We start from the raw sequence: 72089 nt of genomic DNA on the forward strand, positions 1-72089 counted from the left end.
TTCATGTGTTGTTTAAATGCTCTAAGCTTTAAAATTGAACAATCTTCTTTGCGGTTGTATTCACATAATGATGTAAAGGTCATGAACACACGAAGTCTGGACAAAGTCTGGAAGCTCCCTGTCTTTGAATCTCAAGAGTCACTGTGCTTACACATCTGGAAAGGCATCTATCTGGAACAAAAGACAGATCAATTTCCTGTACGGAGCAGTGCAACTCTATGCTGTTGTATTTGTCTCCCTCGAGCGATGTCATTGTATTTGTGTGTATTTGTATGCATCAGGCATTGAGTATCGCGTAAACAGTGAAGGGACACTTCGTCTTCTTGACTTGTGCAACCCGGTATGTGTCTCGTGCCACCGCATCAGGGAGCCCTGGGTGGCTTCAGTTACTCATGCCATGTGTATACTTTAGCCAAACAAGGCCTAAGGACACTCCAGGGTGGTACGGAGGAAGGAGGGGTGAGGAAGCTAAAGGCGAGGTAGTGTGGTCCGATGGTTGAGGCCAGTGATTTAGAGCCTGTTGATACTGGGCAGACAGCCCAGGCTCAGTCACTGACTCACTGTAGATGACGCTGCATAAGTCACTACACTTAAAATGTCCTCATGTGTTTAGAAATGTTCAAGTGGAAATCAGGCGCGCTCACACAGCTGGAAATTGCTACTGGATCTGATTTTCTTGTTTCTCTCTCGCTTTTCCCTGAAGCTTTCATAAACAGATGGCCGAGGCTCATTAAGCTGTTGTCAGGACTATTAATGACATTGTGAACACTTTCCGAGTTCTGTATGCCTTAGGGCTTGTGATTGCCAAAGCTGGGCCATTAAAGAAGGTGTGAGAGTAACACAATGCTGCTGTGTGCTGCAAGGTGAGGGATGGAAGCCGTGAAAGAAACGTACGCACGCGGTGGAATGGCTGTTAGCAGTAGGCTGGAGTTAATGATTTCATGTTCATGGTGGAGTTGAGAAAAATAGTGTGTTAGAAGAATCTGAATGCTTTGATGCAGCAATGCTAGATGTATACTGTATGCATTGTACGTGCTCACAATAGCCGTGTTTCCATTCAACTTTCAAGCTAATTTTAAGCAAACTAGTCGCAAAATGTCGCTAAAAAGAAATGCAAATAAAGGAACATTTACATCAGTTTGTTTGGAGGGAATAAACCAAGCTACAGCATAGTTTCATGTAATCCACCTGTAAACAGTAGAAGTACAGATTGCAAACTCGAAACGCAACAAGTCGCCTTGGCAATCTTACCTATCATCGAGAAGTTGTCAGTTTTGGGCAAGTTTAATGCTGTGTGAAGATGGAGAGAATTTAATTTATTATCTGGGAAGAGAGCTGATTAGATGTCAGGTAAAATGTTCAGTCCGAAATTATTCGACAAAGGCTGAATGCATCAACTCTTTTTCTGCAAAGACAAAAACGCCCCCAAAGTGAGTGTAAAAGCTTTTAAGCAAATACTTCCATTTCAATACAGCTTTTCTAATGTGAAACTTCCAGATGTGCAGAAAAATACATGAATCGAATCACGGCTAATAATAAGGCTAACATGTTAATATCATGTTCCCCATCTTGAATGCTAAAATTTGCCTAATCAAGTTATTACAATTCATTCAGAGGGGAATATAAATGTGTGTACCAAATGTCATTGATGACAGATGTTGAGGGAGTTTTACTGAAAGCCGCAAATGTGAACCTCATGATGGTGCGAGAAGAAAGTTCTGAGGATCTCCAAAGTCATGAGGATTCATCCTCTGTGGACAGTGAATATAGGAATTATTATTTTGTGATATTTCAATCCGAGCCACAGTGGTGAAAAGACCAACACTGGCGACCACACAAAGCGAACCATTTGAAAACAGGATTGTCACAGACAGATCAAAGTAACATGACTGATTTTTTACAGCTATTTGGAAAGAACTTTCTGTTCCGTGGTTGTTTAAAGAATATTACTGAGACAAGCAATGGCTATAAATCTTCTTTTTCCTTGAAGCTCCTCAGATGAATTGTGCCGGACCCACAGCTAAGTGTTGGCCGCCGACTCTAACAACACTGTGAGGCAACTTTAGGTGGACTTACGAACTGTGAGGTGTGAGGCAGTGGTTTCACCGGCTTGAACTGGAAACAAGAAAAAAAGCACAAATGGAGCTCTATCATCGGTCATGTTGTGTATGCCCATGATTATGATGCTGAGTTATGAAGCAAACAATGCAGAAACAAAACGGACAGAGGGAACAGAGTAAACTTTCAACATCTCCTCATTCTGGGAAACAGTGGAGGCGGCAATGGGAGCTTGCAGAGCTCCAGACTCATGTTGTTGATCCTTATGTGGTCATACGCAAACCTAACCATCATCCTCTGGGATATCCTCTCGGCGGGTCAGACGCTGAGTGCATAAGAATTCCCCCACTGACCCTGCAGAAATAAAAGGACAAAGCAGGTGGTATCTTTTCGGGGAATTATCATGTTTATGTTTTATTTATATTGTTATTGAGTTACGAGCACGAGCCAAATCGAACCAAAGTGAGCTTAAGAATTTATCTCCACACCTGAAATGTGATGCAATAAATGCAATAAAACCAAATTAGTTGTTAAAAAATCTGAAGTATTGCAAGAGAAGACACCTATTAAGGCTGTTTGCATATTTCTGCATGTGTATGTGTGTGTCTGCTCTGAGCCTGTGTCTCACTAGGACTCTGTCGGCTTAACTGCGGTCTGTCGAACTGTGATTCTCTCTAATGGTCTATCTCTCCCAGCAGATGTACTCTTCTCCGCTCCACAGCTGCATCCCACATGTTTTCACGCTGTTCGACAATGCAGTTATATTCTTTTTCTCTGCATGGAGCTCTAGTGTTGTTGGTGGTGCTGGTGGCAGATTCCTTCTCTGCGTATGGTCTTCTTCCTTCCCTCCTTTACATTTAGAATACTGCAGTAGCACTTTGGCTATACTTGGTCCTGAAATGTCTCCAGTTGGGTAACGTAAAGAATGTCGAGGGTGGGGGGTCAGATCTGGCAGGGTCTGCTACGGCTTCATAGCACACACAGTCATTTCCATAATTGCCCACAATCAAACCAACCCCTCCTGGATTCCTCCCGCTCCAGATTCCTGTAGATAAGCTGAGCTGGGGCTCTGGTGAGTGCCGGAGACCCCCAAGTAAGAACAGGTGCCGCTAATGTAACTGATTTCAGATTCTCTGGGCATCCAAAGAAAAAAACGGTCCTGTTGTTTGTCCAGTAATTGCCATGGTTGGACATTCCCGTTCGGATTGCTATCGTGTGACTTTTCTGAAGAGGGGAATGAAAGAGGATTTGTCCCACATTTGGTTTGGTATTATCAGGAGCCAAATTAGGATGCCTTACAGTATGTGCAACTGTAGGGCAGAACATTTCTGCGCATCAGGTCGTAGCGATAGATTCTCATCGTAGCTGATTTTCCACTGCCTACCACATGTAATTCTTCACCCTGCGGTGACCAGAATAAACCTTTTACACCATATTTAGAAACAAAGTCAAACACCCATGACATAGTTTGTGATGTAACATAATATTCTGAATTTTTTATATTGCCAGTCTCTGGCAGAAATCTCCATGCCTCTTTCATAAGCTCAGTTATTTGAAAACAAAAAAGAATGTATGGGTCAGTTTTCCTTTTTTTTTTTTTTTTTGCTTTTAAGACTTGGCTCATGGACATGAAGTAACTCCAACCAATACCACAATGTAATAATACTCAATTACAAGTAAAAGCCCTGCTTTCAAAATCTTACATAAGTAAAAGTACAAAGGTATTATAAAGTGATGTTTCAAAATGTGATGTACTCAATATGCAAAAAAAAGGCAATAGTATGAATAATAGTATGAGTTTTATTATTATGTTATATCTTTGCTAATTAATTAACTTGTAATAAATTATGTATATGGTCTCATTTTATGACTGCAAATGCTGTTGATGTAACAAGTTGTCTTATATAATAAATTGAGCATATGTTTTGTATGAAAAATTAGAATCTGCCAAGCACCTATAGCTGTCAGTGGAGTAAAAAGTGCAGTAACTTACTCTGTATTTACTATAATGTATCTGAGTACTAAAGTACACCTTGATATACAGCAGCACCATTGAGGGTATATGTTTTCTGCAGGAGAGAAAAGAGAAAGAATGCTTTTCTGCTATCTAGGGCAGAAAATACACCATCAAAACAATACAAAATAATTGGTTATATTCTTTTAAGTTGTATTTTACATGATATACTTACAGCTTATTTAGACCTTGGTAATAAATGTCTTGGATAATATGAATACCACTTTTTCGGTCGAGTGAGCCCAACAGTGCGTCTCCCACCGCCTCCACTCTCCGTCCTCCGCCTCTTACCAGGTAACTGTTTACCTCGACATGGACGCGACTGTGGCCACATGCGCGCTCCCGCGAAGTCATACGTCACCGCGCTCGCTCCTCTTCTCGCGCGCTGGTTAAAAAGAAGGAGGAAAGAGCACGGGAAAACATGTGAGCGGTCTGAGGACTTTAGTGAGAGACAACTTTTATGTCTTCAATGTTTTTTTTTGACCCCGTGCATGCACAAACCGTCGTGTTGTGCTTAAAAGGAATTACATCTGAAGGAACGTCACGGCTCTTTTGCAGTTCACGTTGATTTTCTTAGGGGGGATTGACTTTTTGTGTTCATCAGGATAAATTGTGTTATTGTTTTGTGTTATTTTATTTTTTATATCTTAGTGTTGGGCTCTTATAAGCAGAAGCAACATTAATTTATTTTTTAAAATACATTTCTTTATAGCAGTGGGTCAAATTCAGGACACCTGATCTTACAATATTTGTAATTTTCTTTTAGTAATTTGCTGCTTGGAGAAATATAGCCCAAAATAAAAATATATATAAATATATCACATTGCAGGTGAACCCCACTTAAAGGGGGCAGATCTTGTGTTTATATTATTTGTATTTTCATATTTTTAGTGTTATTTTTTTAATGATTTTTTAAACTATGAAGCATTTGCAATTTGTGCTCGTCTTGGCCATCGCGGCCAGCGTGTGGGAATGTGGAGACGCGAAATTCGGCGAGAGGGGAGAAATTAGCCCCAGGAGGAGAAGATGTTACGACGGAAGCTTGCCCAAGCGGCTGAAGAAAAGGGAGCGAAAAGTGTTGCTTGACGGCAGCAACAGCAGCAGCGGAGGAGGAGAAGTTTGCCACAGGTTGTATCCTCGTGTGTCCTGCTGTCCCACCAGGAGAGCCGCCTATCAGATCCTGCACCGCAGGGATGCCAGGGTAGGTTAATGTCCGTCCACCACGCTGCATTTTACTCAAATTAAGGGACTAAAACGCCTCAGGAGATGCATTTACAGCCCTTGTGCATTGTCATTCCTTCTACCTCTTGTTGCAGACAGCTGAATTTGTGGAAATTGCCCCTGGCTGTGATGCCTTTGGGTGTCCCGTTTAAAAGACGTATTTTAGCATTCGTAAAAAGGACATATAGTGTGTGTGTGGTAATCAATGGTAGGTGACTTTACCATACCTTTGTGTTTTTTAAACATTGCCTATAGGTACGCCTTTTAAAATCCCATTATGTGATAGTGTATCTCTGTAGTATTTTTTTTTTTTATCACACTTTCATCTCTAAATAACTATATCGCTATAATATCCGTACTATATCTTCTCAAATCAACTTGTTTTACAAGTATAGCGTAAGCCGATCTTCTCTGTAAGCGTTAACTTGCTTATTTGTTGCTTAACCGATCTGAAATTGACTCAATGTCCGGGTTTCGAACCCGTATTTTAAATAATTGTTTGATTTGTTTACCGGGCGTTGTGCTTTACACATTCAGCTGTCTCGTGCGCTTCGGCGTTACCATGGTAATCGCTCGCCGTTTTACGTTACTTCTCGCCAGTCAGCTCCAACTGTCAGGAGAAACGGCTACTAGCTTAACGGTTGAACCGTTTACCCGAAAAAAAAAAGGTAGGAGCCCGGTTGTACCTTTTAATCAACCTGTCGACCTATTTTACCGCAGCTGGGAGCTGATAACCATTTGTGTTCTTGTCGTCTGTTTGACAGCGATTAGTTCTCAGCGGTTTTTCGGCGTTAACGTACAGGAATTTGTTTGGCTAAAGGGAAAAGTTTCACACAATGTACCTAACTGGCGCTTTTACGTCACAGCTAGTCGTTGTGGCGTCCACCGAAGTGATAAAAGAAGTGTTAAACTGTCTTAAAAGAAACCATTTTTACTAAACATATGCTCAGTTTCCGTGGGGGGGAAAGACAGAAAAAAGCAGAGTGTATATGCGCCAAACTTGTAGCGGATTCCGTTGGATCCTCACCGGGCCATTCTCATGTAAACCACTCCTCCAATCATTCAGTGGCTGGGTGGTATCTTACTTTGTGTTGCGACAAAAAGCCATATTGCATCATTTAATTTGCTCAAGTCATGCAAATAAGAGGGGGGAACTGAATAGGACGAACTCGACTTCTCCTCCTCCCCACTACACTGCCCACACACGGAGCCCTTTCTGATTATGGCAAAAGAATAACAACAACACCATTGTGTTTGTTAGTTTCACTAATGGGAGAAGCTGGAGAACATCACTCTCCCCCAGTCATCAGCCCTGTCCAAGTGTTAATGCCTTTGAGAGGGTGTGTGTCCTTCACTATATCCCCCTGCCAGCCAACTTGCACCTATTCCCTGAGGACAGTACTGTTGTTAAAGCTTAGCATTGCCTACATCAGTGCTCCCCCCCTCTCTGTCTCCCTGACCACATGAGGTTTGTAGAGCGTCACAGATTTATTGCAATTGATAGACAACAGATTTTTTTTTTCCAAGTGTGGCAATGTATATTAACATGTTTCTTCTGGCAATTTAATTGGCGAAAGCCATTATGCAGATGATATACTAGAAAGAAGTAATCCTGTAACAGCTGTTCTCCCACATGAAGCTATGCATTGCATTTTGGTGTGATGCCAACTTTGGAAAATGTAATGTAAACATCTGAAATAGCCTGGGAATACGTTAATGACAATTTTATTTTCTTACGCTATTATAGCTCCATGTTTGTTTGATTATGGCTCTGTTCTTGACCTGCTTTAGCGTGTCCTCAGGAAAAGTGCAACAGCTGAGCCTCATTGCCATTTTCTCCCTGCTTTTGAGGAACGTACTCAGTGAGATTCAGCAAAAGACAACAAACAAAGGTCCACTTGTTCTGGTTTGGATGATGGCAACATTGGAGCCCATCCCAGCAACATATGGACACAGGGCATGGCTGAGAGCACACAAATGCTACTCTCTGTTGACCTTGTGCCAGCCCATGGCACACAGAATCAATGGGCAATTTAGAGCAGGAGGGCAGGCATGCCCACAACACTGCATGGCATGAGTTTTGAGGGCACAGAGACAGAGGAACACACCACACATACAGGGTCATAGCCAGCCTGGAGCTCCCTTTTTGAAGAAAAACGTCAACAATTAGATAAAATATAGAACAAAAGTAGGATTTAGATCTGAGTTTAACTATGGAAACCTCAAACAGGCCTGAATTTCTTTTCCCTCTTCAAATCATCCGTTATACTGCCTTTTGTGATAAGAGATTTTCCTGATATGTTAGTATATTTTTCAGGTAAACCCTCAGGTTTTTGCCAGATGTTCAGCCACCTGTTGGGTAAACACAGCTCTGAATAACTTCTAAACAGAAAATATTTTCCCCACTTGTAGTTTGTTCTGCAGTCAGAGAGAAGTATAAGGCATCCATATGTTGGCCTTGGGTTCGCTGGTCTAATTGACTTCGACAGACTGCTAATTTGTTGATACCAGAGTGGGAATGATGTGCCTGTCTATCTCTAAATTGGTGTTTACACATGGACCTCACACAGAGCAAAGCACTACCAGCCTGCCTGCCTGCCTGGCTGCCCAAGCAGCGCTGCTCTTGACCTAAAACAGATTACATTGTGTTTTATTACAGCTAATTTGTTATGTAAATAATCCTTCTAATTTCTTTTGGATTAACTCTTTGTGTACTTTTGTGTAATGACCCCAAGTCTGGCTTTGAGGTTCTTATTTAGCTTCATTCATTTCATGCCCCAGGATCTGTCAGACATGGGAATTGTAATTTGACTTTAACTGTTTATGAACTTCGGTAAGTAGGCAGTGAATGAGATGATTTCTTTGTTTATTTCTCCAAACAGACAGGGTGTTCCAACCTCAATGTTTAACAAATTGGCATCAAAGGATATAGAATTTGATATTACAGAAAATGTTGTTAAAATATGATTTAAAACATCAGTGTACTTAAGGTTTAAAATCACAAATGGCAGGGTTTTGTTATATTTGAGTGTGTGTGCATGACATTGTAAATACACTAAGGAAATATTTCAGTAGGAAAATGTGGAGTGTCTTTGCAGTGTTAATGGTGTGAACGTTCATGCAAATCATGGTAGAGATCCTGCAAATTCAACACTATGCAAGTCTGTCACATCGTCATTTTTCATTCGACTGATGATACTAGGGGAAAAAAGGAAGATGCCTTACAACAAACTGTTAAGCACAATACAAATCTTAACAATAACTAACCACATTTCAAATGGGCAGATCATGTAGAATATAAACAGACTACACAATGACATTGATGTTTAACATATGATGTGGAGTGGAGTAATAGGTTGATTGCATCTAGTTTTGGTTTACAACTTGTTGCCTGCAAGAAATCATCTAATTTTGCAAGTGTCATATGGGAGAAAGATGTTAACATCAAGATGTTGTCTAAATGTGTTCTTGTAACTTTAAAATATTTGAGTTAAGTGGAGTTCATCGACTTTCTATGTGGTAATTGGGTCGAGTTTTCCTAATTTAGGGCTGTTAAATAGGAAGGTTTGGTAAGGGCGGGAAAGTGCTTAGGCATCTCTGTGTTTTATTGTAGGAGGGGAATAACATTTAATCAAAACCATTCATTTTACACATTACATGGGCTGATATATACACATTAAATAACTTAGGTGAAATCTTTTAACAGCTAATATTTGCCTTTATAATGTTATTTGGACAGACCGGAATCATTTGGAACATTTGGAATCATTTTGTTTAGTTATAGTCCTTTTAAAATGTCAAACAGTGCCTTAAGTTGTCAGGAATTTATGATAACGAAGATTTAAAAATGATCTAAACTGAAGAAGTAAAAGTTAACAGCCCACCATTTTAATCATGCACTGGTCCGTGTTGCGTGTGGTCTCCAGATTTTCTCCACCAACAACACCGAATGTGGACGTCTCCTGGAGGAGATCAAGTGTGCTCGCTGCTCCCCCAATGCCCAGGTGTTGTTCCACTCCTTGGACATGGATAAGATGCCACACAGGGAGCCAGACCTGCCGCAGCTCTGCCAGGACTTCTGCCGCGAGTTCTACTACACCTGCAGGGGGCACATACCAGGTAATTACATAGATAATAATGACCATGAATGTGACTTGAATTATAGCCCCTGTGTGGTTACCTGGTGATATGCAAGCAAACATGTACACATGAATAGAGTTAGTGAAAGTAGGCATACGTTACAGTTGCTTCTTTCAGTCTCTCATACGTTTAAAATGAAAGTGACACCTCAGATTGTGATAAATTAAAATTCACAGCAGGCCTCAATTCTCATTGAGACTTAGCCTGCACATGTAGAACTGGCAGATTTTTGGACTTATGCAAGAAGTGGTGCGTCAGTAGTCTGGTCTGTGAATATTTATTTATCCAGCTCTTACCTCATCTGACCTCACCTCCATTTGTTGCTGAGCTTGTCTCACCCGTTTGCTTGCTCGCTTCCTTGCTCCCCGCTTTCCTGTTGCACTTTAATGCATCAGTAAAATTACTCGCCAAACACTGCCTATACAGACAAAACACCAGTTTGCTGATTAGTCTGCAGTCTGATGTAGCACATTTGTTCTAACAAATAGCAGAGCGATATTTTAGCTTTAATTCATGACGCAGTATTCAGTCGAGCTGTATTCATGCCACCAGGTGCCGACATTTTTGTTCTCTTGTCTGTTAGGTTTGCTCGGATCATGCAAGTTTATTTTAATCAGCATACATTTGCAAACATTTGACTTTTTTTGAAGATCTTGAGCGAAGTAACAATACACAGATTTGAGGCATTTCCTGACATGTGAACGGAAAATATTAGATTTTGCAAAGGTGGGTGTGACAACAACACGCACTAACAAAAGTGTACCAGAAAACTGGACTGGAGCAAAATGAACTATTTTATGACTTGTTCCTGGATACTGCTCACCAGACTTAATTCCTGGGGTTGATTCTGTATTCGGGATGCATAAGCACCCTCGTGTTGGTCTAGACATGACTGCCTGACACTTCGTCTTCCTCAGACATAAACTGTCACTTAAAAGCCTGCGGCTCATGCCCTGCCACCGGTATGTTTTAATTTGAATAGTAAGTTCACATGAATCTAAACAAAGTTAAAGTCCGCTTTTCTGACCTCTGTCATCGCTTATTATGAGCTCTGGTATGTGATGGCAGAATCTACAGAATCAGGGGGGGAAAAAACTCATTGATGAAACACTTTTCCTTGTGGATATGGTACTGCTAAATGATAGGAACTTCTCTGCCCTTTGAAAGCATTTGGTCTGCAGAATTTCCTTTGAAGGGATGCAAGATCACAGGTACCTGTGCCTTCATAGTGCATACCAACCATGATCAAACGTTTTCTGACTGTCTTTTCTCCTCCAGCCAAGTCTTCTTCCAATCTCTGTCGCCACAAACTGATTAGATCTGCTGAGATTTGCAAACAGAGAACAGTTTCAAACACACTTGTCTGCAACCCACCCACATGGTATGCTGTTGCTCAAGTCAAATATCAAACACATACATTCCATCTGAGTCCATCCTCGTCTGCATCTAATGGTCTGCTCGCATATCTTGCGCAGCACTTGAACTAAAATTGAGGTTGGCGAGTGGGACTCCACAGACCAAGCAAAAGGGGGAAGAAGACTTGTCTGAAATTACATGACTTGCTTATGAGCTGACATACATATGGGCTCAGAGAGTCAAACCAAAAAAGCTCAAGAGAGGAATCCAGAGAAGAATCCCCCCTCCCCGTGTTCACAGTCGTGCTCCTCCCCGCTCACCCCCCCTCAGCCCTCCACAGATCAGCATATGTGGTGACGAATGACACATTTATTTTTCTACAAAGGTTGTGTGTATGTAAAACTGCTGAAGTGCATCAAGATGTCAAGTACTTTGGGTGGGCCACCCAGGTTGCCTTGGAAGATAACCAGATGGAAGTATAACTTTAGCGCTGGGGAGCCGGGAATATGGACAGAATTCTGTCTCCCTCTCTCCATCCCCTTTTGCTCTCTGTCTCGCTCTCTCTCCCGCTCTCTCTCTCCTTTTTCTTTTTTCTTTTTCTTTTGCATGTTCTTCCTCTTCTTTTGTACTTTGTTCATAATCATTTTTTTTCGCTGCACAAAGTACAATAAAGATGGAACATACATAAATACAATAAACTTGCACAGCTTACTAAACACAAATCGATTAATTACATTGAATTATCTTGCAGTAACAGTGACTATAATCACAAACATGAACACACGTCTTTAACTTTTGCTAATTCAAAATCGCTGACCGATGGTATTAAAATGAAACAGTAGCCTTTACTGCATCCATAACTGCGGTTCTCCTCCCATGAAACTTCCTACCAGCCCTTGATTAGGCCATGTACTTAGCCCCCATTTCTCCATAAAGACATTTACTGCTTTGACTCTCACTTCAGCCTGGAGGCCTCCCACCTTCCCTGTACTCCTTTTCTCTCATATCTTCCTCCCTTTTCCCCCCCACCACCCCCCACCACTGCAACCGAGGTCCCCAACCAGCATGGTTAAGATAACTGCAGACACAAGTGAGTGGGTGGTATGGCCAGAGCTCCTTGTGTGTGTGTGTGTGTTTCTGTGTGTGTTTGATCTTCATGTTGTGTTTAGATGTTTGAGGGGATATCCTATCACCTCCAGTATTTGGTGCGGTCAGCGCTAGCGGTCGGTGTGTGGCAGGAGAGTGAGATGAAAGGGGGGACAGGGAGAGTCCTGTTTGTGTTTTTATCACTGGTGTATTTGCTCTCCTCTGTCCTCTGAGGGATTGACTAAAGGAAACAATATTGGCAAGATTGTTTTTAGGTCGCGAAGGGCCTCTGAGACCCACTGCACACTTTGCTTTCTGCTGGGAAAAGTGTTGTGACTGCTGTACGGGCCGGAGGCGTAGCTGCATGTGACTCCCATGTTTACGCAGATCACTTATTGCGCCGGCACAGAAACATTTTAGGTAAACCAACAGGCAAATACATTTTATTTATATAGCCCAATAATAAAAAACCCAAATTTGCCTCAAGGGGCTTCACAATCTGTACAGCATATGACACCTTCTATCATTAGAACCTCAATTCCAAACTCTTTGTTTGGCAACGTAAGCAAAGAAAATCTCTCTCCCTGAAAAAATGTTTTGTTTATTTGGAATTACATGCCATATTTAGCAGGTTGATTATTTCATTTTGCATGCTGTGCCCATGTGTTACTCAGTAATGCAAAACAGTCAGACCTTTTTGAAGGAAAGTGGTTGGGACTTACTCATTAAAGAACATTAAGACATGCCTAAGAATTGCAGGAACAGTAAAATGCATTTTCACTGTTTTGCACAGGAATAACCAATGATTGTCATTACAATAAAAACAACACTAAACTGACCTTTGCATCTAGCAGCAACTAGCTAGCATTCTATTTTATGTTGGGGATAGTAAGAGCTGTGACACATTGTGTCCCTCAACTTTTATGTGCAGTGCAAATTGACCATTTCAAATCCTACAAATATAAAGTTAACTGCTTGACCATAATATGATGACAAATTTTACTATCATCATTTCACATTTTGGCTCGAGAGAAAGGTATATAACAGAAAGCCTTCATTAAGGACACAAGGTGTTACACTTATGCTTGTAGGAATCAGACAAGCTGGTAAGCTGAACTTTTTTGTGTGCATTCAAATGTGTTTTCTAGTTAAGAATGTACAATGAAAGTGAAACAAACAAGCAAAGCATCACTGGGGTGTTGCATAGCCTTAGAGAAATTCATTAGGACTAGTGCAAAAGCATTAGTTCATTGATCATAATAATGACAGTGTTAAATTGAGAATGCAATATTTTTGCTCTCTGGAGGAGGCATAGTTCACAGCACAGCCCTTTCTAATCTGTGATCCATTTGGTTTGGCCCAGTTTGTTTTCACTTGTTCATTTCAGCCCAGTCTAGCCAGGATTTGGTTTGGCTCATCAAGCATAACTTCAACCCTCCCCAACACACAAGCACATCACATCCTCTCTCGTTTCATCTGTGTCTCTCTTTTTTCCTCTCTTGCACACAGTGATAGTACAGCCATGTACAGTACAGATGTATGCACACACAGAGCTAAAGTACCGTAAAAAGGCAATGTTAGAAGAAATTTATTGCATTTTCTCAATCGGGTGTCTACACAAGCCCAGTGTATGAACTCCATATATATTATATCATACATATTAACCCATATCTACAGTAAGTGTCAATATCTGTATCTGTTGTGTTTGCTAGAACTGTTCCAGGCTGATGTGGATGAGTTCTGCCAATACTATGGGAGGAGAGATGCCAGTCTGTGCTTTCCAGATTTTCAACGAAAGCGACCACAAGGGCAAGATTCCAACTACTTGGGAGATGAGAAAATAGAAGATATCAGGTTTGTAGCTTGACTTTTACTGTGTTTTATTCCATTTAAAGGTTGAATTACACTCGGGAAGATGTTCATGTTTTTAATTTGAATGAGCTTTGGCCACTTCTTAAATATGTTTTAGGCCAAGTGAACGTTTCAGGCTTCATTAGTACTTATGGGTTCAGATTCATGACATTCAGCCGTGATTTTTATGTTTTTATAGAACCTGGCGTAGCCTCGGTCACATGTTCTTGGTTCACTGGTCCATTTTTGACATGGTCCATCCTCTCAGACAGAAATGCTATGCCATCTCCTCTCTAATCCTAAAGTTTGTCCAGACTGCATTTGCTCAGCTTTGCTCACATAATGAAAATGCTTATCCTGCGTCATTCTGGTTGCCTCCCTCACTGCAAAGGTCTGTACATCACAGAGGGCTTTGCCCTTTTGTCCATGGGGGGATGCCTTTCATCCCTGTTTTCCCTGAGGCAAGAGAGCCAAGCAGCATGTGCACCTGAATAGCAGCAACCAGCATTTAGACAAATAACTTCCAAAAGTCAGAGTCAGGGGCTCATTTGTCGCCTCTGCACCTTATCCTCAGAGAGGTCTATTCATGTAAATGAGTAGGGCATTCTTTTGTTAGAGGCTGGGAGAAAGTGCCAAAATATAGTCATTTTATAGGCATTATGGCATATTATATTATATATAATATTATATGGCTTTTTAATATTAAGGCATGGAGATCAAGTGCTAATTTGGTCCTCCACATGGCCAGTCATGTCAGCTTTTCTTTTTTTTTTATTTCTTTTTTTATCAAGGAGAAACATACACAACAGAAAGTCATTTCAGCACCATTACACACAGGGCTAAACAAAACCATGTACTTAAACAATTGTGCCAACATATTCACCCAGTTATTACTCTCCCTTTCATTCTACAATGCACAAAATGGAAACACCCGATCAATAGATCCCACATTCACTCATCCCTCCAAGACCAGCAGGCACCCCAAGCCATGTAGTAGAGATACTTAAAGCAGTTCAGGTCTCCGTGATCTTATATAACTGATCCACTTTGACCACCAACTCTTAAATTTCCCCTATTGCAATTTTAGACGAATGTCAGTCTCTCCATGATGTAGATTTCATGAACAGTTCCTGCCAGTCCTCCAGTGTCGGTGCGTTGGGTTGTAGCCATTTCCTTGTTATAGCTTTCTATGCTCCAATCAGTAATATCTTCATTAGTTATTTTTCTGCTGTTGATTGAATATGTAGTGCCATGGTACAAAAATACATTGAGCTGACATCAAATTGTATAGTCATTCGAAATATGTATTCCAGACAATCAAGAATGTCATGCCAGAAAGTTGAAAGTTTCGGACAATCCTAAAATAAGTGATAATGGATGGCCACATCTGAACCACACATCCTCCAACAATTTGTTCCACTACCTTGATGTCTCTTCTGAGCAGGCGTTATAAAAAAATCTCTAAATTTTTTTCCATCCAAACTCTCACCAGCTGTGTGAAGTTGTGGTTTTCCAATGTAATTTACAAATGTTTTCCCATTCATCCCCAGATATGACCAAATTTCCCTCCCTTCCCCATCTACATTTAATATGCAGGCAGTTTGGATTCTAGGAGTCCTGGAGACCTTTGTATAATCTAGATATTAGTTTCTTTCCACTCCCAGATTTATAAATTGAGACAAACCCTTCAGGATATTGCTTCCCAAGTCCTCTGTCAAAATTGTATTTAATTGATTCCTTACTTGGAGGTATTGGAAAAAATCATGCCTCTCTAAATCATATTCCCTTTTGAGATCGTCAAAATTTTTCACAGACCCATTATGTATAAAGCAGCAGTAAGCTGTTAGGCCCCTTTCCGTCCACAATTTAAATCTATTGTCTGTCCTATTTGGAATGAAATCCATGTCATAAGCACACCAACGTTATATGTTTTCTGCACCCTTTAAATTGTATTTCCTAACTACTTTGTGCCAGGTTTTTAATGTTATTTTTATCCAGGTGTTATCTTTATTTGCAAGACTGTCTACAAGTTTTTTGTCTGCCATTACTGCCTGTAAGGGTGGACCCATAGAACCTCCCTTTTCTATTTCCTTCCATCTGGCCCTGAAATGCGAGAAGGTACCCCAGGGTTCTTATCCGAACCGAATAGTAGTAATCTTTTAAATTTGGCAGTGCCATTCCTCCCTTGTCTTTTGACAAATGCATTACTTTAAATTTTATCCTTGTTTTTTTACCTGTCCAGATATATCGAGAAATTAATGTGATTCCATCTGGAGATATCAGACCTAATTTTAAAGTTGAGAGGAATATAATTGGCTTCAAATAATTTCGTAATGTCTTGGGTAAGATTAATTCCCAGGTATTTCATTGATTTTTTGTTACAACTCAGGCTGTATTTAGTTACCAAATCATCTTTAAAATTAAAGGTCATAACTTCGGGTTTTCTGGATATTTATCTTATAGCCTGATAGTTTACCAAACATATCCATTAATGACATCAAAGTTGTTAGGGATGTTGATGGTTGTGATAAAAATGATTAACACGTCATCCGCGAACCATGTCAGCTTTTCTAATTCCTATTAACCTTTACACCTGGTAACGGTAGGTGTAGGGGTAGGGTTAGACCCTGAAACATTTTTGAGCTAAAGCTTATGACTAGGAAGAGCTAAGGCCAAAACACATGTATGAAGCTTCATTTGAAAGGTTACATCTTCTAGTTTCTGAAAATGTGCTTGTACAGCTCTGTCCCTAAGTGCTCACCCTGTCTCGACAGTTTGGTCAGGGTCCTGCTACAGTGGAGGGTGTATATGGGAGTGTTATTTTAATCTTCCTGTGCTACTTTTGCTGGATCCATTTAAGAGAAAAAATAATTAAATTGGAAAGATGGAGAGAGGGGATTGTTTGGAATAAGTGGGTGTGAGGCAGTTTAGTGATGTAGAATGGAGAAAAAAGTTTTTATAAAAGACATGATGATAAAGTGGACTTTAAAAATGTCAATCAGAGTGAGCCATTTGATTAAAAAAATAATTGCAAATGTCAAAAGTGATTTAAATGTTTTTATGTCTTATTGTGGATTATTTTATTCTGACTTTCAAACACTAATACTTCAAATTCTGTCATTCCCCCTCTACCTTATAATGGGATTATTCACTGCCACCATCGGTTTCTGACCTTTTGTCTTGTTACCCAGGAAACACAAACACAACTGCTACTGTGCCCGGGAGGTGTTGAGTGGTCTGAGGCAGCCTGTGGCCGTGGTGCACTGTGGGGATGGATCCCAGCGGCTCTTTGTCCTGGAGAGGGAGGGGATTGTCAGGATACTCAACCATGACCTCGAGCTAATCAAGGAGCCCTTCCTGGACATCCACAAGCTGGTGCAGAATGGCCTGAAGGTAGGAATGAACATGCCTTCATAGCGTTAACACTGAGGAATTCCAGAGGTAAAATTATATGGATGTAATTTGAACACAAATGTAAACAGGAAAGAGGAAAGCGACTTGGCTGATGGTGTATGAAATATTGTTTGCTACATTGCTAGAGGAAAGAAGTAATGTGTTAAAGCTTTAACACAACTGTTTGCACCTATGTAAACGGGTGAGGAACATCTCCAGCCAAGACAAATCTCTTGGAAGTGGTGCCTGCTCACTATAAGTATTCAATTATATAATTACACCAAACAAGCAGTCATTCATCAAATGTGATCGTAGCTAATCATTATGCTATTATCTGCTAATTAACTGTACATACAGCACACATTGTAAATGTAATTTTTTTGTAAATGTAAATTGCTAATTTTCTGCTAATTCTCACAAGGTGGGTTAATGCCTTTCTTAAACTCTCCCATATCGTTCCTATATGGGTTCTAATATCCCACATGGTTACCCAATACTTTACACTGAGACTAACTCAATACCCCACATGGTGACTGTTTAAATTTGTAACTTGGTCTTCATTCTTTATTCACTGCAACAAAGTTTAATTGAATGTCTGTGATATCATTTTGCTTTCTCCTGGTCTCTTAGTCTAAAATAATGAGAAGTTAGTGATGCATAGAGAGTAAAAACCTGAAAAGACGTATGTCTTATGTCTCTGTATGTCTAACAGGAATTAGCACCTATGTAGCATTTACATTGTCTGCTTGAACCCCTACCATCATGAAAGTCTTCCTGCCATAATAGAGGAAATGACAGTGGCATCAAGGGGGCAAGTAAACATGTATTCTACTTTGCACCCTTTCTGAGAAAAATAAACACGAGCAAGGCTGTAAAAAAGAAACAAAGATGCACATAAAGTATCTTTTCTCATTTATATCTTCTAAGCCTGATGCAGAATTTTAGACATTTGTTACATCAATTGTGTCACAGAATAGATGTATTTTCAGCCAACTGTTTGTTGTGGTTTAGTGCTAGATCTTGAGATCTGTTGTTCGTGACTCTGGACATAATGCAAGACTGAGACATAAATTGTTTGTAATACGGACAAGATAATTTTTCAGGTTGATGTCCTTATATTCATTTTTTATCCCTAATCCTTTCTGCATCTCTGCAGCTTTTGAATTTGAGAATTGTTCGGAAATTGTTGAGATCACACGAGATGGGTTAACTGGGATTTTTGTGGGACACACTCCCAGACAGGAAGTTTATCTATCACGCATGCCTCCTGCTCCTCCACTGACAAGACCATTTGCTTACAAGGAGTCAAACGGAGCACAGCAATTGAATATGCAACTGCCCCCTGCGGGATGCTCTCACTGCTCTGCTGTGCTCTCTTATCATCATTCAATCCAAACTGGTTGTGGATAAAGTGATCATTATGACAATTAGACGTGGCTCGATCCCCCGCAGGCCCCAGGAGTCCTATTCTGTGATGTTGGCTGCCGGAACGGGCTCCCAGCCACACGGGGTGAACAGAACCAGGGGAGGGCTAAGGTGTTTACTGGCAGCATCAACAGGATGGAGCTGCTTTTATACAGAGAGAGGAACCCAGGCACCCAGGAGACAGGGCAGATAACGGGTTTATCATCAGCTCCATGCACATGCTTTGATTGTAATGTTCTGTGTTTCCTTCTGCTCCTCTATCCCCCTCCTTCCACGGATCCCCCCGGTGCCAATTAAGCTGAACTGCACAGAAACAATGCTGTGCTGTGGTGGTGTGGGCTCCTAGCTGCGCTGTGGGTGTTCTTCTCCTGAAATTCAATCCCCCCCCACCCCACCCCCTCTCACTCACCCACCCACCACAGACACACACACACACACACACACACACACACACACACACACACACACACACACACACACTATACCCATGTCATCATTGCAGTGGTCTCTCCACAACTAGCTCACATTCACACACCTTTAACATGATGGTAAATTGTGGTCCAACCTCCTGATTGGACAGAGCCCTGCTGCAGGATGTGGCTCAGAATTGGTGCATGTAGCTGAGTTTGACTGTTATAACTAAAGTCCTAACTATAATGGATTTTTTAGTCCAATACCAACGCACATTAGAGCGATTAGTTGATTTATCAATAGTCGACAAAAACTTATTTTATTACACAGCTAACAGGTTGTTGTTTTTTTAAATGTGCTGCATTGGTTCATGTGTTCAGCCAATCAACTCTACACTTTTGCCTCTTGCGTTGGGAGACTAACCTACTCTTAAATAGGAGCTAAAAAAGTCCCTTCTTGTAAGAACTATAATGTTCCTACTTTATAGGAACTACTACTACTAAATGGGGGTTCTTAGAATAGAGAACAAATTCTTCTAGTCCAAAAATTCCTAATAGCGATTTGTTCTATATGTACCACATAAGCACAGGTGTGGTTCAGTTGGCGGATGATTTCATCTTCCTACTTGAATATGTTTTATCAGAAAGTAGTTTTTCAAACATATGATAGTTATATCAAGATTTATAGAGAAGTAAATTACAAAATTGTATAGAACAAATTAAATATTATAACAACTACAATTATCCTTGAACTTGTTTGGAGTTGCTCTTATGACAACCAATTTAAGATGCAGTCAAAGGCAGAAACTTTCTGATATGCATGAAAATCTGTCCTTAATTCTGTGATGTCTAGTGATATGTAGTCTGCATTGCTAAATCCTGTGCTTAAACAATGAGAGCATCTTGCACTGTATAGCATGAAAAAACAACAACCCAGAGTAGCATGTGTGATAGTGAGTTTTATAAATGCAGACATCTGTGAGTAGCAACCCAAAGCTGACAGTCCACTGACATGTATTAGCCTGTGTAACAGGGGCGAGGGGGGCCTGCAATAAAATATTTCACTGTTAAAACAAATAAGTCACAGCATGTTATTCTTTCTGTCCCTGCTCCGCTGACAGCTGCTCTGCATTCTTAGCGGCCATCAGAGGCTCAGGGCTGCTCTCTCTGGACTTAAATAAGTGGCCTCATCTTTACAATAACTCATACTGATCTCACAATTATCCTCAAACAGTGGGATGCCTGCTAGTGAAAGATGAAATGTTAAAAAAAAAAAAAAAAGAGTCCATTCTATAAACTTTATGGCCCAGATGATGGATTATATCTTATTCTTGGCTTGCGGGAGGATTAATGTGTCATGAGATTGCTGTGAACTTGTCATGGGATTTATGGATCAACAGGTGGAGGAGTTGCAGTGGAGATTTGATTCTCATTGTACAAGGAAAAGGCAGAGAATCCTAAGCAGGAGGTGTGTGTGCTGTCTGTGTGTGTGTGAGCGTAGATGTTTCAGGTAGTCTTTGAGTGAAGGGCGTAGACATTGTTTTGCTCCAATCAACTCATGTGGAATGTCTTTTGGTGGAGGAATGCCCACGAGCCAGTGAGGAAGGATCAAAAGGTTCAGGGTAACAATGCATGAGCCAACACGTGTGTCACTAGGACTCTAAAGACAGCTGCCCCTGCAGAATTGGAAATCGTGGCGTTGTGTGTGTGTCGCTGCATCCGCCACTCAGACAGGACCAGCATTCCATGTAATGCACCGTGAGATGTGAGATAACAACCGCCCCTCATCCCTGCACCTCACTTTCCCAGCTTTCTGTGGAGTGACGCCAACAGTTTGACAATGCCAAAGCCGGAGCCCCAGAGAACAGAATTGGAGGGAAAAGAGGAATGCAGAGGCAGGTGTTTGTGAAAAATGAAGAGCTAATACCTCATGAGAGATTCAATCAGAACCCCCTGCCTGGCTGAGGAAGAATGATGGTAGTCATAAAAAACAAAGATGTTCAAGGGAAAAATGAAGGGAATGTGTTGACACGGCAAAGCCATTTGTAGAGTTTGATAGAGGCTCAGAAATGGCAGGCGTTATAATCTGCAACATTAACATTTGTTAAGAAATTATAGGTCAATTATTATGAATGTGAGGGTTAAAGGGATTGTTAATATAAAAATCCTCTTACCTGTAGTGCCTATTTATCAGTCTAGATTGTTTTGGTGTGAGCTGCAGAGTGTTGGAGATATTGGCCGTAGAAATGTCTGACTTGAATATAATGGAATTAGAATGGACTTATCTTTTGGTGCTCAAAGTGCCAAAAAATACTTTAACAGCAATGTCTCGCTTCCAGAAATCATGACCAGGTTACTCAAGATTTTCCACAGATCTTATTGTGAGCAGTTTCATGTTGTAACTATTTAATTTCCAGGATAGTTCCCAAATCTATTGTAATCAAGAGAAGGCAAACATCTCTGTAGTCAATATCTCCAACACTAGGCAGCAAACACCAAAACAATATAGATTGTAAATACCACTGAGAATGTATCCTCATCCATATGTGCTATGTGAAAAGTATAAAGCATAACAAAGCAAATTAGGATAGTGCACACATGGAAATGTAGTTGTCGATAAAATGACACAAGGCAGAGCAATTCTCCTCAATCTAATTACAGCTTTTAAACCCACAATGTAAAAGCTGAAACCCCTGAAAATTAACTTTGCAGCTGACAATATGTGAAACCTGCAGTTTCTCCAAATGAGCTTGTTTGTTCAGTATATTGGTTTTTGAGCCGTGCCAAGAATATCTTGCCTACTGCAGCTCTGGCAGCAGTTTTAGCATGGTCAGTGCTCTGGAGCCACAGGTTGGCACTTTGTCTTCTTTTAATCAAGGTATCTCCTTGGATTTTCTCTGCAGTGAAAGGCTCTCTAATGCAGTGTTTGTTTCTTATGGCTCCGTTGCCAGCTCTGCTGTTTCCCTGCTGCTGAAGGAGCTAGTCATTAGCAAGGGAGCTAATATTTCAGCCTTTTTAACCACTGTGTATCTTGGTGGTCCCCCTTTGGCTCCAGATCTATGCCTCTTTGGAATTGTGGTCTTTGACCCACTCCCCATGGTGAGTTTATTTTAGGGATGGGGGTCACTGCATCCCCAAATCCAACATACGGATCAAGCATTACAAGAAGAGGTTGAGAATTTCTCTTCCTAAGATGAATCCTTTTGACATTCTTTGGCAACATGCAGTCACCTCTCCTCCGACTAACATCCAGCTGTACAGCGTGCTGCATCCACTCCCACATAATTCCTTTTTTTTATTTTGGAGTTCAATGATCTGACATTTAGTAGTACTCATAAATTTGCTGCGGAGGAACTCTGCCTTTCGGGGTGGAGATTTATTTGTCAACTTTCACAAGATTTAACTTTATATTCAGATTGATAGAACCCCTGTGGCTTATCATGTGGGTCTCTGTTGTTGCTCATTGGTACTTCAAGTACATTCCTTTTCAAAGAGTCATCTCTTTTGCATTCGCATGTGGCCTGTGTCACTCACTGCTGCGTTTGACTGGGCCGGGTCGAACGCAGTACAAACAGAATTACAAGATTCAGTCCACAAATTTATGATGTGTGTTCCTTGGCTTGTGACATAGACTATACCTAGCCTGCCACTTCTGTTCAAACCAAGATATATTTTCTGAATTCCTTTTTTTCTTACTATTTTGGGAGGGAATATCTAAAGGATGAGACAGCTGTGTTAGTTGTAGACATGATACTTGTTTGTTTGCCCAGAGTGAGATAACTTGTCTGCATGATGCTCACTTTTTTAAAAATGTTCTCAGTGAAAGAAGAGGGAAGAAGAGGAAGAGGGATAACAATCACACAGGGACCACTTTATAAACATTCTTCACACCTAAGCCTAGCATTCTGTTCATTCTTTTGTCAAGAAGAAATAGTGAGGGAGAGTACAACATTTTTTAAAAAAAGGGCCGACCTGGCTTGTCTTGCCTAGGGAATGAAATGCTGTAGCTGATTATTACAGCTAACTATGATGGGAGGACCACCAGGGTAGTGACAACTGATGTAGCTGCCTCCGGGGTGAGACAAAGGTTTACATATTACACAAGCAATTTAGATGTTTTCTAAACATGTTGCCAAGACAGTGGGAGTTGGCAGCTCTCTGCACCCCCCTCCTCCCCCTCCAAGCCTTGAATTTTGCATGGATTTTGTGTAAACCAGGAAAGAGTGAGGGGACGGGGAGCAAAAAGCACGGACTGAAGCACTCTGTACTTTTGTGCTCTCTATGAACTGTGAGTGAGCTAATAAATTCTTTCAGCCACTCCGCGTAGCATTCACGGATATCCCCCAAAGATTACACACACAAATCACTGCACAATGGAGGCCACCGGGAGGGCCTGAGCGTCACAGGGGCCCCCCGACCCTGTGGACGAGCGCACATAACCAGGCTGCAGAGAAGACTGGGCAAAAGGCGGGGGGGTGTAGAGGAGGTGCAGCTCTACTCAGAGTCAAATGCTTTATAATGTTTGGTAATGGTATATTCAAGGAGGTTGGTGAAGGTGTGAAGTGAAACAGGCGAGGGTAGAAAAAGAGAATGGGAGAGGGGTGTGAAAGGAAATGTGATGGATAAATAAAAAAAAGGAGGATTAGAGAGGTTGGAGAATTAAAGGAGGTGGGGGATGATGGGTGTGCAGGGGTTGCATGTAGTGGTCTTGGTGATGATGAAGATGGCCGAGGGGGGTGATTCCAACCCCACACAGCCTGAGCAGAAGCCAAGGAGGAACATAATTAACTCCTGGATCTTTTGTGTTTCTCATCTGACTGCAGGGTGGAGATGAAAGGGGCCTGCTAAGCCTGGCATTCCACCCCAATTACAAGAAGAATGGCAAGCTCTACGTCTCCTACACCACCAACCAAGAGCGCTGGGCCATCGGACCACACGACCACATTCTCCGTGTGGTTGAATACACCGTTTCGAGGTAATGGGAGAAGTGTGTGCCAAATCTACCTTAAATATGGGTCGTTCACTGCCCGAAAGGAAACCAAAACCTCATAGGCCTTACAGTCTTCACAGCATTAAACTGACCTATTAACTATTGAGGATTAATATAGCCTGGACATGCATTTCTTTATGCAAAGCCCACTTATATTACCACTGAAAAATACAGGACAGTTTACAATGTGGTCAGTGGTAATTTGTAGCGATGCATGACGATTGGTGAAAATTCCCACAATCTGCTTTCCACCGCATGCTCTTATTTCATTTTTGATTGCCTAAAAAATTCAAACAGTGCAATTTTAAAAATTCTTAGCTTTGAAATGCAATAGGAGAAACAAGAACAGGACGAAATTGAAACTTATTGGATGTGAAAAAGTCTTGATCGCAAAACCCTGAAGGAATTGATTATAATATTGGCTATTCCCATTCAACAACACTGATTTAACACATTTTTGCCAGAGACCATGGCAACCACAGTAAATACAAAAGTTTCGAGAGTACACAGCATGATATGGGCGTTCATTTGCAACACTCCTTTTGCTGTGTCGATACCTCACACTCCCTTCACAATGACCTGTAATTAAGAAAACAATCTTTTCTCACGAACATGTTTAAGTGTTACATTTTAATTTGCATAATCACAGTTGTATGTTTAACTTAATGATCTAATCTTAATTATAGTCTTGGCATGCAGTCTTGGTGACTGCAGCGCATAGTCCTTAATTTGAGGGTCCAATAGAGAAATGACAGTTAAAGTATTTAAGGGAGTAGGGTTTTTTTTTCTTTGGCAAGCTGCTTTTTAAAAATTGCAGGACTACCCAAAATAACACATCATGAAATATTTGTTGCTGATACTGTGAAGCCAAATCCTCACTTTGCACTAGAAATTGTGCAACATTTTGAAGCCCGTGTTACATCTCCACCCACTGTCTTTGCCTTAATGAGACAATGCATTAGACTAAATGTCTCCAGACAACCAAACAAAATCCAACATGAAATGAGTTTAAATAGTTTGGTATGTCATGTCAGCATTTCTTACCCGTGCCTTGGTATCATTTAGCCACTAGTACAATTATTCTTCAAAGCTGTTAGAGACAATCTAAGATGCACCTAAAGACCCACTTTTATTCCATGGCTTTTTAATTTTTTTAACCTGTTTTGAACTATACAACGCAATGAGTACATACGTATTTTAAGGCATCAACAAACTTTCCAATGGCCTCCAGCATGCTATTCCAGAGCTGAGGAGCTACTAGAGAAAAAACTGCGTCCCCAGCATTTTTTTCCCCTGCTAACAGGGCCCAGACAAAATGCTACGGTGGCTGCATCATAAATTGCATTTCTTCAGTGGCTTTCACCAATCGAGCCAACTGCATTCAAAAGCCACTTACCAAGTCAATCTAATTCATCTTTAACTTTGTTAATTGTGCGTTTTGTCTCTTTTCTGGCAAATAAATCACCCCGAAAATGCAAACCATAAGGAGGCGGAGAGAGAGTCTATAATCATAACTACATAACAAAGCGAAAACTGAAAGAATCAGAAATGATTTAACAGCTGAATTATTTACACAACATTTTCATATGTGTATTATTAAACTGATCATTTTAAAAATATCACGGTTATCATCACCACCTGTATACTGTGACATTCTTACCAGAGATCAATTCAATTCAATTCAATTCAACTTTTTTTATAGAGCGCATTTCATGCACAAGGCAGACTCAATGTGCTTCACAATATACATAGTTACAGTTAAAAAAAAACCCAACAACAACAAAAAACACAGAAAAATCAAACAAAAATCAATTACAAATTAATTGAAGAGTGCAGGTAGACAAGCTATTCCATATTGTATTCCATATTCTATACTCAGATCATGACGTATTATGTTTTTCCTTAGGAAAAACCCAAACCAGGTGGACACCCGGACTGTCCGGGTGCTGATGGAAGTGGCAGAGCTGCACAGGAAGCACCTAGGCGGTCAACTTCTTTTCAGTCCTGATGGTCTGTTGCACATCGTCCTGGGAGATGGCATGATCACCCTGGATGATATGGAGGAGATGGATGGACTCAGGTGAGATCAGAGGCTTAAGAATTGTAGTCTAAATAATCAAATGCTGGTGTGTGCCTCACGATTGAATCATTTCCTAGCTCCCACCATCGTGAAGGTGTATTTTGTTTGTGTGTTTGAATGCAGTGATTTCACAGGGTCCGTCCTGAGGGTAGATGTGGACACAGACTGCTGTACGTCACCTTATTCTATACCGCGGAACAACCCGTACTTCAACAGTACCAACCAGCCTCCTGAAATCTTTGCTCATGGATTACATGACCCAGGCAGGTGAGTGAACCATTTAATGAGAAACTTTAGCAGTATCACACTGAAGAACTAAACGGCTGCCTCTACAACTGATTGAAGCCTTTACTGTTTTGTCAAAAAATGAGTAACATACACAGCAATTATCCTAATGTGCTGTTTTATTACAATTGTTTTTTGGAAAGAGTTTTATAAAGTCAGATTGTTGCTATGCCAACATGCCACCTTGTAGTCTGTTGGTGCAAGGAAACTATAAAAGAAGGAATGGTGATGACTTCACTGTGTAGCGCTTGAATGCACATTGGTGTAGTACATGTACATGTATTTGATTATCTATAACTAACAAAACATTGCATTTTAAATGATGTTTAATATATTAAGGAGGGCTAACGTTAGCCAGCTCTTTATATAATGTTTCTTATTATTGCTAATAGGGGGCCAAATTTAATGTCTTTATAAATCTGGATCTTTATCACTTACTGGTACTTGTAACTTTACTTCTTAATAAACAAAGTTTGCATTTGCACCGTGTTATGCTTATGTTAACTAGTCATATCCCTGTTGAGATTACCTTTATTAATTTGGGGACAAAACTGTTAATGTGAGTAAGAAAAAAAAATGTAAAGGTGTAGAAGAAAGGTGCTGTAGTGCTGGTGAGTGAGAGAAAATGTTACAGCCTCTCGTGCCCCTCGGTGATATAAAGACCCTTCATTCTTTTATAGTTTCCTTGGATTGGTGTCAAGACTTTACTTCTGTTTCTCCTGCATTCATCCCTGGTATTCTGATCTGTAGGTGTGCAGTGGATCGGCTTCAGACTGATAATGGGAGTCTCCTGATCCTTTGTACAGATGCCAGTGGCAAAAACACATCAGCAGGAAGAATACTGGAGATTAGTAAGGGAAAAGATTATGGTGAGTTAAAATTTTCCATGAGATTTTCCAAAAATGTTCCAAATATTTACCTTTTTTTAGTTTGGAAGGAGTTCATTATTTTGCAATGTTAAAAGCTCATGATAAAAATAACTGATCGCGACCTTTGTCTGCCTTTTATTTGATGGCATTACGTGTTGAGAAAGAAATGAAAATACATTAACCTCTTGGATAACCTTTCATATTTGCTCGGCTGAAAATGACATCTGTTTTTACGAATGCCTTTCATTTTGTAAGAACATGGTGTTTTGGCAACAAGTTCAGAAAACACCCCGGGTTGAGTGCAGAGACAGTGAAGGTTCAATATAAATATGATGTGATCTAGAAAGATTCCCCCCTTGTAGAGTGTGGATTTGCCAGGGGAATGTGAGATTGTGTCCACAAGTAAGATTTAAAGCTGTCAACAACAATAACTGTCTAGATGATGGTTTAGCATTGTTGAAAACGCAGCTGATAGGGGTCTAGTTCTTCTCACATTGAGAAAATAATCAATAACAGCCGCGCCTTCACAATGCTGAGCCTTCTTCTCTTCACAAAACAACAAATTACTGTTGTTTGCCGCAAGAGTATTGTTTCGGCAAACCAAATTCCTCCCTCAACCTTGATCTCTCACTCTAATTCAGAGCGCCAGTTATTGCTACAGAAGACTTCTCACTTGGCTTGACGCCTGATTTCGCCAGTTTCCCGAACTCTCAAGTGATTATAGTTGGAAAATGAGTGTACCAAGTCTTGGATCATAAATTTTTAAAGGCAACAAACCTCCATTCATATTTCGCTTTGCCAAGACAACTGTAATCCAGGATACATGCCATGCTGCCTTAACATCACCCTTATGAAAACAAGATTAATCCATTCTCTTCCAGTTTTGGTAAAGACAGTTTTCTGCCAAGGGAGAAGTCAAATATATTGCTGCTTAATTTAGATCAAGATGCACTCTTTTGCCCTTTTTTCTTTTATGGCTTGAATTCAGTTTCCCAAACAGGAACAAATGAACCATTATGTCTAATAGACCACTGACAAAAAAGTAAACATGATTAATCTTTTTTATTTCAACAAAAACAGAACAGCACTTATAATCATAAATTATAATAATTCCTTGGGTAAATCAGTAGATTGTAACCACTGGGATGCAGCATCCTGGTTTATGAATATTGTTATTAAAGGTCCCGTATTGTAAAAAGTCTAGGTGCTATAAATGCTGTGAAAGTATCAAAGCACTCATAACACAGTGAAATGCACAATCCAGAATTCAGAAACGGTACCTTTTAAACGAGGCATCAAGACTTTTGTAAGGTTGTGATGTCACAACTATACTATATATAAATAGAAGTATATAAGTACAGTCCTTTCCCGGCTGTAATGATGCAGACTGAGCTTTCTTGGGAGGGGGGCTTTAAGAGATGGACACTAAGACGAAGCAGTTCAGACAGATAGGTAATAGAGGTATATTCAGACAGACAGTATGTGGAAAAACAATGTGTTTTTTTTTTACATTAAAGCATGTATACATGTTCTGTCATACAACTATGTCTACTGGTTTTGCATGCAGGCAGCAGTGCCTAAATCCTACCTTTGCCTCCTTGTCCCTCCCCAGAAAATGAGCCTTCTGTCTATGACTTGCAGTCCAGTGGAGGAGCACCACCTGTGGGGGGCTTCATCTACAGGGGCTGCCAGTCTAGAAGACTTTATGGCAGCTATGTGTTTGGAGATAAAAATGGGTAAGGGCTATTGAAACTCTACTGATGAATGAAAAATGAAGTTGCTAAATGTTGTGTACTCCCTGCACACGTGTTGATGGATAGCTTAATTTTAAAGACATTATGCTGGCTTTAATCTACAGATGTTTAAGTACACTTGATGTATGAGCTGTTTGACAAACATCTTAAGTCCTATAGAGATCAACATACTCTTTCTTCTCTTCTCACACTTAAAATCGGTCCTTTACATCAGCATGCGCCAAAGTAAACACACAGTTCCATCCACGTGGGGGAAAACAAGTTTTATGTTACTGTCACCACTACGGCATGGCCCATTCAGTGTAAATGGAGATTAGACATCCTGTTCTGTGCTGTTCACACTTTTCTTTGGTTTGTAATTTATCCTACTTTGCTGATGTCAAACACTGAAGCTTGAGTAAACAACGGAAGTAAATAGCAGGGGGGAAGTACACTATCAGGAGTTGGCACTGTGTTTAAAACAATGTGTGGTCGCTTAATTCTGTGCTTCATTACAATTTGAGGGCACACTGTTGTGGCTAAGTGAAGGCTCCAGCATGATGTTTGTTTTGAAACTAAAAGCTGAGATCTTAAATAACACAATGTGGGACATGGGGTGGAAAAGGAAGATGGGTCAATGAACCATGTTACAAAAAGTAAAAGTATTCCCTGTTTCTAGTTCTCAGCTGTAATTTGCCAAATACTGCTGCAAGTGAATTGCATTGTGTTTTTCACTTGCACAGCGATTTATAAATGTCAAAAATGTGTCAACGTCATGTAAAGTAACAGTATTTGCATGAGATCAACTGACAAAGGAATGACTTTGTTCACCTTCTGTGTGTGTTTTGTGTGTCTCAGTAACCTGCGGATCCTCCAGAAGTCTACATTGTCAACATCAGCAAATGGTGAACAGTGGCAGGAGAAGGCTCTGTGTCTGGGCTCCGCTGGCACCTGTGGCTCCACGCTTGTAGGACACATCTTGGGTTTCGGAGAGGACGAGCTTGGTTAGTTGGGCAATGATAAGAAACCTGCACAGTTATCTATCTCTTCTCAGATGTTTGATCAAGCTCTCTTTCTTTTTTTTCTTTCTCTTTGTTGTTTTTCTTCCTACCTATGTTCACATGAGTGACAGCTATGTGTTAGCTTAATTTTTGTAATAACTTTTACAACATGAACCCTGAAGGCTTGTTGGCCTCAGATGACGGCTGTCAAAACTATGGAAAAATCATGGTTTAGAGTAATTTTGCTGTATTTATCAATGGTGGAATTGTTTACACAAAAGTGAGGAACTTTCCAGTTGGTTATGTAAAAGATGTTTGTAATGTTTTGTACTAACACAGTGTGATGCATAAGAACACAATTTCAAATCTGGAAAAGTTCCTACACCTAGCCATTAAGGAGTTACACTCAAATCTGGAGAGGAACGAATACCCTTCTTACCTCTATGGCACATTCCCGACAGGGTATTAAATAGTGTGCACTTCCTTCTGGATTAATTGTAATTTCCAAAAGATAGCAATGATACTCCAAACACCCACTTATGAGCTGCATATTGGGCCACCTACAAGGCAATGTTTTGCATGAGTAGAGAGATGTGTTACTGTTTACCTGGGGGGACTGCAGCATTAAGATAAGGTAGGGTGAGCTGAGGTGAGTGGACTAATATGATACAGATCATTTTTACCAGCTGGACCCCCACCAGCGGTAATAACAGAATTATTAACTGTCAGCGCTGGTGTTTCTGATTAACATGAACACATGATGTGGATCACTCACACAGCCATCAGAAATGTTTGATCACAGTTCTTGCCAGGTCATGGAGCTATTATTTGACGAGGTATTTAAAGATTTCTGCATTTGATCATGAATTGCAAGTGGTGCAAGAATCATGGAGGGGTGGGCTTTTGTCCCACAGTATGGGCCCCACAGACACATGTTTACAATTTGTCCCCTTATGGAATTTTCTTGCGGGCTTGTTCCTCATTAAATTATCCGCCTGGTTCCCAGTCATGAGTATCCAATTGTCCCATTAAACTCTTTCTTAGAGTCCTTTGGCAAGTGCAGCAATGCAGAAGCTGTAGCTACACTCATTCTCCTCATGTCCTTTTCTTTTGTCCTCTTGTCTCCGCTTGCCTCCTCTTGTCAACTCTCCTCATTTTGGCACGGGGTTAGCATGAATGACAGAAGTATGCACTACATTTAAAGCATGTAATGCAAATAGTGCTGATGGCCTATTTACATGTGACCTTTCCTCTTTTTCAGGTGAAGTCTACATACTGGCAAGCAGTAAAAGCATGTCGCAGTCACACAGTGGGAAACTCTACAAGCTGGTAGACCCCAAAAGGTACAATCACAGAGTATTTTTTCTTTTTCTCGGGGGGTTGGCTTGTTTCACATTTGGAAAGGAGCTTTGAGCTAACCATATGCTTTCAACCATCATATGTTTGTAAACTGTGGTGGTATACAGTTCAATAAGTAACTGATCTCTCATGTCATCTAATGAGACTCACCCACCATTCCTAATTCCATGCTGGTTTTGTTTTATAGTGAGACTAATATGATCCTGCGTACAGTATTTCATACAAGACACATGCAAATGATTTTCATAAAACCATACCTACAGTTAATCACATTTCACTGCAGTGGCGACCTAATTTTCCTCCTCAAGTCTTTACTACCTATACTTGTCCTTTCCACACATGTCCCACTTGAATACATACTATATACCATACTATATACATACTATTAACCCGTCATCCCTTACACAAAGAAAATGAAAGCAAATGCCAAGAGACCAAGCTTTGTCTTCTTGGCGTTTGACCTTTCAATATTGACGCTTTTTTTACACTCTGTGTCTGCTATTTTAGTAGCTCCGTGCCCAAAAGTTGACACCCAGAAATGCCCTGAACGCAGCAAAGAGAAAATACAGGACAGCACCTCTGCAGATACAGATACCACCACACACTTGTTCTACAAGAATCTACAAAGTATACCTTTAACATATTGCTGTGACCAGAACTTCAACAGGTGATCACATGACCACGTACCTGGGCCAACACAAACGCTGAGCAGTAGGAGAATAAGCCAGCATTTCAAAATGTTAGTGTAAAGTATAGCTAACAGAAACACTGAGTAGCTGGCCGTGTTCACGTAAGTAACTATTGCCTGCTGGTTGTTTTCAGAGCTTTTGACAGCAGGGTTTATTCTGCTGAGAGTAAGGCAAACACAAAGGCACCTGTTGTCAAGCACTATATATTTTTCAAACACATGTAGAAACACACACACGTTCATGGATGTAGTACATTTTATTTATCTTTATGTGGAAGGGGTCCAGCAACAATCTTGCCCACACATACATACACACACACACGCACTTAACTCTGAGCAGTGCAATCCAGTCCATTTTCGTGCAGTCGAATGCTTAATTAGTTGATGTTAAACAACTGGAATGTGTGGTTGTGTTCATAATTCAAATGTGTGTGCGTGTCACTGTGTCATAAACTTTACCATATGCATCACAGTATTGGAAATCATTCTGATGTGATGGACCTGTAAACTATTTGTGCAAAGCGAAGTACATGTGAAAAACATTTTGTCACTCAAGACGAGAAAATATGCAGACAGGGCATGAATTCATCCCACATGATACAGTAGGGATGTATAAGCATTTGTGTCTGATATATTACCCTGCCAGCAGGGAAATCAACACAAACATGAGCAGACTTTGTAATTCAAACCAATTGCATATAAAGTTTCCAGCTGAACCCCCCCCATGCTTCTGCCTATCTTATCAGCACTTTTGCAGGATGTTGAGAGAGTGAGATCCTTCAGGGTCAGGCACATCTGCTCAGATCAGTAAGTGGGTCGTGTCCAGTTTTAAATGTACTGAATGCACAAAAAAAGTCCCAAATGAATAATATTTCTTTAGGCCAGGTCCGATTTGATTAAGAGAGGCAGATAAAGTTGGTAAAGCATACTCCGAGAGGGGGAATTTGCATGCCTCAGAATCACAATAGAAACATATCCGCAGCTGATTATTCCTGGGTGACGACAGTGCCACCCAGGCATTAGCACAATTAATTACACCACAGATGTTTCAGAGGGGCCCTGGTGGCTCGCTTTGTATTTATGTTTTCTGGCATGGCTGCTGGACGCATTTCTCCCAGAGAACAATTCTTTCCACCATCAAGTGGACTTGTTTAGTCTGCGCAGACCCTGTGGTGTTGGAGTCTTGACTCCTAATACACTCTGGCTTCGTTATTATGATCTTGTTACAGGGACGATGGAGAGGGGGTGACAGGGGGGAGTAAATAGGGGTAGCTAACGTGTCTGACCTCAGCGCGTTATCAAGTCTGGTGGTCCTCCCCCTTTTTTCCTTTCCATACTGCAAGGACATCTGGACCCTAAAGCCCTCTCATAAAGTGGTTTGTTTTAGAGAATGGTGGTTTCTGTGGTCCAGTATAGCATCTAGTGCTGTGTTTTGATCAACTGTGTGTTTGGGAACATGGAGGGAAAAAGAGGAACTGTTAGGGAGGGCGGCAAAGGCTTACAGGGAAACATCAGCCATAAAATCCCTCAGCAGTGTTTGTGTAAACATGTCCTGGCCAGATGACTTCATTTCTAGGTATTTGTTTGTCAGTTGGAGTACCCCTCCAATAATAAATAGGCCACCATGCATTTTGAAACATGCTGAATGTGTGGTGTGAGGGTGTATGTGAGAGAGACAGAGAGCAAGACAAGGCATGTTTGTGGTATAGCAGCTGGATAGAAATATTTCCTATCATATGGACTCTATATGTTGACTGTGAGATGCAGTTGAAAGCTCTAGTATGGACATTTAGGTTTAGATTCTTATCACCATATATCGTGTCAAAGGTTAAGCAATGGCATCTGTGCACATATATTTCATTTAAAGCAAGTAAGTGGATATTGGTACTACCGAAATAGCCCAGTAACAAATAATATCAAAGCTTCTCAAGTGAAACGATGCATGCATTCAATTCTTTTTACACTCAGATCTAGAAAAAAAATCACTGTATAGTTTTGCATGCTCCAAATCATCACAAGTGTTCTTAGATTTATGTCTGTGGTGTGGTGAAGTGGAGCATGATGTATTTGATGGCAGTTCAGCATGTAATGTATTTGTATAAAAATTGTTTGGATGGAGAAAAACTTACAAAAAATATTATATTTAGAGTTTATCATCTTTTGTTTTTGGTAATCTTGCCTCATATTTTAGTCTTAAACCTACAGATTCTGAGCAAAGCAGTAGCCCTTTAACTTAATGAAACTCCAGACTGTGGTTTACTCTGCACATTTACTGTAGGCAGGTTTTCATGGGCAGGTTTGGCTACTTTTCAGTCCCATTGAGTCTGCATTTGATAACATCATTATTTATACAGTGAGAGCATTATATTTATGCCAGGAACAAATAATGCTAGAAAGACTCCTTTCTTTCTGAGAAAAGAAACGTTCTAACAAACAAAGATATTATGATACAGCGCAAAACAGGGATTAGTTTCTGCCCCTCTGTGTATATACAATACGTCATGGGAGTCATATAGCACAGTTACATGTTTATCATATCATAATTCAAAAGGCACATGTTGCACTCCATGCATGCAGTTGGACAAAGTCAGCCTTGTGCTTACAGTTGGTCCTCGGCAATAGCTTAATTATAACATATAGAGCCAGACCTCCTGCTGATTTTCGATTTAAAATGCAATTTGCCTCGTGTTTGTTACAGCCCCTCGCCACAGAGAAGAAGGCAAAGCAGTATTATGAAAGACTTTTCACACGTTTGGGTTTTGTCAGCTGCAGGCTGGGCTGATTGAATTACAGTGAGCAGAGACCTTAAAAAGACACAGTGAACTTCGAATAGGGTCCTGGGACCTCCTTTATGAACTGCATTAGCCATGGAAGTCACAAATCACTGGATGTACAGGGGAAGGAGACAGCGGGTGCCCGTTTGTGGATATATTTATCTGTATGTGTGCCTCTCTGTGTTTTGTGTGTACAGATATAAACTGTGTGGGTGGTGCGTACACGCGAACATGCACATCTGTGAGCCTGTGTGAGCGTGTGGTGCACTAGCTCCCAGCACGCTGCAGAAAAAAAAAGCCTTTTCTTTATTTTCCTATCCCTCCTAAATCTTCCTACATCTCTGCTGTGGTCCTCCCCTTGACAAAGCTGCTTGCCAGTTGCACTGAATAGCCCTGGCTCCTACAATACACAGTAAATTTCTTGCACAATTAAAACAAGGAATGAAGCTACAAAAGAAGCCCCCAAACAATGGAGTCGGATGACAAAACAGCAAAAGAGACCACACTGGGCCGTTTGATTAAGCCATTGTTGGGGCGCACAATGTACACCACTCCACAGCCCTTTTCTCACATATACCTCATGTCAATCAAACAGGCCCTGCGAGCCAACAAGCTAAACACACACACACACACACACACACACACACACACACACACACACACACACACAGTGACAAACATAATAATCAAACAGATCAGGAACAAATCTGAGGCAGAGCATCCACACTGCTCTGATGGATGTCCGTGTTAAGAAATGTTAATGTTCAGCTTCCTCTGATGTAAGGACAGAAGGGAGGGCAGATTTTAGCACAAAATGACATCTCAACTTGAATGAATCTTCCTTTTTCTCAGCAGCTGTGGAGTCATTCTTGAACCAGCATTCCTTTCTCACTCTCCACTATATTTTTAATTTAATTATGACATGATCCGCGTTTTATTTCTATTTTTCTTCATCATCTCTCTCTCTCTCTCTCTGTCCATGTAACTACCTCATGTGTGAACACCGTCGCCCTTCTCCCACTCCCTCGCTCTCACACATACACCATCCCTCCCAAAGTTGATAAATTCCCACAGTGGCTGTTGACCCAGCTGCCTTTGTCAAGTGGCGCTACCAGCAGGTGCTGTTTTCACAGCCACCCTGGCAGTCGTACAGACTGTTTAGTAGCGCTGCTGACCCCTGCCTGCTATTAACAGTGTTAGCTACAGACCCCCCAATCCTCCAGGGACTCTTACTCTTTCTCTCTTTCCCTCTCTTTCTGTTTGCTTCCCTCCTTCGCTCTTTTTTAACTGCATGCAGCCTGCAACAACAAAAGCCAGCACGGATGGAGTCTGGAGTTGGGTGCTGATGGGAGCATGGGAATAAACCCCCCTTGGCCCTCCATCCTCCAAATTTAAAGCAACTCTTACACACACACACACACACACACACACACGCTCACACACACAGTCACAGTATTGTCACTGCGCACTGCCATCGGTCAGTGTGTCTGTCAGAACATTTGCAACACATTTTTCAAACTAGGAAGTAAACACCAGCACAGTGAAATAAACACAATTATAACCACCACAAATCGTATTTACAGTAATTTATTCCAAAAACGGACTGTTTTTTATTTAAAGCTGAAATATGTGTCTTCCCACACAGCCAATCCTGTGCAAACGGGTAAAACAAATATCATATTTACACAACTACTGAAGGTCAGAACAGGTCAGACTCAGAAAACCTGATAACAATTTCTCCACAGCAGAATACTGAAAGCATGTAAGAGTGGCAGCAAAGTTAGCTCATTTAGATGTATCTACTCTAGTAAATTTAAAACATTTCAGATATTCAAAATGATCCTCCTGGTTGTAGGTCATGTTTCTGCTGCTGATTGACCATTTGCTTTCCAGCCATGATTGATGAGGCCTGTTCTCCCATGGCCCAACATTACATAAATACATACATACATACATACATACATATATATATACACACACACACACACACACTCAGTGGAGTCCAGTTTCCAAGCCTGTGTGTGTGTGACTGTGTGTCCTTCAGTGTACAGCAAATGTATTGCCTCATTAGCGTTTTACCTCAGTAAACCTGAACTATCTTCACATTTATATTTATCCCTCTCTCTCTTTTACACACACAAATGTGTGTGTGAGTGTGTGTGGGCAACGAGCGCGAACAGACGCTTCACATTTGAACTTGATTATGCGCTCGCTGTATTATTTCCAGATTTGTCGAGCGTGATATGAAATAAGTCTGTTTTCAGCCTATTTGCTGATGTGCGTGTCTGGATGTTTGTCTTAATATGGAATGATCACAATATGTCTCTCTGGTGTTCAGACTTGACGCATATGGTGCGGAGATGTTTGTGTTGGTGTGTGTCTGAATTTTTCCAAATCGTGTTTATATCTTTGGGAGCCACGCGTTGGGTTGTTTTGTTCTTTAAGGAGGGAGAATTTAAGGAAAATATGAGTCAAAACAACGAAAGCACAACACTTGACATGGGCATTACTCACGCTGTATATTTTAAATCCATCTTGTGATGAATTGACAATAAACAAATCATTGAAGAATGCATACACGTATATATACATACATTTTAACTAGTTAGAGAGGTTAAAAACACGTCTCCAAAAGTGTTATCCCACTTACAGTAGGCTAGGTTTTAACAAATGCTGATAGCCCTCCCTATCATCTGATGTGATGGCAGATTTGTTGATCCCTCTTGTTGTAACATTTAAAAATAGCTATACAGTAAACAAAGTCTGTCATGGCTATCATGATACATTAAAAACTGATGTGTAAGATCTTTAAATAGAATATGATTTATACAGCACTGCATGAGTTAGTGTTTTGTTTTTTCCCCAGTCCCTGCTCTTTCTTTGTCTGTTTGCAGGCTGTTTTTTCAAAAACAGTTAGAAATTGCCTTTTGCTTGTAACTTTGTGAAAACTTTGGGGATCTGGATAATAAGAACAGATGTTTTGGTGGGTGTGACTCCTCTCTGGAAGGCTTGTATAATTTCATAACAGACTCATTTACCATAGTGTGCCTAACAGCAGACATAAAAGGAAGCCATCCATTACTTGTCCAATCAAACAACCTGTGGACACGAGAAAAGTCATTTCTGTTTTGGACATAACTCTGTTAGTTTCTATACAGCAGCCGAGCACAGAACAAATACAGAATATTTGTTGTGTAATGTTACTGGCCAAAAGTTTAAAAGAGTGGCTAGATTAGAAACAACATATCTTTTGTCTCATGACAGCAGACCAGTTAAAGTAGAACTTGACAACTTTATGTTGGCCCCTCACTAGAAAACTTATTTTACTTTTTTTTGAGTCAGTGTCCCTCCTCTTGACAATAGCAGTTGTGTTTCTGATGTGAGGCTAGTCCAAACAGATTATCTGATCAAATAATCCTTTAGTGCAACGAGTTTACAAAACAAAATTTAATGTTACTGACTTGATTGGAGCCAGAACAATAAATGTCAAATATGTGACTCTGCAAAATGTTTAAGTTATGCTTATTATGTATACTCAGCCTTGACTTGATTTACAGTTTTTTCTTCATTTTTGTTTCGGTGGAAAACATGGCACACACAAATGCAACCAGCTGATGTCCACATGCCTTATTAAATAAAAGAAAAACAAAGAAAAATGATCAGTCAATTACCGTAAAATCCCAAGTCCCCCGAAACACCACTCTGTATGTGGTCCTGTGTCTTGACTGCATCATCTTGCGTGTGTGCTCCTTGCAATTAAAATTTTAAAAGTTGGTTAAATCTGTTGTTACATTTGTGGTCGCCCATTTTTCTTTAAAATCAGTTAAGATTTGAAATTCCTCTGGTGTGCATTAGGCATTACATCACACTTTGCTTACCTTTATTAAATCAATACGACCCTGTTTACATAATTATTTCCAGTTTCCGCTATTACTGGATGTATCTGTTGCCAAAAAAAGAAAAGAGTTTGAGGCATTTCCCCAGAGACAGTCGAGTCCAGTGGTTCTTAAAGGATTCAAAAGTGGCGTGACTCAAAATCCAATATATGTCATTCTGTCATTATTATTGGATGTAAGCTCAATGATTTAGCTAATCTAAATATATTTTTTTATCTATTCCATATTGGACGGGTAAAATCATAACCACCAATCTACATCAGTAACCCCAAAGGCTCAGTTGTGAGAGAGTTGGACTGAAGATCTAAAGGTCCATGGTTTGGTGGCAGGAAGGGCTTCACTCTGTTTTTTTTCTGTGTGTTGTCTCAGTCATGTGTACACTGAAAATTAAGTGGATTTTTGTTAAATGATGTTTCCTAAATGGCTTTAATTGGGAGATATTGTGATATTGTGTCACAGTTATGTAGTGTCATTATTTTATCGGGGTGTGAAACACTAAGTAATAATATAAAATGAATGCCGAGCGCCACTTTCTGTAATTCGTTAGCCTGCCATGTGACTCTTGTCCCCCCCCATATTGACTTTCCCTTTCTAACAACTGTTACAGGCCTCATGCCCCAAAGGAGTGCCAGCGTCAGGTGGAGCCTCCAGAGCTGCTGATGACAGCTTGTTCCAGACACTGTAAGAACGGACACTGCACTCCGACTGGCAAGTGCTGCTGCAGCCCTGGCTGGGAGGGACCCTTCTGCAGAGTTGGTGAGCGCCTTTTAGTAGATTTGCATTTGCTGCTTTCAACCTGGTCTCACAGAAATCCGTGAAATAGCCACGGATTTCGCTTAACTCAAAATCCGTGGAATAGCCACGGAATCGCTCAAATTTCCGTGAAACTGACACGGATTTCGCTACAATGCAAGTTAATGACAGTCATATCCCGTGGCTATTCCATGGATATTTTTTGCTATTGGTTTGTTCCAAGTCACATGACTTTCAAGGTCCCGGCGGTCAGAACAAAAAACATGGCGGACAGTTCTCTCATTTTTAGTGAAAATTAATATTTTGACTTTGTTTCTGCATAAAAATGGATTTTGATCACATTTCTAGCGAGAAATATATGTTTAATTTTGTAAATATTCACTCAGTGAATGTACATAATCACTTTGTATGTTGGAATAGCCACGGGATATGACTGTCATTAACTTGCATTGTAGCGAAATCCGTGTCAGTTTCACGGAAATTTGAGTGATTCCGTGGCTATTCCACGGATTTTGAGTTAAGCGAAATTTCTGTGATTCCATGTTGCTGCTTTCAGAGTAAAAACGTCAATGTGTTGTCTCCTTCCAGATGTTTGTGAACTGCACAGTGCACGTCACATTTTTTCTTATAAATATTCAGAAATCAAGTAGATCATTTCTGATTTTAATTCAGTAAAGAGCAAACACCACCTTCTGTTTCTTCTCATCTTTTCTTACTCCTGTTTTCTTCTCTCTCTCTCTGCGGCCGTAGCCAAGTGTGAACCAGCCTGCCGCAACGGAGGAGTGTGTATGGAGCCCAACAAGTGCCTGTGTAAGAGCGGCTACTCCGGGGCCCAGTGTGAGAACAGTGAGCGAGGCATGCCCAACGACCAGGAGAAAGACGGCATTCTGGACCACATCATTGACATGACCTCGTACCTCCTAGACCTGACCAGCTATATCGTATAGGGGTGCGCAGAGGGGGGCTGCTCCCCGCTGTCGTCCGCAAGTTGACACAAATCTACCTACCACCACCAGCAGACTCTTAACGAGGTGTTCTTAACACGACCTCTTAATCTCCCTCACACCCACACAGGCATGTACACAGACACACATTCAAATACCCCTTCAGACTGATTTTCATCCTCATCCTCATCACCATACCAAACTCTTCCTCTTTCGCCTATAAGCTACTTGCTCTTGAGCACCAGGCCTGGCATCCAAGCCGTGTTCACACTTCGGAGAGACCTGCAGACAGCAGAGGAGATGATCGATAAGCATGGCCAAGTTATGGAAGTTCCACTAAGACATTTTTCCTCTCTCGTTCAGAAAAACGCTCGCACACGGCTGAGTCTACAGGAACAGGAACTCCACAGGAACAGAACATTTTAACCCAAGACTTTGGATCTTGTCAGGGGCTATCTGTTGCCTTACCCCCCAAAATGGAGTTTGAGGCATTTCAGAGACAGTTGATTGTTCAGGGGTTCTTCAAGGATTCCAAATTGTGTAGAGCGGCGTGACTCAAGATCCAATTTATGCTCCTGGTCCATTCAAAATACAGAAACATAAATGTCCACATAGACTGACTTTGAAGGAACTCTGCACCTCTGAAGTCAAAGAGTTGTGGGTCATATAGAGACCACAGTGCTTTGTGCTTTACTATTCTAAAGGCACTAATCCAAGAGAGATTACCCATGTCGTCTCACTTAAGATGTTGTATTTAGTTTGTGGGCACATTGTCATAAAAAGCTATAACAGTATACAGTATGTATACTTTGTTTTTGCAACACTCACTTGCTACCAATGTACAGAATGGATTTCCGACAGAAGACAGTCACCTACACAGAAATAGGAACGACTGAGTGAGAACGTTTTGTCAAAGCCAGTTTCATACAATCTGAACAGAGTTTTTGGCTCCCATGCACTGTATTCATGTTTTGTTTCATTCACTTTATTATTCAAAATGAATTTTAAACATTTATTAAAAGCGCAATGAGAGTAGTTTAACATTCACATATACACATCACTCTATCACAGGTCATGGTTTAACAAACTCTTTTCATTGCGTCACACACTGAAACCGAACCCGGACTCAAAACTTCAACGAGAAGAGATAGCGCGGTGATGTATATTTCCAATAGAGCTTACCTAAGTACTACTTAGCATTGCAAAAAAAAACAAAAAAAAAAAACTATAGCATTACTATTGTTATCATAGAGGAGGGTTTATTTTTTTAAGCGTAATAATATATGGGAGAGAATGGTGTTTATAGAAAGCAGTTTTACACTAAGCCTGTCAGTTCATGTCATGTCATGTTCTTGTACTTATACATTTGCAGCTTTTTTCTCTGTTAAGAAAGACACGTGAGGACAGATATATGTCGTCCCCCCCCACTGTAAATGCATGTCTGTGCCTGCATTGAGTAATTCGGAGCAGTTCGCTGAGTCCATCTAATTCTTATGCCCGACATATGGTTTTATTACCACTGTCAGAAATGTGTCTCTGTTGTGAGATGATCAAACGTCTTGTCAGGCAAGTTACTGTGGAAGCAGTTCACAGTCAGAGGCAGATCTTATCTGTAGGGAGCAGCTTTAAGATTAAAGTAAGGATCTGTCTTATCGAGATAAAGTCAATTGAACTCTAATAAACATCTGACTCCTACATGTAGTCAGAAAACTACAGTCTGGGAATGTCTGGAGCCACAGTTGTGTCTTTTCAGATGCCAGACAGATGTTCACACAGATGCAGCACACACACATGCATGTCCATATTTTACTATCTTATTAAGAACTCCACATTTGATCTTTTGTCATCTTAATTCCATAAAAAGGAGTCTGACAGAGCTATCAGTTATTGTTTTAAACAGTTTTGACGGCAACACAGTTTTGCTCTCTCCCCAACTTTTATTTTGAAAGACAAGTTTCAATGGTAAATTGAAGTTCAGTGTCCGTAAAATATGTATTTGTTCTTCATCTCCCACCTCGCTTGTGTTTGCTGAGAAAAATCAACTCTACCTGGTCAAAATGGAATTCATGCTGTAAAATGGAAAATTATAATTTTTTTAGCACTTAATGTGAAAGTTGCATTGTAGCTGCTGAGACGGCGTGGTGTGAATAGAATAACCATTTTCATTATTTAAGTAGTTACACAAATAAAATAATTATTTAAGTTCTTCTATGTTGTTTTTTCCATTGTACTGTATGTGACATTTTTTTTTATTCCTGTATTGTAAATAAAACTAGGGATAACTTTGTTTCTCTACAGAAATATCAATATGTCTATTAAAATGTATAGCATGTCTGAAATATTTGTCTCTTTTGTTTTTGATATTCAGTATTAGATGGTAAAACTTTAGATATCCTAATCATTTTCAAATAATTTCCAAGGAAGATTCCTAATTTATTACCACTTCAATTATTGGATAGCAGAAATTTTCTTTGGGGAGTTTTTAAAAACCCGAGTAAATCATTAATGTATCATTACAAAGTTTACTTTCCATTGTTAACAGAACAATCACAGCTGTTGTGGATCTTTTGATCATATCGCGATGCTCATTAGCAGATGGCGTTGTAGAGCTTCAAATTTACATTTTTCTGAAACATCTGTCCATGTGGGCTTACGTTGGCTGGGCGACATCTGCGGAGAAAAGATCCTGTGGTGTGGTCGAAAGCTGCAGAACAGCTGATGGAGAGCCTTGTGGCAAGATGTTCTTGTCAAGTGCTGTTTTCTAGGTAAAGAATCAAGTTCCAGCCTCAGCCAATACATCAGCATTAACAAGAAGTCCTTAAATAAGGAACAGTTCACCATTTGGAGACAAGTTTAGTTTAGGATAAAGTAAGATGAAAAGATTAATGCCAGTCTAGTGGTGAGCCATGGAACTGCAGTGTTTGGCACTTAGTGTTCAATTTTAAGCCACAAATAAGAAATAGTACAACACATAACAGCTTGTAAAACTACAACTTGTGATTTTTATACATTGTATGATTACAGTGTATTAAAAAGTATTCTATATTATATAACCTGTCCATTAGTGAGGTTTAAAGATGCAGGAAAGTGTATTTTCTTTTACTTTTGGACAGAGGAAGGCCAGCTGTTTCCCCATTTGCAATCGTTTAGAGCTAAGCTAACCGGTTTCCCACTCTAACTTCATAATTATTACAGTACATTGATGTCTCTTTATCCAACTCTCAGCAAGAAAGCAATAAGTATATTTCCCTGACTTTTTTTCTTTGAAATATGTACAATAAAATGGCAATGCCCCTGATTTTTTTGGTTTGTTTCATGCGGGGACCGTTGATGGACATGTCTCTCTCTGCCTTGTCTATTATACTCTCACTACATGATAATACATGAAAAATGGCAACAACAAAAAAAAAGAATTAACTTTCAATCTCTGTTACAACACTGCAAAAAAGCCGACTCATATTTTTTGGCCTAAAACAGTGATTTAAGTTGGTAAAACTTGGAAATATAAATTACTGACATTTAGGGCAATAATGTAAGTTAGCACAACAAAGCAAGCCAGTTGTCTGCTCAAAAACAAGTTGGTGAGTTGTTGTTACTTATATCTTTAAGTTGGGGTTCAAAACAAGGGACAATAATTCTGCTAACTCTTTTTTTTTTTTTGTGAAATTTGGTCATTAGCGAAAGCTAGCAGCTAACTGATGCTAGCGGCGCTGCTTGTAGCTGCTTACAGCTACAAGAGCAGCCATTAGCGTATCAATGCTAACTCAAAATTGTGGTCACAACATTAGCTGACATTTCATAGCAGCATTACAATCGTGCCAGAGAAACTCAGAGTTGAGCAAACTCAAAAACAAAACTTTTTATTTATTTAGTTTAATTGTCCAACTCAAAATTTTATCGAAGTTTGTTGCCTTGAAATTTTGAGTTCACCCAACTTTTCTTTTTTTGCAGTGAAGGAAATTATGGAGAGATTACAGACTTATAAAAAAAGTTAGATTTTAGTCTAGACATAATCTGTCATTATGGCAGGGTAATTTAATGTATAAGGACTCTGTTCTTGGTCGGGTCCCATACTGGGAATTGACTCATTTCTGGTAAGTCAGCTGCAACGTTTCCACTGATGGTTTGTCCATAATTTCCAGCCAGGTACAAAGAGTAAAGAGAAGGATGTTGAGAAAATGTTTAAGTTAAACTAGGGCCAATGTGGAAGCAGGCCCAGGGTTTTCCTTTTACTCCTGCTTGAATGGAAAAGCTGCCTGCAGAGCTGACAGCGAGGATGTTTGCTATATGTCGTCATGCAGCGTCACGGCATCGCTTAAAGTTCAGCCTGAAATTTCCTCATTTCAAGTGGAAATTCTCCACTCTGTTATTCGGAAGTACGCAAAACACGTTTATGCATGGAGGCACACACGCAAGAGCCACTGCTGATGGCAATATTAATTTCCTTCTCAAAATACCAATGAGGCTTTGTGTTGTATAATGATAGTGAGTAGAGACCACCCACCTCACTCTGGTCTCACTCACACATACACACAAGTGCACACACTGCCATATTTAGAGTAATGCAATACTAAGTTGTCTATGCACTGTTCAGATCCAATCAAAATTGCATAAAGTGGAACTGTCCAATAGTGCTGCGAGGTCCAGCGTATATTTGAGTTTATACACTATCTGTGGCATGAATCATTACTTTTCATTTGGAATAGTTTTCTTTTTCCTTCCCAAAGGGCCCTTGTCTGGCTATCTTTCCCAAACAGTGTAACCCAGTACTTTGAATAAACATGAGGAGCCTGTATACCAAATATTTGTAGGACTGAGATGGCTGGAAGTGCATGCTATAATATTGTATACATGAGAGAAAGAGTCAGCACAAGCAATACTTATAGGGTAACAGGAGGAGACAGGGCAAAAACAGGAAAAAACAATAGCCCTGTGATTAAAAAGAGACGTCATTGTTTTTCTGCTCATCCAGACGAAAATGAACAATCAATTTTGCTGTATTTACTTGTGTTTCTATTCTGTAGTAACTCATTACATCCTGTGGGAGATACAACGCTGCCTGGTGTCAGAAATAAAGCAGAGAAATAGCTAAACAATATAAACATCTGGGTTAAGGATAGATACAAAATAATTACAGTTGAAACTACTTAGTCATAGGCGGCCAATCACTCCCATGCAGACAATCATACAGATTGTTTTGTAAACTGTTTAATCTATGCATACAGGTGTAGGTATGTTCTGTCAAAAGTATTAAAACGTATCAAATGTAATGGATGTATACTGTAGAGCAGATTTTGTTATGGACATTTGCACCCATGCGGTAAACCCCAAACCTAAGTCGACCATTTTCAAACCCCAAAACCAGGACCCTGAAGTGTACATGTACATGCACACCAATTTGCCTATGAATGCATGTTAATGCCATTTTCCATTTTTTGCAATTTGGTCTCAGATTTAGATTCTATTATTTAGGTTAATATTTAGTGATTGTTTACAATAGTGATTGTTTAATTGTATTCTTTAGTTTTGTATTTTAGTTTAGAATATGGTTAGTGTATGCATTGCATTGGTTAGAATAGAGCGTGCGCTGTCGTAGAGAGCTATGATGTAGGAGCTCGCGCATTGAGGGAAGGGAAAACTGTGTGACTGTATCATTTTATGAGCATTCAGTAAAAAACGGGGCGAACAAACTCGTTCTCTCCTTCATAGAGTGGTTAAGTGAACATATATGTTAAGAAATACTTACCGGCTACAAGAAGGGAACTTTAGCTACAATGCATCGTAAGTGTTTTCATCAGGACACTGTAAAAAAGTATAATATTATAATTATTAGGGGTGTCACAATTCTCCAAGTCAACAATACAGCTTTCAAATTTTTCAATTTAAATTTTTCCTCAGCACTTAAGGTTATACCTTTTTAGACTATCACATTTTGATTCGTAAAGATCAAGAGATCTTTTGTATAGCCTGACATTTATTTAATAGGCTACATGTTATCAATTGTGAAAACCGCTATAATCTTTTATAATTTTTTTGAGTTTCCTGTTACTACTCCCCAGCTCCACCCTCTTGTCCAAATATGGTAGTTTTTGGATAAAAATAACCCCAAAATAGCCAAAATGCCACATTTCCAAATGGTAGTCTATAAACATGTTGATTTTGTGATAGCTAAGTCAACTTCTTTTATAGTGGTGGCACCATACTGCATTCTTCTAAAATTTAAACTGTGGATTATCAGTTTAGCCATCAGCATAACCTTTAGTTTAAGTTGTAGTTAACTCCTATGATTTTATGAATTTCAGGCTTACTTTTGACTTTTTAGTTTAAAAAAATATATATTTTCGGGCACATTCATTAATCTACAGATGATTCAAACAAGACACTTTAATATCATTAGCATCTTTTAAGTGCTGTGAGTCACCTGTAACATTTTAAATGTAGAAAATGAAAAGACTCGCAACTATTACATTACAATAAGTCATCAGACAACAGTTTGACTTAGTAATTAATTACAATCTTATTCAAACCAAAAAGAGTAACTTCTTTTTAACTTCTTTAAACATTGTATAGCTATCCTGAAATGTGTTCAGACTAGTTTCATCGGAGATCTGTAAATATTTGAACATAGGCTTTAACAGATGATTCTGTGACTTGAACCCTTTTTTGCAAGATTGTGAGGTCAATGTGCAATCAATTGTTTTTAGAGTTCATGTTTGCCTGCCAGTATTAGCTCTTTTTCCCCTATGTAGGTGTAGCACTATTTGTGCAGGAGATGGCTGTAAGCTTAACGACATTCCCTAAAAATAAGCACAAAGTGAATATTTAGCTGTCGTTGTGACACTGAGTTTTTTAAGTACAAACAGCATGCCCCTGGAGGGAAAACAGTTCCAGTGCAGGTACAGTGAATTACACAGTGGGGGAAATAAACATATATAATACTACCCAGCCATCCATGGGAACTTAAAAAAGTCTGGAGTCTGTGTGAAATGTGTGTTTTAAGGATGTAATTGCTTAATAGCCTCTTCGAAGATTTATAAATAAAATATGATATAAATCATCTTGCACCTTTAATAAAGCTGGTACAGCTAAATCGCTTTAAATGCAGACCACCATGTTTTAAGGTATTTTCTTCAACTACCCAAACACAGAAATCTTTTTCCAGTTTTTCCACGATGTCAGGCACTGCTACGTTATCAAACCCACATTATGATCCATTATTGCAACTGTTGACTCCAATGACTTGATTTTTCTGATACCACCCATGTCCACCCAATGACACTTTTCTGGAAACGTCTCCTGATATTCACCACAATTGTGACATCCCTTCAAGTCTTGTTAGACTCTCCCTGCACTGTGAATAACTGTTTCCACTGTGATCTAACTGTATGTTACCACTTCACCACCATACCACAAAATCACTGTTAAATGTACAACATGTTGGCTGAGTTTGATGTCACGTGTTGACATATGAAGTCATGATGTCTTGTCACGGACGGATCCTAGCTGGGCAGCAATGGTGATTAATGTTGTGCATTAACATCTGTGTTTGTCTGCATTGGCACTGGTCTCCTGTGGTTTTAGATATACATTGTGGGCCCTCCAGCTCCCAACATATTGATTTATGTGAGAATATTGGATCTGGACTGTGTAAACATGTGTGCTGGTTGTTTCAGGGGAGTATGTACCTGCATGTGTACATGTGTGTGCATGTCAATCCCCCGGTTGTATATCTGGTTTTGTCACACCCCTAATTTCGTAGTGTATTCTGTGACCTCATGTGTTTACTCTTAGCTGGCTCAGTGAGTACTACTGCCGAAATGCACGGCCAAGGGAGCTGAAATCTCATATTCCCTGGCCCCGATCACTTACTAATGAAGACACACTTTCCGACCAGCCTGCTGCTGCTGCCTTTTCCTTCTGCCTCACTTAACTCTCGGCTTATCACATAACAAAACAAACCTCACTCGACGACCACCTTGGAGGAGGTTTGGGTGGTTCTATGCAAGGCTGTTGCTTTTTGTCGGTTTTCTTATTAGCTAAGTGATTTTTTTTTTTTTTTGCCATCTTCACACCTCCAGTATCTCGTATTTCACACTTCCTCAATTCGTCTCTTTTATTTACACCAATTTCCCAATCCTGAAGCACTTCCCCTTTTCTTCTTTACACTAGCTCTCCTTACACTCCTCTCTGATCAGCTCTCCATCCACCCTTCATCATTCCATCACTCCCCCTCTCTTCCTCCCTCGCTCTCTCTCTCTTTGCTCCTGGATTCAGAGCTTGTTTACTCTCCCGGACCACAGCACTGACTCGCATCCATGAAATGATGCAATTAAGGTTCCCACTGGGGCTCAATCTGTCATGTTAACACATGCTAAACCCCCACAGAGAGCGGAGAGCAATACTGAGTGTCGGGAGACAGGTGAGATTGACGGGGGTGAGGGGTGATGGTTAAAAATTAGGCGAGCTTGATGAGGACGCAACATGTAACCTTGATAAATAGCACCACACAACATTGAAAGGAGAGGTTTCTTCGAGAAAACATCAGTTGTGTATGTTAAGTGTCAGTTTCTGAATGCCCATGTAACTGTCTGTTTCTATTTATTACCTGTATTTGCATAAATCTAGCTTTTTCTCACATGAGACTAATTGAAGAGTTTAAAGAGTTAATTTAAAATCTATATTTTCAGAACACCATTAAAAAGTTGAACAAATGCAGCTTATGAGAGCAGTCTTTGTCATCATTTTAACAGGGTAGGCGCCGTAATGACCCAGGATGGAATCTTGACTCTGATGGTTGCATCAACAGGACACAAAAAATTAAACTTTGACAGCAATGTGAAGATTAGCTCACAGAGATTTTGACGAATTCTGACTGGTTTATATATGTCCCATTTTGAATAAAATGGACAATAAGGCAGGTTATGCTTGAGGACATGGCTATGTTGTGATTGTTCTTAGTTTACGTTAGATTATGTTCGCAGCGGTTTCACAGGCTAACCAGGAGTCAGGTGCAGTCGGGTTGCTGGTATATGTGGCCGTGAATAGTGTCCTGGAGTTCTCTGTCATCTTTTGTCCAAATATGGTCATTCTGGCTCCAAAGGCCAAGGCCAAAATGCTAAAGTTCTCAAATTTTGGATATGATTTGTGAGTTTGCTCAATGGTGTTCTTTTCTTCCCTGTCAAAATATCTTCATCTTTTTACTAAATCTGTCTTTTATCTCTCTGTGTAAATCTTGCTAACCTGAACCTGAAGCCACAAAGCACTCATGTTTGTTTATTGTGACCACATGAATCAGATTTATTCAACTTATAATCGCTCCTCAGGCTGGTCTGCCCCCCAGTTTGAGGCATAAATATTCCTGTTCGCTTGTGGTGTCTTTCCTGAATGAAGGGGAAAAAATCGAACAAACATTTTGTCACAAATATCAATGAGTATGAGTGAAATGGGCTCCTGTTAGTGAATATACAGTAGCAGGAAGGTCCTTACAGTGCATGTGTGACTTTGCATATACACATATTGCTGTGTGTGTGTCTGATCTATATGAATGTGCGTGTGGCTGTCAAAGACAACACATCGCTCTTTGTCTGCTTCCCCTCTCTGTGATCCTCAGCCGGGCTAGGTAAACAACTGATGTCGGCTGGAATGGACCACCTAGGTATAAGTTTCCATGTGGGGGTATCCCCTCAAAGCAAAGCAAGTGAATTTTCCGAAACACATTAAAAAGAGTTATGCAAATGGTTTACGGCAGCGCTCGTGTGGCTGTATTGTTATATTAATCTGTATACACTGTGGCTCATCTTGGCAGGGCCCTTTGTTTGCCTTCACTCTTAATCTGCAGGGCTCATCTCGAGCTTACATCACTTCGAGTCAACAGAGGGACATCCGCCGCAGCCTTACTGCTAACACTAGCGCTGACACTGGGGTCAAACAGTGTGTGTATGTGTTTGTGTGTGTGTCTCAGTCAGAGTGTGCGTCCACTGAAAGCGACCAAGCAAAGCCAAAAAAGGTCCACTCAGTGTGCACTGATATTCACAGGCACCTGACCACTGCAGCACAGCAAACTGTACCAAAGCATTTATCATTTACAAGATAAATGGCCCTGAAGAGTTTTCTGAAGGCCATGTCCTTGCACATGTTTGCTCCTGAAACACTGATTTCCCTCCAGAACTTTCCCGTCTTATGAGAAACCAACATGGTCTCACAGAAATCCGTGAAATAGCCACGGATTTTGCTTAACTCAAAATCCGTAAAAATAGCCACGGAATCGCTCAAATTTCCGTGAAACTGACATGGATTTCGCTACAATGCAAGTTAATGACAGTCATATCCCGTGGCTATTCCAAAATACAAAGTGATTATGTACATTCACTGAGTGAATATTTAGAAAATAAAACATATATTTCTAGCTAGAAATGTGATCAAAATCCATTTTTATGCAGAAACAAAGTCAAAATATTAATTTTTTCACAAAAAATGAGAGAACTGTCCGCCATGTTTTTTGTTCAGACCGCCGGAACCTTGAAAGTCACGTGACTTGGAACAAACCAATAGGAAAAAAAATCAATGGGATGCCCACGGGATATGACTGTCTTTAACTTGCATTGTAGGGAAATCCGTGTCAGTTTCACGGAAATTTGAGCGATTCTGTGGCTATTCCACGGATTTTGAGTTAAGCGAAATCCATGGCTATTTCACAGATTTCTGTGAGACCAGGTTCGAGAAAGAGAAAAAGGAACAGCAAAAGGAAAAGGAAAAGGAAAAGAAAGTAAAGCACAGTTGGTTTTTGTGTGCTTGCAAAGATGTGGTTTCCTCTGACTGAAGAGGGGCCATACCTTGCATCAGCCCTCTGTCCGCGTGTCCCTGTCTGTGTGTCCAGGCCAGTGAACTCTGCCAGATGCCCGCCGCCTCGTTATCTGAACAGGCACGGCGCACTCTGCTGTGCTGTGTGGGCCAAACAGTTTATCACACCAGCAAAGAGATTGGGGTCGTGCACTTGTGATAGCAGGGACACACATGTATGGGGACAAATGCAAACCTCTGCATGATTCTCCAAGGCCATCACCCTTTGCAGCATACAGTACAGGCATAAACTTTGGACACACCTTCTCATTCAATGCGTTTCCTTTATTTTCATGATTATTGACATTGTAAATTCATCAAAACTATTAATGAACACATGTAGAATTATGTACTTAACAAAAAAGTGTGAAATAACTGAAAACATGTCTTATATTCTAGTAAGGAAAGGGTGGCTACTTTGAGGAATCTAAAATACAAGACATGTTTTCAGTTATTTCACACTTTTTTTGTTAAGTACATAATTCCATATGTGTTCATTCATAGTTTTGATGCCTTCAGTGAGAATCTACAATGTAAATAGTCATGAAAATAAAGAAAAACGCATTGAATGAGAAGGTGTGTCCAAACTTTTGGCCTGTACTGTATATCGAAAAATTACTCTTAATCTGTTTTGCTTGGTTAATTCCATCTGCACAAATAATCAAATCACAAAACTCTAAGCCTGTCTTAAGTCAATTTAAAAAAAATAGTGTGAGTGTTAAGCACAGCAACAAAACTGCATAATCAGTTGCATTTCGAGAGAAACTTGTTTTCTCCAGGATTATGTTTGTTTTTTACACACAAATACGTCAGCTTTAAATTTTTCCATCTTGCTGAACAAAATAAAAGGTTAGGACATTTTCTAAAACGTAAATAAAACAGAATAGGATGATTTGCTATTCATTTGTGCAGACTGGTCTCCCTTCATAAACGTCAATATAAGGCGTTTGTAAATGCAGCAAATTACGATTCAAATTTAGGTTTTAGATGTAGTAGTAATGGTCGATGGCAACGCAGATTTTAAATGGCGGATGTCAGACTTTCACTTTCTTTCACTCAGTAGAACGGTGTTTGTTTCTCATGTGAAGACAAAAGTAAATTGCTTCTTATGTAAAATTATTTATGTAACTTATTTGACTCACGTCACCCTTGTAACTATTGCACTTTTGGCATTTATGAACATTTATTTACTGTTTAAACTGTTTGTAACAATCCACGGTACCACAAGCCGCAAAATGCTCATTCTGATATATTGACATATATATTGATATATTGACATATTGATGAATTCTGTTTTTATTTATGTTTTTACAGAGTCACAACTTTTTGGGAATTGGTGAAAAGTTGGCTTTAGCAGAAACTTGAAAGGAACAAACCCTCTGCAAGAAAGCAAATGACTCCATTCCCCAAAATGTTGAACTATTCCTTTAAGGCTTGAAGCATAATTAAGAAAAGCTTTTTAATGAGTCAAAAAAATAATAAAAGTCTTTCCTAATGAATCAACAGTTACTGTGAAACAAAAAAAAAATCAAAGCAAGGCTTGGTAAAAAAAAAAACCTTATTGTTTATGGCTCCAGTATCACAACAAATTGCAACAGTGCATGGCCTCTTAGTCAAACCCACACACAATTACACAAATGCACCCCCATAACTCCAACTCCTGCATCAGAGCGCACTCTACAAAATGAATCATAAATAAATCTAGTTAGTGTTATTCCAGAAATGGAGGATTACAGAGTAAACATGCCGTTCTCCTCTGAGAAATATTGAACTGAATAAGAAATATTGCTCATTCCTTCTCAGAAAATATTGCCCATTCATTCTCATCAGTGCCACATAAGGTAAAAACACATATGGTGGATCGTTTTCTTTGGCGTTGCTCTGGTGTGCTGCCTTGCCATTGCCAAAGCCCTAATCCTCGTTCGGTACAGAGACTGCCTGTGTTGGTGGTGGTGTACTTTGTGCATCCTAATCTCTCCAAAGCTCTGTGTCTAATGGCTGCACTGCCTCTCTGTACACTGTGTACTTCCAGTTTAGCTATAGCCTAACAAGCATGGCAAAGTGGTGACAGCAAGAGTTGTTACACAAACAGAGAAGGAAGGAAGGAAGGAAGGAAGGAAGGAAGGATGGATGGAAGGAAGGGAAGGAAGGAAGGAAGGAAGGGTGGAAGGGAGGAAGGAAAGAAGGAAGGGTGGAAGGAAGGAAGGAAGGAAGGAAGGAAGGGTGGAAGGAAGGAAGGGAAGGAAGGAAGGAAGGGTGGAAGGGAGGAAGGAAAGAAGGAAGGAAGGAAGGAAGGGTGGAAGGGAGGAAGGAAGGAAGGAAGGAAGGAAGGAAGGCAACCCTTTGGTTGTATATATCACTTATATACCACATGCCATGTTGGTAGCGTTTTCTTTTTTACCCCAACCTCACCTATACGACCTGACATTAGATATTTTTCTCACCTTGACTTCAAAGTTTTGAAGCCAAAGAACACAAAAAACATAAAGTTGGATTTTTGGATCTTTTTTAACCCTTTATCGGGCAAAGAACTATATTTGGTAACTTCAGGTAATATTTCGAGAAAAAAGTTGCAAATTTAGTAGATTAAAGTGGCAAATCTGTGCGAAAAAAAGTGGGAAAAAAGCAACTTTTTTCTCCCAGATTCACTACTTTAACCCTTAATAGGGTACTCATTGAAATACTTGCAAATTCCAAATTTTAACCCTAGAGAACATTGGAGGGTATTACATACAGCCAGAATGTCTAAAAAAGACATACGAAAATAATATTTTGAGAAAAAAGTTTACGAGATTAAAGTGGCAAATCTACGAGAAATTTTTTTGCAGATTTAGGAGATTTAAAGTGGTGAATCTATGAGAAAAAAATAGCCTTTTTCCCACATTTTTCTCTCATAAATCTGCGACTTTTTTCGTTCAGATTTGCCACTTTAAATCTCTTAAATCTGCAACTTTTTTCTCGAAATATTACCTGAAGTTACCAAATATAGTTCTTTGCCTGATAAAGGGTTAAGACACAAACATGCTCAATGAAGAATTTTACTGTAGCAAACATGAACACAAATAACATAAATATAAAACATGAATATAAAATATAAGACATAAATTAAGGATAACTTAATGTTCTTTATGTTTATACTAAATATAATTGACCTTATCTCCGGCTTTACTTGGCCTGTATTCATCAACAAAAACAGCAGGGCTCGACATTGCTTCATTTTTACGTTGTAACGTCACAAAAATGTGATTTGATCACATGTGACATTTAATTTTAAATTGCACATATAATTACAGAAACTGTAGAAATTAACTTAACTTGAGAAATAAAAAAATCAGCCTGATCATAAATATATGGAGTACATGCCTCCTTTTACTCATGTGTTGACAAGCATTGCTGGTGTAAACAAACCTGTCACAGCATCAGAAAACATTCATTACCAAGATGTTGATGTAAGTCTGCGTCACAGAATACCTGTCAATCACTTTAGTAGTAATAGCCACCACCTACACCAAAGACGCTTAAAGGCGAACAACATGGATTTTAATGCATTGCATCCAACACTATAGTGCCACATAATTAAACAACAATAATTCTAATGGAAATAGGAAAATAACATGTATTTGCCCTATGGGGCCAAACATGAGAAAATGGCTCAATCTGGTGGAAAATGGGAAAAACTACAATTGTTTTGAAGTCAGGGGTACAGGTTGGAAGTCTGCATAAGTTATTGTAGGAGCTGAGGTTGAACATCCAAAATTTGTAAAAAGAAAAAAAAGAAGAAAAGAAAAACAATATTTTTTATTATATATATGCATATATATTATATGCATTATTATGCATATGCATTACTCAGCCAAAATCATCAGAATATTTAAAATTTAAATATTTATAATATAGAATTATTTCACCACACTGGCATAACCTTGATTTAAAACTTGAAAAATGAGAGACAACCCAAACAGAAGACAGTTAAATTCTTGTGATGCTGGTATTCACCCTTAATAGGGTGAATACCAGTGAAAAACTCATTGAAATACTTGAAAATTCCAAATTTCAACCCTAGAGAATATTGAAATGTGTAAAAAAAAAACATATGGACCCGGGGGAGGGGGGGGGGGGTAATATTTTGAGAATAAAGTTAACGAGATTAAAGTGGCAAATCTACGAGAGAAATAAATTTGCAGATTTATGAGATTTAAAGTTGTGAATCTACGAGAAAAAAGTAGCTTTTTCCCCCACTTTAAATCTCTTAAATCTGCGACTTTTTTTTCTTGTAGATTTGCCACTTTAATCTAGTAAATTTGCAACTTTTTCTCGAAATATTTCCTAATTTTGATATCCACTGAAGTTACCGAATATAGTTCTTCGCCGATAAAGGGTTAATTGAGTGTACGTATGTTCCTGCACATGAAAGAACGGCAGATCACAAGTGGGATCAGAGTGACGCAGAATTACAAAAATGTTGCGTCTGCACCCAGCTGACCAGCTTCACAGTGATGGATGAAGTGAGACTTCCTCCCTGTTTCTCTGCCCAAATCTGTTACATTGTCCTGCTGCCACAACCGTCCCTGCTGTCCTCATCAGGCCTCGCAGGTGTCCCGTCTGCTGACCTCCTCCCTGACCTTTACTCTTTAACCTCTCACACCTGGGCGACTCCTTTGCATACCCTCTCTGCACTCTGACCCCAGACTGTCCATCATCCTGGGGGTCACCTGGTAAAAGCATTAACCAAAAAAAAAACCCCATGGTAGCTCTGTGGCGATGAAGCTCTCCACACTGCCACTTAATGATGAGAGAAACACCCCTATACTTATACCCACAACTTTGATTTTTATTCAAGTTTCATCAGACTTTGTTGTTTCTTGCAGGGTGGCCAAACGATTTATTGCTTTTGGGGTCTTAGAGAGAACATTTTAAAGTGTTGAATAATATTTTCTTTTTTGCGTTTTGCAAGAAAATAGAAAAAAAACATGCATGGTTACACATGCACAGGCCAATATCTGCTTTACATAAACACACATACATTCATATTGTAAACTGTGTATCAGAACCAGATGTACTTTCACTCTTTTCATGCGCATTTGTAATTGCATATGAAAGCATGAATAAAGAATAGTGTCTTTATCATGCAATCCATGAGGGATACAATATACTGTATCTCTGTCATTGTTTACTCCTGCAGACTGCCATCCAGGCATCCTTCGCAGCAAGCAGCTGCCCACAGTTTAATATGAAATGCTATTGTTTTGGTTTTGTCAGTCAAAATATCTGGTAACTGTATAAAAGTGACAGAAAGCTGGGTTGTGCTGCAGAATGGTGCATTCATTCTCAAAACTGAGCAGCGACTCCTTGGAGTGTCTGTTAGTCCAACCAAACGCTGAACAAGACATTTTTACTGAACAAAACGTTCAAATAAACTGTCATTAAGTGAAAATACAGTGAAAGGGTCAAAGTTATGAGACCAAATCGGTAAACGTCCTCTTTTCTATCTATATAACGTTATATATAACTTTATTGACACGTTGCCGTGGATACGTATTGCTCTGCTTCTCTCCTGATGACGGCTCGCCTTGTTAGTGACCTGTCAATCAAAGGTAGCCACGCCCCAAATCATACGATTCTTTATCTTCTATTTTCTTATAAATGGGGCCATTATTAGAACTATTGACATCAAATTGTCTTGAAGATGATTTTTTACTAGCGATTGAGACCATAGTGTTATCCTGAAATTTTGCACTGAAATGAATGGGCAGATTTTTTTTGCAGCCAAACTTAGCACCCCCTGCTGGAATTTTCGGTGGATTGCAGGTTTAAGGCACTTCCTGGTTTGCCTCCATGCTCAGACACGGAGATTGCCGCCTGCACCTCTCTGTCCAAAGCCCCTCCCACTAGCCGAGCATGGGCATACACGATACACGCACTTCACACAGTAAGTGTAAGTACTAGAACTGTAGTAATTTTATGGGAATTACTGTCCTGTTTTCTTTTACCTGTAAAGCTTGTTGAAATGACAGACTGATTCGAGGATTTAGCTAGCTACATAAACATGAGCTTGATTTAGTCCTGAGCCAATGGCTTTGGTTAGCAAGAGACTAAACTATAAGCAATATTTTCTGAAACCTGTCGCAGACATTAGTTGTGTTTCCATTAAAGTCAAAGCCAATTTTGGGGTGAAATTTTGATATGTGGCATTAAAGAAAAAGCGAATAAGGGACGTTCCCATCAACTTGTTTAGAACGAATAAATAAAGCTGTATAAACTACTTTAGTCAGAAGATGGCAGTGTAATGTATTGCTGTAGGCTAATCTGTCGGCAGAAGAGATCGCGCAAGAGAGGAAAAAAAAACAAGAGATTGCTAATCAGATAACTTTGGCCACCCATGAGAGTCTTCAGGACTTGCATTCAATTGGGCAACTTATAATTGTTCTTTCATTTCAGCTCGTCTTGACCAGGAGAGTGGAAACAGCTGATCAGTCATGTGAGTTAAATGTTCGCTACATCAGAACTCATTCGGAAAAAGCGTTTCCATCTCCCGTGTAGCGCATTAACTATTTTTCTAACAAAACAAAAAACACCTCAAGTGAGGGTAAAAACTTTTATGAACATTTTTTATTATTTTTTATTTTATTTTGGAGTTTCTACCAAGCTTTTCTCATGCAAATCTTCAAAATGTGTGTACAAATTTGTCGTAACAAACTTTTTTGTCACATTTTTTAACCTTTAGTTTGAAAAAGGTTGTTGTCGTTGCCAGTGTTGGAATAGCAAATTCTCCCAAAGGATTTTCTACCATTTAATCAGGCTTTCACCATATGAAGGGACATGCATGTGCATCTGCATAGTTATAATAGAAAAAAAACATGACAATGACATTTGGTAGTCTTCCTTAAATGTAGTCCACTGTGCAGTATATTCCACATTGCATTTCTATTTCACAGTAGGTCTCGCAGAAAGTAATTATGAGACGTACACATGGGAAGTATACTGTATTTTTCTCCTCTCACAGCTTATTGTGTAATTATAAAATCTTCAGAGTGACATTAAACTGAAAAAAACAAAGCACACCAAAATGGCAAAAATACACTTCAAGAAACCTCAAGCAGACCTTTGACAATTAAGTCCAACTTCAGCCATAAGTGGCAGTGGTGGACGCCAAAATAATAGCCAGCAATTATTGAATTAAGTTAAATTTGACTTTGCTGTGCTCTGGTGGTCTCTACATCTCTGTGGGCAAGAGAAATGCATCTGAATTGTTAGGAAATTCACCCGCATGTCACTATTATATATAGAAAAGTGCAATTTAATAAGAGCAGAAGGGCTGTCTATATGGCCTGTGTGACTGACCACCAACATTGTTCCAGGAATCTTATTTTCACATCATGGGGGACTCACTCCAACTTCATCATTTATGACGGATATGTTATATCTTTTGAGCAGGTGGGTGTGGGGAAGAGGCTTTACATAAATGACATTTGACCTCTTTGTGGGGAATCCCTTTTCAAGTTGAGGAATCAAAGACCACCAATGTGTTACACCTCTAATGTGGTCAAAAGAGAAGGAGGAGGAGGAGGATCAGCAGATTTGGCGCACACACACACTTGAAATCTTGATCCACTCCCACCAAGTCCATGCTGGCAGATGGAGGCGAGCACAACACAACTCTCTGATCGACTCCTGCACTTGCCACACACTGTGCTAACGCCGACAACGTTTATCATTCTGTTTTACTGTTGACGGCCACTTTCTTTCTCTTTTTTTTCTCCATTTCCCCCTCGCTCCTTTCCTCTTTGGCAGGCGGGATTAAGTTTAATTGTATCGTTTATGACAGATACGGAGTGAGGTTTGGCTCTAATTCAAGGCAGACCGTGCACAGCCATTTTATGGTTTCTTTCCACCTCACTTGCTGATGTATGGTGGTGACACATTTGACAAAAAACATCGAAGATGGAGGTTTGGGGGGGGAGGGATTGAAAATGAACCCAGACAAAACTTTTACACACAACAATTTTCAATTTTCACCCTAAACCGCACCTTCTTTCCTGCCATCCAGCACCTCATACAGTCACATTCCTCTCCAAGTGTGATTGGTTGAATCTGAAAACTGTGTGGTTTGCAGTTTGAGCACTGGTCTCCTCTGCAGTGGTGGCACCCCGGGGCCACATACCCACAGTAATCTCATAATTAGCTGAGTGGGATCGGAGGAACCTGCCAAATATGTGCCAGTTGTTGTTTTGGAGGTTGGACAAATTGAGGTGTCGATTGAGAACAGAGAAGTCTGGTTTGCTGTAAACTGACTGAACAAGCAGAATAATGTTGGCCCTGGTGCAGATAGGTCTAATCAGTTTGATCTGAGGCCTCGTAGGGAGGTTAACACAGCATCAAGACTTGTTTAACAGCTGATTTTCATTCATCAGACAGATGTAGTGTTAAAGCAAGATGTGTGTGCGTGCGTGTGACTTTACATGGTGAGCGGACCACCAGGCGCCCAGACATGGACTCCGCCTTTAAGCTTAATACAACTGATTGCACTCTGATCAGTGCTGGTAATAGTTAAAGCTTCAAAGCCTCAACCTCTGGGGCTGCCAGCAGTTATTTCCGACCCTGAGATCGCAGCGTTGGCCTCTGGAAAACACTTAGTCCTCATATCTGTCTGTCTTCTTGTTTTATGACTAAAAATTTATCATTTTATGTTCTAACTGTTTACTGTAAGTTTAAATACAGTCCAACAAGACAAAAAAGAAAAAAAAGTGTGCAGTGATAGTGACTTGTCAATCACAAGATGCCACAAAGCTAAATGGGACCATCCATCAATTATCCTTAACCGCTTATCCGAACTCGGCTCGCGGGGGGCCGACCCTCTTGCTGTGAGGGAAGAGTGCTTACCACTACTCCATCGTGTAGCCCTAAATGTGACCATAATTTACAAAATTAACATCATGCTGTGTTGAAGAAAACTAGCGATTGAGACCATAAAGTCATTATGAAAGTGTTTACTGGGGAAATAAATCAAGAACGTCCTGTATTTTTTATACAATCAGAGTCAATCAAGACTAAAATAAATTTACACATGAACACTTTAACACAGTGGAGACAGAGCTGACTGAAAATGATTTGGCGACCCCCAGAAATCATCTCGCGACCCCAATTGGGTCCCGACCCCAAGGTTGAGAATAGCTGACCTAAAGGACCCGGATGTTGCCCTCATAACGGTCAAAACGCTGAGTGTGGAACGATGTACACTATACGCACTCAACGGCCACCACCTTGTCTACGTAGCGGAAGAGGCGGAGCCGCTCAGCTCGAAAAAAATGTTTGTAATGGCGGCCGAAACAACAGCAGAGCATTGTCTGTCAACATCAGGAGGAGGAGGTAACATTGCTGACGCCGCCGGCGCATTCTCCTGATTTGCTGCGTGAATGGAGCCACATTGCCGGATTGTAGAAGTAAAGATTAAACAACACAAAGGGTCATTTTTTCGCCGTTTAAAGCGAGAAACTTTTCACGGGTGAGGAGCTGCGGCGGCTGTCGCGAGCGTCATTTCCGGTAAGTGCACCACGGAGTATTAGATTTGGAACAACACTCACCTGCTGAAATCTGCGTACTTAGTAAGTGCGGATAGTGTACTGTGTTTAAGTGTACTCATAGAAGTATGGGTATTGGAACACAGCAATAGACTTTTATACAATCAGAGTTTTTTTTGCATCCAGTGGAGTCGCCCCCTGCAGGTTTAACGCACTGCTGCATCGGCTTCACTTCTCAGGCCCGGAGGCTGCATTTACAGCACAAACATGAGAAGAATGTTGACCTTCTTATCGAACTTTGGGCAGACAGCGAATAAATGTATTTCCCCCAAAATATCTATTCCTTTAAAAAGAGTTTAAAAGTCTTGTCCTTGGAAACCCCAAACTACCTCTGCTTGTTTTTTTTCACTGATGAATACCATGTGATATGGTTCAAAGAAGAAGAAAAAAACAATAGAAAAAGTGAATAGGTGGATCTTGAATTTAGATTGTTTTGAGGTTTCCAGTCAAGATTGTCAAGCGGACATGAAAGAGAAGTTTTAAAGAATGTTCATAATATTTAGCATGTAATGATGAAGACGGTCTAATACGACCCAGAATAAGTGAGTAAGTGGACATTGAATGGATATTGATTCATCAACTAATATATTTTTTAAACTATTCAAAATGCTATACCTCCGTTCGTCCTCCGTCTTCCTCTTTTTTTGTTTTTCTCCCCGGGTCTCTTTGTCTGCCTCTCTCTCTCTGTTTTTACAAACAGGTGAGCTGTTGAATCTGCACCCTACAATTACACCATGTGACCCCCTCCTTGTTCCTCCGCTCCCAAACAAACACTCACACACACTTAAATGCCCTTTGGCATGGAAGACACCTCTACAATTGCCTTTTAAACACACACACACACACACACACACACACACATACACACACACACACACACACACACACACACACACACACACATCACGAAACGAGTGACTCGTTGTCGGAAAGAAAGCTTTCAGAGGACAGATGCAGCTAACATGAACTTACAGGGTAATAATAGAAACCGTGGTGGAAGAAAATGATTGAAACAAGCCAGAGAGTCTTTGTGGTGATGCTGCATTTTGTTACGATCTCTGTGGCTCATCATCAGGACAGGTAAGAAAAGTTAATTTCTTATTTTGCTGTCAATAAAATCACACTATATATGGTAAGCCTTCCTTTTAAAACAACAGTTAATTTACCTCAATGCTGCTTGACTTTAAGGGCAACAAGAATGTGTGTAACTTCTTTAAAAAAGAAAGGATGGGTCTTTCTCACATAAACTGTTGGGGGGCTCTTCCAGTGCAGTGAGAGCATGAGAAATGAACCTACTTGGCCTGTGTCTAATCATTTAATAGCCTCTCATTGCAGTGTGGGTGTGAGGAGATTTAACAGCAGCTATGAGTGAAGCTTGTTCAGTGGTTCTGTACGCCTTGTAGTTTATTGCACTTTTGTTTATGACAGCAGATTTTAATGAAGGAGAAATTATTACTGCTCTAAGGTCTTTTCTGGTGAATGTTTGGGAATGAGGAAGGTGTTTCATAAGTAGTTACAATATGCAGCTGCACTAAATGGGTTCTCTTGTGCTCAAAAGATCCGGAAAGCTATAAAATGCATGAGATATTTATCTGAATACAGGATTCTAATTTAGTGACATTTCATGGTAGATTGATTTTTTTCTTCTCCTTATTTAATCCCTCCCTTTCTGTCTTTTTTTGTTATCTTGAATGTGTATTGTCTTTATATTATTTTCAATGTATTTAGATTGATATATTCCACATATTACAATAATTGTTGCCAGGTTTATGTTACATCTGTTCTCTGAATGTTGTTGTCATGATATTGTTCTGTTATGTCTGTTCTTGCAACAAAGATCAAAATAGCAATGTTGTCAAACACACATAGTTGGCATAGATTGTGACTTAGAGCGTGACATAGCGGTGCTTTGGCTATGCACGTTAAGTAAGTTATGCAAGTTATGCAAGTTACAATAACAATTTTGACTTTTGGTTTCAATTGTGACGCAGAAGCCCAGGCTCCTGGGTCAAAGTCCTGTGTTTCTTTAAGCCTTTAAAGCACGCTTTACACAACAGTGTTTCTGTAGTTACTCTCACTGCAAAAGTTCTGCACTGCAGGTTTAATCTCCATCCTTCAGCCATGGTACTTCTCTTGAAATGAGGGACAATTTAAGTGATTTTACAACACTGTTCTGTTTCTCCAGTGCTTGCATTAAAAATGACATCTGCTGTCTTCTGAAGTGTGTTTATTTAGCTTGCTGCAGACGTACAGCCATAGTTTGTTCAGACAGATAGTCCACCTCTGTGCTTTTCTAACTCTGAAGTGTTTCACCTTCCCTCAGGTCATCAGTCTGTGTGGGTTCTACACTGAGATTGAAGCCCTGAAGGCTTGACGATGCTTAATGATCTGATAACCTTTTGTCCCAGCCTCCACAGGTCAGTGGAGGATGCACTGGAGCACACTGGGGGTCACGCACGGCCGGGGCTCTGCAGCTACGGTCAGACTACTTCCTGTTGTTTGGGATGGAGGAATGTTAACGGCATTTGTCAGCGTAAGTCATTCTGCGATTCAGTGACAGCAAGAGTACAATGACACATTACCTACAGTTCACAGGTTATCTGTTCGGCATCTCAGCAAAACAACAAATACAAGGAAATAAGTGTGAGGATGGTCGGATTGTTGCCTTCTGTTAGTTTTGTACCTCAGATTTTACCAGTTTTTTCTTCTATATTATATGTTTTTTATTTATTTATGATTTTTAACCCTTTATCAGGCAAAGAACTATATTTGGTTACTTCAGGTAATATTTCGAGAAAAAAGTTGCAAATTTACTGGATTGAAGTGGCAAATCTGCACATAAAAAAAGTTGCAGATTTACGAGAAAAAAGTGGGAAAAAAGCAACTTTTTTCTCCCAGATTCACCACTTTAACCCTTAATAGGGCACTCATTGAAATACTTGCAAATTCCAAATTTCAACCCAAGAGAATATTGGAGGATATTACATACTGCTGGAATGTGTGAAAAAAACCATATGAAAATAATATTTTGAGAAAAAAGTTTACGAGATAAAGTGGCAAACCTATGAGAAAAAAATTTGCAGATTTGTGAGATTTAAAGTGGTGAATCTGGGGGAAAAAAATTGCTTTTTTCCCACTTTTTTCATGTAAATCTGCAACTTTTTTCACGCAGATTTGCCACTTTAATCAACATTGGTCAACATGGGTTGGATTTAAACATGTTTTATTAATACATTTCACTTGACTTAATTGGCGTCATATACTTAAAATGAGTGCTTAAGTATCTGTTAACACAATCACCATATATACTTTTTAACATGATAAATGTCAACGCTGTGCTTACAGCTTTTTCCGGTGCCCCCAAGTGGACATCACAACTTTACTATAATGATGGATTTCATGATATATCATTGTACAGAAGTGATTTGTGTCATATTACGTCTGTCCTCCTCCACAGCCATGTGCAAGAAGTTCTGTGTGAATGGAAAATGTGTGGCACCAGACAAGTGTTTATGTTCCACAGGCTATAAAGGACCTCAGTGTGATGAAGGTGGAGTATAATGCACAAAATCATTGTCAGTCTTATGTTTCTAATTTCTTAACCAATTCTCCTGCATCATTTACCGCAAGCGTTTCTATCTGCTGCTCCAATAATGTTTCATATTGACTCCAGATGTGAATGAGTGCGGTTTCCTGGAGAGACCGTGTTCCCAGCGCTGCATGAATACACACGGTAGCTATCGCTGTTACTGTGAACCTGGATACACACTCAGTGCAGATGGATACACCTGCACCAGTGAGTAATTTCATGTGTAAAACAGAACATTCACATACTCCATAAGACTCCAAAAAGATATTTTTAATAAAAGATGGAGCCCTGCTAGGGCTATATTGGTACAGTGAGAGAATCTGAATTCTCACTCACCTTTCAAATGAATTGTGTATTTCTGTCTTTCTTTTTATCCTTCCCTCTTGTGGTTCTAGACACCCATAAATCCCTTCTATTTTATTGCTTTATTATTAAAATGTGTATCTTTATTTTTATTAGAGTTCTTTTTATTTTATTATTATTATTATTATTATTATTATTATTATTTTATTTATGATTTTTTTCTAATGTATTTTGCTTTATTATTATTTAAAATATGTATAATTTAAAATATTTAGTTTTGAAGTGTAATATTATTATATATTTTATTTTTTTATATTTTTTATTGGTTTATTGTTTGTTGTCATTAATATAAATATGACTGTTTAAGTGCTGAAACTGCAACTTAAATAACAAACAAAAAAAACAGAACATTTGAAAACTGCAGTATCTAAAATTGCCAAATGACGAAAATCTGGACAGGTGATATTTCTGACCCGGGATCAGTTTTACACAAAAAGCCATCTGCTATCTTTATACCATAATAGGAGGTTAAAGTATCTGAGGAGTTGGTACTCAGTTTACACACCTTTTAAGGCTAAGATAAATGTTTATGACAGAAATTCACAGTTTATATTATAGAAAGTGATATCATAACAAAGTTTAGTAGTGACAGGGCATTTAGAGGGCACAAAATATAAATTAGTGCTTTATGTAAGATAGTTATTTTTGTTTTTAAGCAATGCTTAGTCACCATTATTGTTTATGACTTTCTTACCAGCCTCAGTTTTGCAGAGATTGTACTCTCGTATTGTGTGTGAGAGTCTGTGGTGGTATGAGTGTGTGTGTGTGTGTGTGTGTGTGTGTGTGTGTGTGTGTGTGTGTGTTCTTGTACTTCCTACATAGTGGGGACCACAACACGTTTTTAACCAACATAGTGAGGACATTTTTGCAAAGTGAGGACATTTCGGCCGGTCCTCACTTCTTTAAAGGCTTTTTTGAGATTTCAGACTTTGTTTTAAGTGTTAAAGGTTACATGATAATGATAATTAACTGAAACTGTATTGTGTGGTCACAAAACTAACTGAAATTATAGTGAAAATGTCCTTCGTTTTCGTCTTTGTCAACTTTTTTCATACATAATCAAGATGGATTAGGCAAAGAAAATAAAGGCAGAATTTACTGTAACCTCTTTTAATCTCCCACCCAACAAATAACCCCATTACAAAAAACTAATGAAAACTAAACTAAAACTAGCAAACTCACTCTAAGAAATAATTAAAACTAACAGAATTTGAAAACAAAAATTCACAACAAAATTAAAACTGATGAAAAATTCAAAACTATTATAACTTTGCTAGGGAATGCATTGTTCCAATGAGGGCCCTCACAAAGATAGAAGTACAAGAATGTGTGTGTGTGTGTGTGTGTGTGTGTGTGTGTGTGTGTGTGTGTGTGTGTGTGTGTGTGTGTGTGTGTGTGTGTGTGTGTGCGTGCGTGTGCTCTCTCCAGTGGGTCATTTCTCTGACCGATGCTCAGCCAGTGTTTACCTGTCTGTCTTTCAGGAGAGGCCGCATGTTTCTCCCTGCGCTGCCAGTTTGGTTGCCAGATGGAGAGAGGGGGAGCGGTGCGCTGTCTGTGTCCCCCCGGCCTCCACCTGGCCGCTGACAACAAGACTTGTGAAGGTAAAGCTTCTTCAGAAACACCCCGCGTCTCATCACTACGGCACACCTCACATGTTTAGATTTCGTGCTGAACTGAAAGCTGAACTGATGTTTCTGTTCACTTCATTATTCAGTCTGATATCAGACTGTTTTGGGAAAGGGGTTGTTATATATTCCTAACTAATCATTAGTGGATGCGTTGACATCAATTTTAGATTGTAGTTATGAACCACAGACTGTATAAAAGAAGTAAAGGCAGCCTCCCAATGAGGAAGTGCCTTAAACCTGCATTCTTTCTGATGACCAGCAGGGGGCGACTCCACTGGTTACAAAAAGAATATGAGAAAATGAACCTACTTTTAACTTGATTTATTACCCCAGTAAACATTTTCATGATTTGGAATTTGGAGTAAAATAGACAATAAAGTGGGTTATGCTTTAGGGGGTGGCTACATTGTGATTAACCCTTAATAGGGCACTCTGAAATACTTGCAAATTCCAAATTTCAACTCTGGAGGATATTACATACAGCCAGAATGTGTAAAAAAAAAAAAAAACCCATACAGACCCAGGGGAGGGGGGTAGCCAAATATTTTGAGAAAAGAGTTTACGAGATTAAAGTGGCAAATCTACGAGAAAAAAAGTTGCAGATTTATGAGATTTAAAGTGGTGAATCTGCGCGAAAAAAGTGTTTTTTTCCCCCATTTTTTTCTCGTAAATCTGCGACTTTTTCGCGCAGATTTGCCACTTTAAATCTCTTAAATCTGCAACTTTTTTTCTCGTAGATTTGCCACTTTTATCTAGTAAATTTGCAAAGTCATTGAAGATTAACTCTGTTTGTACGACTGTTTCTTGCAGGTTTTTTTCAAAATTTTTCATTTTTACATTGGAAGTCAAGGTCAATAAAGTTAATATTATTATATTATTATCATAGTGATTGGTCAGATGTTATGGTGTCACCGTCTGTGACGTAGCCTGATTTCTGCTGATTAGCTGGAAGAAATCCATGTGGTTCTTCGACCAAACAGAGAGACATGGGGACCACGTTTAGATATCCACTGAAGTTACCAAATATAGTTCTTCGTCCGATAAAGGGTTAACAAGTCGCTACCACAGCATAGTGTCCTCGGGTTCTCAGTTCACTTCAGATCCACTCTTTTGTCCAAATATTGGCGACAGTCAGAATGTCATAGTCAAGGCGTCAAAACGTTAGTCCACAAACCACTGGGTGACGCCGTGGTGGCTACATCTTTATGCAGTCTATGTGATGAACCCACAGATAATTATTAGCCTCCGGGTCATTCAGCTAAATGTTTTGCTTTTTCAGTCCACCAATTTCTGCTGTTTAGGTTCTCTCTCATTAGCCCTCTTTCCCCCAATACAGGCAAAAAAAACCACTATTCTGTACCTACCCAGCTAAATAGTCAAATATTTTTCTCAAGAGTGGATGGAGACCAAAACAGAGCTGAAAATAGAATTTTGGCTCTTCATCTCGAACATGTATAATTGACCAATGAGCGTGCTTGGCAAAGTTTTACCACAGGAGCTACTTTTCAGGAGGAAGAGCTATAGTGAAAGATCTAAACTATGTCCTCAATTCATCAAAATCCAGGTAAAGGTACCCCAGAAAAGTTCCTGTCTGTTCCTATAGTGGATCACTGTAGCAACAAATTTCTTTGCATATTGTCAAGGCTCTTCTATTAAACCATTATTTATTTGTTTTTAAATTTGTGTATTGTTCCCACCATTGTTCCAGGCCAGATCTTTTCTCTTTGGCGTTAAATGTAGAGCAGGTGATGCACACAGCTTCCCATGCACAACATGTGAGAACTTACCAGTGGCATCTCTCCACTGGGTCCGTCCACCCGACGGGAAAAAGCCTTTAATTACCTGATGTAAAGACAAACATACCATGGACTCTCTCCTCAGTGTCCACCAGCTTTATGACTGAAGTCCTTCCTCGATAACTGAGCAGCAGACACCTCCTGTCCTGTAATGAAGCAACTCTCTCACAGCTAGGAAGACATTTTCACACTGTGGGAGAACTTTTGGTGGGAATGATTCAACATCCGAGACAAAGGGAGATACTGAAAGTCAGACAGAAAAAGCTTCTGTCTCACCAATGCACAACTGTGTTTATGTAGTTTGGGAATATACAAGGTACTATATATAGATTAATATACAGTAATTAGTAAGATAAGGTAAATAAGGTATTGTCTGTCATCTGTTTCCATTTTGGACAGGGCTTGCTCAAAAAAGGAGGTACAAAAAAAGACTTCTGTGTTAAATAAAGTTTTATTAATCATCACTTATAATTCAGTTTATATTCACAAGTTTATATCACACTTTAGAGAACCATTTATTTATTCTTTTGTGTCATTGTTAGTAAATACGTTCAAGAAGACGCCATAAAGGACGTTATTCTGCACAGTTAAACTAAAAGATTTGTGTTTGGGGTCATTCCTTGTTTTTAAACCTTTTCAAAGCTTGAGTACAAAGAGTTGGTTGCAAGGTAAAGGTACTTATTTGTGCCTCTCATGTCTTTTTGAAGGTAATTATTGTTTTCAGCAAAGACAAGAAACACTCAAGCTGTGATGTGTGGTCCAGAAGGCCAAAAATGTGGTCTGTCGTGCAATGAATTTGGCTAAAATGTGTTGCTGCTGGTGTTTGACACGTTTGTGTTGCAGATGTCGATGAGTGTCAGCAGGATGCTGATGTGTGTCCTCCACGGCAGACCTGCAAGAACACTTTCGGCAGCTTTGTCTGCGTGTGCCGAGATGGCTTTGTGCTGGGGATGCTCCAGGGATCAGTGCAATGTCGAGGTGTGGTTTTAATTATTAGACAATAACAAAGAGACAAAGTTACTTTTATCAATCCTCCGTGTAGCCTTAAACAATGTCATTTTTTTAGCAGACAGGGCTGTATAACAGGGCTTTCTGACAGCAAAATATTCTAAATATAGTGTACACTTAGGCTAATATACACTACTGGTCAAAAGTTTTAGAACACACCAACTTTTCCAGAATTTAATTGAAAATGATGCAGTTTAATGTCTCAGTGTACTCTGAAATGAATGCACATTCGCAACATTTAAAATTCTTTATTGAGCATGATAGTGTTTTGAATATAAAAAAAAGATTCAAAATCACATTTTATGTTGGACTAAAGGACTAAAAAAGACACAAAATGACCAAAAAAAGACACAAAATGACAAAAAAGACACCAAAAGACACAAAATGACTTAAAAAAAAGACACAAAATGACCAAAAAAGACACAAAATGACTAACAAAGACATGAAAAGAATTAAAAAATGGACAAAATTGCCCAAGACTCCATAGAGTTAAGTTGTTAACCCACTTCTTGTTCCCTGAAAAAAGGCCTATTTGTATAATTCTGAAATGTACATTCTTTTACAGTTTTGGTTAACCTTACCTTTTTTTATTTACCTCTGGCAGTTCACCACTTACCTTCGTACCCTTTCAAGCTTCTGTGCTCGTACCTGCCTGCTTCTCCAAACTGGGGGCATCTACAGTAGTTAATACACTGACTATGGATAAGAACCTCATACAACCCCACTTTAAAAATCTAAACTATCCCTTTAAAACCATGTCTTATGTATCTTGGACCACAAGGCCACAGTGAATGACATTTTTAAAGCCACATTCAGATCTGTTCCATGTCCAATCCTGTAAATGTCTAAATGGATCACAGCACAGCTCCACATGTTCTCCTCATCTGTGTTAATTGGCAGAGAGACGGATCATGTGAAGATGTGCTTTGGCAGCAGAGGATCCAGAGACCATGTTTATTTGATGAGCACTCATAGCTCACCCACTCAGCTGTGGGCTCACCCACGAGCTGTTTTTGTTTTCATCCACGTGATGAGCATTGCGAAATTATCTCTCGAGCAGGTTTGAAACAGACACTTTGCTCTCTCTGATGCTGATCTAATATGACTTAGCTATGAAGCAGCTCCGCTCCGATAAGAAACGATTAAATATCTGATAAGCACTCGTCATTTACAAACATCTCCCTCTCTCTTCTCCACTCCACAGATAAGGATGAATGTTTAACTGGGTCTCACCTGTGCAGCCGCCATGCTCAGTGTGTCAACACAGATGGTTCCTACACCTGTCAGTGTTCGGAGGAGTACTTCGGCAACGGACGCACCTGCTGGCCCAGGAGAGCCCCACAGTCCAAGGCTGCCATGTACTTCAACTACAAACTCTCCAAAAGGACCAAGCCCATACAACCTCCATCCCAGAGCCGTCCTCCATCCTTACAACCTACAAACGCAAAGGGACCAGCAACATTACTGGGTAACTTAAGAGTTAAGAGTCAGGTTAAAACATTGGTTAACCAACGTTCGGAAGTTTTCGACGCTCTCAAAGAGTAGTTTGTTAAATAATGTTTATAATTTTAGCACAACTGTAGACATATTTTTTCCGTTTGAGGCTGTTATTTCTCTTCTCAGTCAGCAAAGCAAAAACCTGGAATACCACCAACACCGTTAGTTGTCTGTTTGATGTCTGTTGAAGGAACCCTTCATTTAACAAATGCACCCCAACAGGACCACACTCTGTATTTTGCCTGTGTGCTTCAGCCCAAATGGACTGTGATAACAGGAGGGTTTTCCTTTGCACTGGCATCACCAGTGTCACAGAAACACCGGCCCTGTTATTGCACGTGGGACAGACTTTGTGCAACTAAAAGCTGCATAAAACTGCAAACACTGCTTAGGAATCATTAGTAATCTATTAGATATTCCATTAAGTGTTGGATTTTTTCATGAAAAAAGGCAGTTTTGTGATACTTCATCACAATTTGTTAATAAAAGGCTGACCTCTGGTGGATAGATAAGGGAAGATATCATATCTCTGCTGCCTTCACACTAAACTCTTAAGAATGTGGGTGAAACAAAATGCTGTGAACGAAAAATGACTGTGATTTGTACGATGACCATATAATGTGTCTGTAATGGGGTGTTAAGATGTATTTTTTTCAAAATGTTCAATTAAAAATGTATCCAAAAGCGGCCACATTTGACGTACATTTAAAGCCATTTGAAACTAGGAATGCACTGATACTGACTCAAGTAGTTGGGTCGGGTATCAATGACAATGGGGCCGATCTATTCAATTCAGTTTTATGTTTATATGCCGTACACATTATATACTGGAATTTTAATTAACTTTTTAATTTTAACCAATTTGTTGCCGCAATAAAAAGATTTACACTTGCAATTCTGTTCGTTTTGAAGATTTTTTATGAAGTTGCCCCTGCACAATTTTTGTATATTAATAATAAATAACTATTCAGTATATTTATATCTATATTTATTTATTGTGTTTTGTTTTACAAAGTTAGGAAAGCAATGTTTAAGTAAGTTGCCTTAAATATAACAGAATCCTTCCAGTCACTTTCTCTACAGTGATGCAAACAGCTTATTAAATTAACACTATTATCAGATCAGTACTCTGTATCAGCCGATACCCAAAGCCCAGGTATCGGTGTCGGAGCTGGAAAAATCCGATTGGTGCATCCTTATTTGAAACCCTGCTAAAACGCAGACTGATGTTTTCATACCTCGCTGTTTATCTTCCTCTGTTTTGCCACAGGGAATTTTTTCAGACCCACTAAGTCACACGCAGGGCAGACTACCACACAGCAAGAGAGCATAGACAGGTCAGACCAACCAAATACCAAGAATCTTTGTCTGTCAGCAGCTGTCTGGAAACCTCTTCCTGTGTTCAGAGGGCGCAAGAATGGAAATTGGAGTTCATTTTGATGTTTTTTTCCTCAGGTCAATTTCA

At 39.7% G+C, this 72089-nt stretch overlaps 1 protein-coding gene across 1 annotated transcript; it reads left to right on the top strand.

Moving 5' to 3' along the window:
• Positions 1-4482: 4482 nt before the first annotated feature.
• Positions 4483-42665, top strand: hhip (hedgehog interacting protein). Its single transcript, XM_059342157.1, has 13 exons — positions 4483-5273; positions 9220-9412; positions 13588-13729; positions 16918-17119; positions 23778-23929; positions 25851-26024; positions 26148-26291; positions 27060-27178; positions 28791-28914; positions 29770-29915; positions 31174-31255; positions 39237-39385; positions 40133-42665. Exons 1-13 carry the CDS (start codon positions 4992-4994, stop codon positions 40327-40329), a joined length of 2106 nt encoding a protein of 701 aa, XP_059198140.1. The 5' UTR covers positions 4483-4991; the 3' UTR covers positions 40330-42665.
• Positions 42666-72089: the final 29424 nt, after the last annotated feature.

The sequence above is a fragment of the Centropristis striata genome, chromosome 1 (assembly GCF_030273125.1).
Source record: "Centropristis striata isolate RG_2023a ecotype Rhode Island chromosome 1, C.striata_1.0, whole genome shotgun sequence".
In the NCBI taxonomy this organism is placed as follows: Eukaryota; Metazoa; Chordata; class Actinopteri; order Perciformes; family Serranidae; genus Centropristis; species Centropristis striata.

What these genes read in the sequence shown, in the direction of transcription:
- hhip (XM_059342157.1), top strand. Translation starts at nt 4,992, where the DNA reads ATGAAGCATTTGCAATTTGTGCTCGTCTTGGCCATCGCGGCCAGCGTG. An exon ending in TGGTGCAGAATGGCCTGAAG is followed by an intron (nt 17,120 to 23,777) that starts GTAGGAATGAAC and finishes ATCTGACTGCAG; the next exon opens with GGTGGAGATGAAAGGGGCCT. An exon ending in GGATTACATGACCCAGGCAG is followed by an intron (nt 26,292 to 27,059) that starts GTGAGTGAACCA and finishes TCTGATCTGTAG; the next exon opens with GTGTGCAGTGGATCGGCTTC.